At 44.0% G+C, this 72,089-nt stretch overlaps 3 protein-coding genes across 9 annotated transcripts; 2 read left to right on the top strand and 1 right to left on the bottom strand.

The window, feature by feature from the left end:
- Window positions 1-25,708: 25,708 nt before the first annotated feature.
- LOC109786744 (uncharacterized) lies at window positions 25,709-34,069 on the top strand. Of its 7 annotated transcripts, none has more exons than XR_002238417.4 (13): window positions 25,709-26,215; window positions 26,303-26,442; window positions 29,209-29,286; window positions 30,275-30,354; window positions 30,978-31,062; window positions 31,725-32,144; window positions 32,536-32,643; window positions 32,732-32,799; window positions 32,894-33,024; window positions 33,109-33,180; window positions 33,284-33,337; window positions 33,419-33,518; window positions 33,619-34,069. XR_002238417.4 is itself a non-coding variant. In XM_020345303.4 (13 exons), exons 1-12 carry the CDS (start codon window positions 25,798-25,800, stop codon window positions 33,506-33,508), a joined length of 1,701 nt encoding a protein of 566 aa, XP_020200892.1. In that variant the 5' UTR covers window positions 25,709-25,797; the 3' UTR covers window positions 33,509-33,518; window positions 33,619-34,069. The 7 variants fall into 7 exon arrangements, 2 of the variants coding, with proteins under 2 accessions (XP_020200892.1, XP_040245025.1); XR_002238416.4 differs by having other exon boundaries at window positions 32,716-32,799; window positions 32,937-33,024; XR_002238415.4 differs by having other exon boundaries at window positions 32,716-32,799.
- Window positions 34,015-36,654, bottom strand: LOC109786743 (vacuolar protein-sorting-associated protein 33 homolog). The gene has a single exon (XM_020345302.4). The coding sequence runs from the start codon at window positions 36,049-36,051 to the stop codon at window positions 34,105-34,107; it is 1,947 nt and encodes a 648-aa protein (XP_020200891.1). The 5' UTR covers window positions 36,052-36,654; the 3' UTR covers window positions 34,015-34,104.
- Window positions 36,444-42,768, top strand: LOC120964417 (uncharacterized). Its single transcript, XM_073503927.1, has 3 exons — window positions 36,444-36,705; window positions 41,114-41,343; window positions 41,897-42,768. Exons 1-3 carry the CDS (start codon window positions 36,444-36,446, stop codon window positions 42,533-42,535), a joined length of 1,131 nt encoding a protein of 376 aa, XP_073360028.1. The 3' UTR covers window positions 42,536-42,768.
- The last annotated feature ends 29,321 nt before the right edge of the window (window positions 42,769-72,089 follow it).

Raw genomic sequence — 72,089 nt, 5'->3', positions numbered from 1 at the left:
CATACATATCATCAAAATACCGAACGAATACCAAATTCACATGATTACTTATGACAAGACTTCTCCCATGTCTTCAAGAACAAAAGTAACTACTCATAAATCATATTCATGTTCAAGATCAGAGGGGTATTGAATAGCATCAAGGATCTGAACATATAATCTTCCACCAACTAAACCAACTAGCATCAACTACAAGATGTAATCAACACTACTAGCAAACCACAGGTACCAATTAGAGGTTTTGAGACAAAGATTTAATACAAGAGATGAACTAGGGTTTGAGATGAGATGGTGCTGGTGAAGATATTGATGAAGATTGGTCCTCCCACGATGAGAGGGTATTTGGTCATGACAATGGCTTTGATTTCCCCCTCCCGGAGGGAAGTGTCCCTAGTAGAATTGCTCCGCCGGAGAGAAAAAGTGCTCTTGCCCAAGTTCCACCTCGAGACGGCCGCGTTCCATCCCGAAAGTCTGCTCCTTATTTTTTCTAGGGCAAATGGGATTATATACCAGAAGATGGGCACCGGAGGCTGGCCAGGGGCCCCATAAGCCACCAGGGCGCGCCTAGGGGGTGGGCACGCCCTGGTGCCATGTGGGCACCTGGGTGGCCTCCTCTGGTATTTCATTTCTCCAATATTTTTATTTATTCCAAAATAATTCTCGATGAAATTTCAGCTCATTTGGAGATGTGCAGAATAGGTATCTCTGACATAGCCTTTTCATGTTCAGAATTCCAGCTCCCGGCAATCTTCCTCTTCATGTAAATCTTACAAAATCAAAAACATTATAAATAACAGTAGGAAAGCATGATGCAAATGGACGTATCACTCTTCTTTTAGGTCCTTTTCTACAGTTTTCCAGCAATTTTCCTCCTCAGTTCCAACATGCAAATTAAGAGAAAAAACATAATAATGATGTGATGGTGTGTAAAATATGGGAAATTATGATCAATTTATAATATAAATAGTGATGGAAAATGGACGTATCAGCATGTTAGTGTGTGAGTGTTTGCCCACTATTGATGCTTCTTATTTGGTCATGTGTCGGCTTTTGCAACTTCTTCCTCATATCTCCTTCTTGTTTTCTTCCAATTTATTTATGTTTGTGGATGATTGACTAAGTTATTTTCTTATTGTTTTCAATACTGTAACATGACCACCATGTCGCGGCATATGAAAAAAATTCGTGCGCTCGCAAGGAGGATCATGAGCCTTATTCGTTTATGAGATAGTAATGCTTAATCAAATAGGTGAGTGTTTCAAGTTCTCCATAGTTCTTTTCACCCTAGGCATATTCGACTGTAACAAAACAAATTGACACATTTATTTAGATGCAAATGATGATAGGATTGTTGTGCATGATTCACATGGGACTAACGACAACATGTTACTGTCTGGCACCTATTCTCCGATGGCGCACATGGGAAAATCATTGTTGATGGACAAGCACATGAACTAGAGACCTCGAGGGGGTGGTAATGGATGTGTGAGGGCTTTGGTAAGAATTTGTGTGGGTTGGGGAGTGGAGTGGAGGTTCCTAAATGATGATGGCGAGAGATGGTAGTCGCTCTCTCGCATCAATAGGCAAGTATGTTTGTCAAACTCCAGGGTCCACTCGACCCATGTATCTTTGAATGCTCATGTTATAACATTGGGCCAAAATGATATAGATGGAATGTACTACAATGGCGTATGATACATCATAATTCTCCAAGCAAGGAACCATATTGGTATGATCCTTGTTAGGAACCATGCCATGACAAGACATGTTTTATTTCATTAATATGTACTTATGTATGTAGTACATATAGATGCACAATGATCTATTACATAATTTCACGAGACATTACACAATTTTGCACATTCAATCACTATGAACAACTTAAAATAGATCCGACTCCTATGAGACTATAATTGGTATTTTACAGATACTACAATAATTATTCAATTGATGCTAGTAGGTACATAATACACTCACACCACTCTCTCTCTCTCTCTCTCTCTCTCTCACGCACACACACATTGACATCAGCATACACACTTATAAATCTCCATGGGGCTAATAGGATATCCAATTTATCTCCATCTTCAACATATGCATTCTTCAATCTGGAAGAATTATTATATATACATATTTTCACGTATCATTTCATCCTTTATTGCCTCGAGCAAACCTTTGACATCCTGGAAACAAAATATTAAGTATGATATGCCTTTCCATGCACAAATCATAACATAGCCCATTGAATATAAGGGAAGTGTACAAAAACTATTCATGTGAATAATACAATAAAACACATTGATGTCAGTTCACTTTGCCCTTTGGATTTGCATTCCAGCATACACATAAATAAGGTAATGTTAGGGGAAAATGACGGTCAGGAGCCAAACATCTAATTTACTCAGCTTCATAATTGTTTGCATGATGATTAGTAGCAACCATGATTTAGATCGATTCTAGTAACATTTGGAAAACTTTACCTCTTGAGGCCAACCATCAACATTAAAAATGCTCAAACAAAATCCATCAGTTGTGGTGAAGATGTGAGCCTCATGAACATGAAATCCAACCCCATACATCAATGCAGATAACTGCACAATGAGTAATAGTATATAAGACCGAATGAGGAATCTTTGAGTATACCTCACTAATGAAAAACGTTCCACTTTCTACCATCTAGTTGTATCATGGAGTATTAATGAGGGCCCAATTTACTTCCCCTTCTACCCATCTTGTCATTTATTACACAATCATATATTGATCTGTAACTTAGATTACAAATCAGAATAACTTATAACAAGCCTGAGTTAAATTAGAGTAAAAATTAATGGAAACATTTTCTCAAGAATAAATATAATATAAAATGATATTGCATTACAGTTTAAATGGCAATATCATGACAAGAAACAAGAACAATCAATTTGTTAGAGTTAATATAATGGATATATGATTTCTGTCAAGATTTAAGAGAATCTCTACAACTATTCTAGAATATATTTGACATGGCATGTCGGTCAACTACCACATAGGTTTGACATGGAGGAACATTGTTAAATGAGGTAAATAATAGAGTAAAGCATAATTACCATGAGGTGACCGGTTTGGAGGAATATTATCTTTAAAAATCAACAATTTATTACGTTCACACTATGAAAATCATACTGTGAACTTAAAATTCACCACATATCATTAAGTTCCTAATGTTTCAAAAGCAGTAAGGTTGTACAAAATAAAACATACATTCATTAAATTAATTAATTAATTACCTGGCTAAGAAGCTTGGGTTTGTCGCGGGAAGCAAAAATAATCTCATGGGTAAAGTTTTCATCTTGCATTGTACTTCTACTTGATCTGGATGCACAAAAAGTTCAGATTTCAATTAATTTCTGAAACGAAGCTAGGTGGCTAATAAACCTCAAATCTAGAGTAAATTTACTTTCTACCCCAAAGATCTGGTTCTTGTGATGATGAGTACCTTATTTTAGATATTTGTCAACAATATACCCCATTTAGCAAGTTTATTGACATTGTACTCTTTTTAGCAAATTGAGTAGGGAGGAGATACAACCAAGAACAAGTACAAAGCGAATGTGGTGCAAACATGGACACATAAGTGAAACTTTGTTGGAACTCGCAAATCAGTAGGATCATACACAACCAACCAAAAAAAGATGTTCAATTGCGGACCATCATGGACGTTAGGAAGCATGCCGGCGAGAATGTGTGGATAACATAAGTGGGAGGCATGCAGGTGAAGGGAGAAGCATTCGAGTAGTGACGGGAATGTTTTATTTGACAGGATTCTGTTGGGTCAAAAGTTTATATATGCTGGGCCGAGGTGGGTTGCACAGACAAAAGATAAACAGGAACTTCAGATACGAAAAATCCATTTTCATATGAGTTCCACCGGAAAAGACCATTCCATTTCTATTTTCGTATCTAAGAGAAACTTTCCGTCTCCGCTTTCGTTTGCATAAACTTTCGTTTTTTTTTTCATATGTGCTTTTCTTCTTCTCAGAACAGACATGGAATTTACTCGCCATTTTTATCCATACGCATATTTGTGAAATATGCTATCTAACTGCCAAAAGGGAAACTGTTAATTTTGTCAATATAGCCAAACCGACTAGTTGCTTCGCTCATGAACCTCATTAACAAATCTCGATCTTATCGCGGTCGGTGAGATTATTTGTCATGTGATATTCGGGGTGCGGATTTTCCAATACAAAACACCACCGACAGCCGGTGGCGAATCTAGGTAGAAAGTGAAGGGTGGGCTCAAAGTTCACAGTTACTGAACTAAACACCCTTTATACAAAAATTCAGATAGGTTTAGCAAGATGCCCATTATCTTCTAGTCCTATTGTCCATTAAGCTCAACACTTTCCAAATTACTTGTTGGAACATTTACTAGAAAATTTTGTGAATTTTTTTAAAAGCTAAAATTTAGATCTATTAAACAAAATAGTCATTATTTCTCGATCATGTTGTCCAAATAAGCTTAAAATTTGCAAGATTACAACCGAGATCATGCAATATTAATTAGAGAAAATAGAATTTTTATTATAGAAATATTGTGTACTAATGCAATACCAAGAAGAGACCAAATAAAGTAATTTTCTGCAATATGACAAGTGTGAGCTAAGTTAGTTCGTTAGGACGAAGACACCAAGACTTCTATCAGTTCCCATCCTACCAACGCAAATTCAACCACTCCCCAATCAATTTTTTACTATTTCTCTGCACCATTCGCCGTTGTAGGAAGGAAACTAGAGTGTACAGATGGGCTGGGCCGAGAACAATGACAATAGTAGGATTCTTTTTACTTATTTTATGGGTAGGCTTCAGCCGGTTGAAGCACCGCTGTTGGAATCGCCATTGCCGACAACTAAGGTTAGGATTGGAGTGGCGGTGGCGGCACCCAATGAATGGCTCAACGTCAAGGAAGGCAGGTACGAAGACGGGGCAAAAACTGATATCCCCGATCCATATGAATGGTCGCTGCACTTGTACAACTTTGTATCAGTACTAAAATGATAGGATACCGATAACTGTCACACGTGTGGTGTATTGGATGGTTGTGGCGCACGTCTCGTATGGCATGAAGAAAAAACAGCACACACATCTACGTGTGGGCAAAACAAGTAATGTGCACACATCTCTTTTTTTCCCTTCCGGTCCCTCTCACACGCGTGCGTGTGGGCGAAATAGATAACGCCCACACGCCCCGTACGTCAGGCCTCGTACCTCGTGGTCCCGCACGTCCCGCGTGACAGTCACCGCGCGTCCCGCAGTTGCCATGGTCCAGACCCTCGTCCATGTTCGTTTAACTGCAGTTGCCATGTCGCTGAACTTCGGTTGCCATGTCGGACAACTACAGTTGCCATGGTTGCTCAACTGCAGTTGCCATCTAATGTCAAAAGTTTCAGATGCCATTTTTGGGCAACTGCGGCTGTTGCCATGTATGGTCTGGTTTACCACTAGGCAGTTGCCATGTATGGTCTGGTTTACCACTAGGCAGTTGCCATGTATGGTCTGGTTTACCACTAGGCAGTTGCCATGTATGGTCTGATTTACTACAGTTGCCATGATTTGAAAACCTTAGGAGTTGCCACCTACTAACACTAGGCAGTTGCCGTGTAGTGCTAAAAAAGACATGGCAAAACAACATGTTCGGGTAAAAAAGAGAGAGTTGTCATCTGCTTACAAGCACACTAGGGCAGTTGCCGTGTACCCTGCAAAAATACATGGCAACTGACATGTTCGGGTAAAAAAAAGAGAGAGTTGCCACCTGCTTATAAAGCACACTAGGGCAGTTGCCATGTACAGTGCAAAACACATGGCAAGTGGCAACTTGGGTGTGTGAGATGAGACGGGCGTGTGGGCGAGATGGCAAATGCCCACACACCAGCCCTTGTGCGTGAGTGAAAAGTAGCGTGTGGGCGAACTGCTAAACGCCCACACACCAGCCCCTCCCGTGTGGTGAAACGGCCGTGTGGGCGGCCGGGTGAATGCTCACACACCAGCCCAGTCCTACGTGGCACTAGAAACATGCCAAGATTCGTGCGCTAACAAACAAACACGGATCCACGCGTATGGGCGAGATGCAAACGGCGTTAGACTTTTCGAAATGATATGGTGCCCTTTGTCAGTTAGAAAGTGTATTCCTCGTGGCATGACTAGCTAGCCAGCTAACCTTTTCTGTCAGTTTAGGGGAACGAGTTAGGTACTCCCTCGGATTTGAGTGTTAAATACATCCGTCAAATTTAAATGCTATATACATCCATTTGAGTACAAATAATATGAAATCGAAATGAGTAGAGTTTATACCTCAACTCCGGCAGCGGTGGCTGAGCCCCACGCGGATAGCCGCCGCCGTCATCATCGTAGTGGACCTGAACACGGTGCATGAGGCGGGCGTGGGCGACGAGGCGCTTCTTTGCTTCGGTGTCGGCGAGGAGCTTCTGGTCGAGCAGCACGTCTTCCGGCGACCCCACACAGCGGGTGTGCAAGTAGCTCCGCGGCAGGCGTTCAAAGTGATGGCTGAAGGAGGAGAGCGGCTCATGCGATTTGCCCGTCGCCACCAGCCGGTGGTGCATCATCCGCACAGCAGCCGCCTCCCCGTCCACCATTGCGGCTCGCCGGCGGCGGCGGCGAAGGTATCAACTAATCGCGCGATCTTGGGTATGTACGTTGGCTCAAGTAAAACGGAAGATCGAGCTCGGTATGTACGTAGTCTCGAACTATATAAATCAAATGGATGCCCTCTCCCAGCCATATATATTAACAAATGCATAAACGAGGTAGGGGTACCATGGATCCATCGATCGATGGTAACGATGCGCTTGATAGATTCATTCACTCACCCGCAAAAAACGAAAAAGATTCATTCACCCATTATACTATTTCACTTTCTTTTGAGCGTGACTACTTCACATTTTTTAGACTATACTCGTTAATCGTTATGCAATCCCAGTCGGTGATCGCACAAAGAACACGTGGTGTGTGAGAAAGCATCGAGGTCATCTACACGACTACAGCTCCGGTGCTTAGTCCAAGCGGTAGGGTTTGGTCCCTCGTCATTTACGGTCAAATTCTGTCTGATCCCAGGATTCTCGCTTGCGCCGATGTCGTTTCTGCCGTCGGGAGCCTTATACCTCTTTTTTTAAAAATACGTGCCTTACTTCCTTTTAAAAATATACGTATGTGCGTTCAAATAGGTCCTCGTCATGGCAGAATCCTCACTGCCAACAGACTTTCATACACGTACGTGCGTTCAAATCAACCGGTCACGATTTTCTAATCCAGACGAACGCCTCAAACGGGTCTCAAACATCCGGATTGATTGACACCCCTCATATCCAGCCTAAATATGGGGTGGATATAGGGGGCGCCCGGGCGTGCCCAGGCACGCCCGCGATGTAGGACCGACGAAGGGGTCCCACGCGGACTCGCCTGGAAACGCGGCGGTCCGACGAACGCCTCCTCCGTCGCCGCGGTGTGAACGCCGCGTGGCGCTGCTCCGGCTCGCCGCCTGAGAGCAAATCCGCCTCCTCCGTCTCCCGCTCCGGCGCTCTACCCACGCTCTGGCGCTCCGCCATGGTCCCGAGGAAGATCACCTACTACGCAATGCTCACGCCGGAGCGCCGCTACGAGATCCAGCAGGAGATCCGTGCAAGACAAGCCATGCACGTCGCCCGCATTGCTGTCGAGCTACCTCCGGACTCGCCGGAGCCGAAGGAGGAGGAGGAGCTGGCTCCGATGGAGGTGGAGGAACGGAGGAGGCGGAGCAGCCGGAGCAGCAGCTGTCAGGCTTCAAAATGGAGCAGGCGGAGGCGGAGTTCACCATCGCCCGGTTCGACGAGATGGCGGAGCAGCAAGCCATCCTGGAGTCCATCCAGGATGAGGCCTATGTGGAGGCCAACCGGGCGTTCCTCCGGCGGGAGCATGCGGCGTCCGACGTGCTCTTCCCCGAACTCGACGCAGAGATTGAGGCAGAGGAGGCCGGAGCGGAGCAGCCGGAGGAGCCAGAGCTGCAACTGCCGCCAATGCTGTCGGAGCCGGGCACGGAGATCGTCGACATCTCCGACGATGAGTACTTAGGTGATCGACGTAGTACGTAGGTTTATTTCGTTTGCATGTCTTTGTATGGATTTAAAAATCTAGTATGAGATGTTCGATGCAATTAGTGAAATTTGAGGCATGCCCGGTCATTGCCCACGGACGCGCCCGGAGCAGTGACCGGGCGCGTCCGCGGGGTTTGGAGGGGTCATATTTGACATATCCGGTTGTCGGTGCGCTTAGGGCCCTAAGAGCATCGACAACCGGATATGTCATGGGGGATCACGGCCCTTGCCGATGAGAGGGTTCTATTTTTCATACTCTTTCGAGTTTTGTTAGGGTTTGTGTCATGCTCAGAGAGGCGAGGCAGCTGCAGCTCTCTGCACATCGAATAAGGTTCTCCCCGCCTTGTTCCCATCCCGTTGGTGTTGCTAGCAGCGCCGGAGGGCGTGTGGAGGTTTGCCTCCGTCGGATCTCGCGGGATTCGGTCGGCGTTTGTCTTGAGTGGATCCATGTGGATCTTGCCTTCGTTCGTCTATATTCGTGTGTCTACAGGTTGGACACTTCTGATCGACGCTTCTCTTCATTGGCGCCGGATGTTGTTCTGATGCGCTGGTCCTGTGTGGCCTTAGCACGATGATTTCCCGACTGTCTATTACAACAAGGTTTGCCCAGCTCTGATGAGGGAGGGACAAAGACGGCGACGTGCCTTCGGCTCTCTTCGGTGCTAGTAGTCGTTGCTAGGTGGTCTATGGACTTAAATGTACTTTTTACTTCTGGTGTTCTTTGTACTACCTTGACAGTTGATGAATAGATCAGAAGTTATTCTCGCAAAAAAATCTAGATAATGCCTACGGCGTTGCTACGAAAATATATACCAATAAAACTATCAAAAATTAAATATAAATATGTTGGGGAACGTAGTATTTCAAAAAATTTGCCTACGCACACGCAAGATCCATCTAGGTGATGCATAGCAACGAGCGGGGAGAGTGTGTCCACGTACCCTCGTAGACCGAAAGCAGAAGCATCTAGTAACACGGTTGATGTAGTCGAACGTCTTCGCGATCCAACCGATCCAAGTACCGAACGCACGGCACCTCCGCGATCTGCACACGTTCATCTCGGTGACGTCCCTCGTACTCTTGATCCAGCTGAGGCCGAGGGAGAGTTTCGTCAGCACGACGGCGTGATGACGGCGATGATGAAGTTACCAACGCAGGGCTTCGCCTAAGCACTACAACGATATGACCGAGGTGGAAATCTGTGGAGGGGGGCACCGTACACGGCTAAGACAACTGTCAACTTGTGTGTCTATGGGGTGCCCCCCTCCCCTGTATATAAAGGAGTGGAGGAGGGGAGGGCCGACCCTCATAGGGCGCGCCCAGAGGGGAGTCCTACTCCCAGTAGGAGTAGGTTTCCCCCTTTCCCTAGTTGGAGTAGCAGAAGAAGGAAGAGGGAGAAAGAGAGAAGGAAAGGGGGGGCCGGCCCCCACCCCAATTCGGATTGGGCTTGGGGGTGCGCCCTCCACCTGGCCGCCTCCTCCTCTCTCCCACTAAGGCCCAATAAGGCCCATTGACTCCCCGGGGGGTTCCGATAACCTTCCAGTACTCCAGAAAATGCCCGAACTCATCCGGAACCATTCCGGTGTCCAAACATAGCCTTCCAATATATCGATCTTTATGTCTCGACCATTTGGAGACTCCTCGTCATGTCCGCGATCACATTCGGGACCCCGAACTACCTTCGGTACATCAAAACACATAAACTCATAATAACGATCGTCATCGAACGTTAAGCGTGCGGACCCTACGGGTTCGAGAAGTATGTAGACATGACCGAGACTCACTTCTGGTCAATAACCAATAGTGAAACCTGGATGCTCATATTGGTTCCTACATATTCTACGAAGATCTTTATCGGTCAAACCGCATAACAACATACGTTGTTCCCTTTGTCATCGGTATGTTACTTGCCCGAGATTCGATGGTCGATATCATCATACCTAGTTCAATCTCGTTACCGGCAAGTCTCTTTACTCATTTCGTAATGCATCATCCCACAACTAACTCATTAGTCACATTTCTTGCAAGGCTTATAGTGATGTGCATTACCGGGAGGGCCCAGAGATACCTCTCCGACAATCGGAGTGACAAATCCTAATCTTGATCTATGCCAACTCAACAAAAACCATTGGAGACACCTGTAGAGCATCTTTATAATCACCCAGTTACGTTGTGACGTTTGATAGCACACTAAGTGTTCCTCCGGTATTCGGGAGTTGCATAATCTCATAGTCATAGGAACATGTATAAGTTATGAAGAAAGCATTTAGCAATAAACTAAACGATCATAGTGCTAAGCTAACGGAAGGGTCAAGTCAATCACATCATTCTCTAATGATGTGATCCCGTTCATCAAATAACAACTCTTGTCTATGGCTAGGAAACTTAACCATCTTTGATTAACGAGCTAGTCAAGTAGAGGCATACTAGTGACACTCTGTTTGTCTATATATTCACATATGTACTAAGTTTCCGATTAATACAATTCTAGCATGAATAATAAACATTTATCATGATATAAGGAAATATAAATAACAACTTTATTATTGCCTCTAGGGCATATTTCCTTCAGTCTCCCACTTGCACTAGAGTCAATAATCTAGATTACATTGTAATGATTCTAACACCCATAGAGTCTTGGTGCTGATCATGTTTTGCTTGTGAGAGAGGCTTAGTCAACGGGTCTGCAACATTCAGATCCGCATGTATCTTGCAAATCTCTATGTCTCCCTCCTTGATTTGGTCGCGGATGGAATTGAAGCGTCTCTTGATGTGCTTGGTTCTCTTGTGAAATCTGGATTCCTTTGCCAAGGCAATTGCACCAGTATTGTCACAAAAGATTTTTATTGGACCCGATGCACTAGGTATGACACCTAGATCGGATATGAACTCCTTCATCCAGACTCCTTCATTTTCTTCTTCCGAAGCAGCTATGTACTCCACTTCACACGTAGATCCCGCCACGACGCTCTGCTCGGAACTGCACCAACTGACAGCTCCACCATTTAAAAAAATACGTATCCGGTTTGTGACTTAGAGTCATCCGGATCAGTGTCAAAGCTTGCATCGACATAACCGTTTACGATGAGCTCTTTGTCACCTCCATAAACTAGAAACATATCCTTAGTCCTTTTCAGGTATTTCAGGATGTTCTTGACCGCTATCGAGTGATCCACTCCTGGATTACTTTGGTACCTCCCTGCTAAACTAATAGCATTGCATACATGATAGAACCTATGGCTGAAGCATAGGGAATGACTTTCATTTTCTCTTTATCTTCTGCAGTGGTCGGGCATTGAGTCTGACTCAACTTCACATCTTGTAACACAGGCAAGAACCCTTTCTTTGCTTGATCCATTTTGAACTTCTTCAAAACTTTATCAAGGTATGTGCTTTGTGAAAGTCCAATTAAGCATCTTGATCTATCTCTATAGATCTTGATGCCCATAATATAAGCAGCTTCACCGAGGTCTTTCATTCAAAAATTCTTATTCAAATATCCTTTTATGCCATTCAGAAATTCAGTATCATTTCCGATCAACAATATGTCATCCACATATAATATCAGAAATGCTATAGAGCTCCCACTCACTTTCTTGTAAATACAGGCTTCTCCAAAAGTCTGTATAAAACCATATGCTTTGATCACACTATCAAAGCGTATATTCCAACTCTGAGAGGCTTGCACCAGTCCATAAATGGATCGCTGGAGCTTGCACACTTTGTTAGCACCTTTTGGATCGACAAAACCTTCCGGTTGTATCATATACAACTCTTCATTAAGATATCCATTAAGGAATGCAGTTTTGACATCCATTTGCCAAATTTCATAATCATAAAATGCGGCAATTGCTAACATGATTCGGACGGACATAAGCATCGCTACGGGTGAGAAGGTCTCATCGTAGTCAACTCCTTGAACTTGTCGAAAACCTTTCGCAACAAGTCGAGCTTTGTAGACAGTAACATTACCGTCAGCGTCAGTCTTCTTCTTAAAAATCCATTTATTCTCTATGGCTTGCCGATCATTGGGCAAGTCAACCAAAGTCCACACTTTATTCTCATACATGGATCCCATCTCAGATTTCATGGCCTCAAGCCATTTTGCGGAATCTGGGCTCATCAGCGCTTCCTCATAGTTCGTAGGTTCGTCATGGTCAAGTAACATGACCTCCAGAACAGGATTACCGTACCTCTCTGGTGCGGATCTTACTCTGGTTGACCTACGAGGTTCAGTAGTAACTTGATCAGAAGTTTCATGATCATTATCATTAGCTTCCTCACTTACTGGTGTAGGAATCACTGGAACTGATTTTTGTGATGAACTACTTTCCAATAAGGGAGTAGGTACAATTACCTCGTCAAGTTCTACTTTCCTCCCACTCACTTCTTTCGAGAGAAACTCCTTCTCTAGAAAGGATCCATTCTTAGCAACGAATATCTTGCCTTCGGATCTGTGATAGAAGGTGTATCCAGCAGTCTCCTTTGGGTATCCTATGAAGACACATTTCTCCGATTTGGGTTCGAGCTTATCAGGTAGAAGCTTTTTCACATAAGCATCCCAGCCCCAAACTTTAAGAAACGACAACTTGGGTTTCTTGCCAAACCACAGTTCATATGGTGTCGTCTCAACGGATTTAGATGGTGCCCTATTTAACGTGAATGCAGCCGTCTCTAAAGCATAACCCCAAAACGATAGCGGTAAATCAGTGAGAGACATCATAGCTCGCACCATATCTAATAAAGTACGATTACGACGTTCGGACACACCATTATGTTGTGGTGTTCCGGGTGGCGTGAGTTGCGAAACTATTCCGCAATGTTTCAAATGAAGACCAACTCATAACTCAAATATTCTCATCCACGATCAGATTGTAGAAACTTTATTTTCTTGTTACGATGATTTTCCACTTCACTCTGAAATTCTTTGAACTTTTCAAATGTTTCAGACTTATGTTTCATCAAGTAGATATACCCATATCTGCTCAAATCATCTGTGAAGGTCAGAAAATAACGATACCCGCCGCGAGCATCAACACTCATTGGACCGCATACATCAGTATGTATTATTTCCAATAAGTCTGTTGCTCGCTCCATTGTTTCGGAGAACGGAGTCTTAGTCATCTTGCCCATGAGGCATGGTTCGCAAGCATCAAGTGATTCATAATCAAGTGATTCCAAAAGCCCATCAGCATGGAGTTTCTTCATGCGCTTTACACCAATATGACCTAAACCGCAGTGCCACAAATAAGTTGCACTATCATTATTAAACTTATATCTTTTGGCTTCAATACTATGAACATGTGTATCACTACTATCAAGATTTAGTAAAAATAGACCACTGACTAAGGGTGCATGACCATAAAAGATATTATTCATATAAATAGAACAACCATTGTTCTCTGATTTAAATGAATAACCGTCTCGCATCAAACAAGATCCAGATATAATGTTCATGCTTAACGCTGGCACCAAATAAAAATTAATCAGGTCTAAAACTAATCCTGAAGGTAGATGTAGAGGTAGCGTGCCGACGGCGATCACATCGACTTTGGAACCATTTCCCACGCGCATCGTCACCTCGTCCTTAGCCAATCTTCGCTTAATCCGTAGCCCCTGTTTCGAGTTGCAAATATTAGCAACAGAACCAGTATCAAATACCCAGGCACTACTGCGAGCATTAGTAAGGTACACATCAATAACATGTATATCAAATATACCTTTCACTTTGCCATCCTTCTTCTCCGCCAAATACTTGGGGCAGTTCCGCTTCCAGTGACCAGTCCGTTTGCAGTAGAAGCACTCAGTCTCAGGCTTAGGTCCAGACTTGGGCTTTTTCACTTGAGCAGCAACTTGCTTGCCGTTCTTCTTGAAGTTCCCCTTCTTCCCTTTACCCTTTTTCTTGAAACTAGTGGTCTTGTTGACCATCAACACTTGATGCTCCTTCTTGATTTCTACCTCTGCAGCCTTTAGCATTGCGAAGAGCTCGGGAATCGTCTTATCCATCCCTTGCATATTATAGTTCATCACGAAGCTCTTGTAGCTTGGTGGCAGTGATTGAAGAACTCTGTCAATGACACTATCAACTGGAAGATTAACTCCCAGCTGAGTCAAGTGGTTGTGGTACCCAGACATTCTGAGTATATGCTCAATGACAGAACTATTCTCCTCCATTTTGCAGTTGTAGAACTTATTGGAGACTTCATATCTCTCAATCCGGGCATTTGCTTGAAATATTAACTTCAACTCCTGGAACATCTCATATGTTCCATGACGTTCAAAACGTCGTTGAAGTCCCGGTTCTAAGCCGTAAAGCATGGCACACTGAACTATCGAGTAGTCATTAGCTTTGCTCTGCCAGATGTTTATAACATTTGGCGTTGCTCCTGCAGCGGGTTTGGCACCTAGCAGTGCTTCCATGACGTAATTCTTCTGTGCAGCAATGAGGATAATCCTCAAGTTACGGACCCAGTCCGTGTAATTGCTACCATCATCTTTCAACTTTGCTTTCTCTAGGAACGCATTAAACTTCAATGGAACAACAACACGGGCCATTTATCTACAACAACATAGACATGCAAAATACTATCAGGTACTAAGTTCATGATAAATTGAAGTTCAATTAATCATATTACTTAAGAACTCCCACTTAGATAGACATACCTCTAATCATCTAAGTGATCACGTGATCCATATCAACTAAACCATGTCCGATCATCACGTGAGATGGAGTAGTTTTCAATGGTGAACATCACTATGTTGATCATATCTACTATATGATTCACGCTCGACCTTTTGGTCTCAGTGTTCCGAGGCCATATCTGCATATGCTAGGCTCGTCAAGTTTAAACCGAGTATTCTGCGTGTGCAAAACTGGCTTGCACCCGTTGTATGTGAACATAGAGCTTATCACACCCGATCATCACGTGGTGTCTCGGCACGACGAACTGTAGCAACGGTGCATACTCAGGGAGAACACTAATACCTTGAAATTTAGTGAGAGATCATCTTATAATGCTACTGCCATACTAAGCGAAATAAGTTGCATAAAGGATAAACATCACATGCAATCAATATAAGTGATATGATATGGCCATCATCATCTTGTGCCTTTGATCTCCATCTCCAAAGCACCGTCATGATCACCATCGTCACCGGCTTGACACCTTGATCTCCATTGAAGCATCGTTGTCGTCTCGCCAACTATTGCTTCTACGACTATCGCTACCGCTTAGTGATAAAGTAAAGCAATTACATGGCGATTGCATTTCATACAATAAAGCGACAACCATATGGCTCCTGCAAAAACAAGTTAGACGTCCTCTACTTTGTTGTTGCAAGTTTTACGTGGCTGCTATGGGCTTAGCAAGAACCGTTCTTACCTACGCATCAAAACCACAACGATTTTTTGTCAAGTTTGCTGTTTTAACCTTCAACAAGGACCGGGCGTAGTCACACTCGATTCAACTAAAGTTGGAGAAACAAACACCCACCAGCCACCTGTGTGTGAAGCACGTCGGTAGAACCAGTCTCGCGTAAGCGTACACGTAATGTCGGTCTGAGCCGCTTCATCCAACAATACCACCGAATCAAAATATGACATGCTGGTAAGCAGTATGACTATTATCGCCAACAACTCTTTGTGTTCTACTCGTGCATATAACATCTACGCATAGACCTGGCTCGGATGCCACTGTTGGGGAACGTAGTATTTCAAAAAAATTGCCTACGCACACGCAAGATCCATCTAGGTGATGCATAGCAACAAGCGGGGAGAGTGTGTCCACGTACCCTCGTAGACCGAAAGCGGAAGCGTTTAGTAACACGGTTGATGTAGTCGAACGTCTTCGCGATCCAACCGATCCAAGTACCGAACGGACGACACCTCCGTGATCTACACACGTTCAGCTCGGTGACGTCCCTCGTACTCTTGATCCAGCTGAGGCCGAGGGAGAGTTTCGTCAGCACGACGGCGTGTTGACGGTGATGATGAAGTTACCGATGCAGGGCTTCGCCTAAGCACTACAACGATATGACCGAGGTGGAAATCTGTGGAGGGGGGCACCGCACACGGCTAAGACAACTGTTAACTTGTGTGTCTATGGGGTGCCCCCCTCCCCCGTATATAAAGGAGTGGAGGAGAGGAGGGTCGGCCCTCATAGGGCGCGCCCAAGGGGGGGAGTCCTACTCCCAGTAGGAGTAGGTTTCCCCCTTTCCCTAGTTGGAGTAGGAGAAGAAGGAAGAGGGAGAAGGAGAGAAGGAAAGGTGGGGTCGGCCCCCCACCCCAATTCGGATTGGTCTTAGTGGGGCACCCTTCACCTGGCCGCCTCCTCCTGTCTCCCACTAAGGCCCAATAAGGCCCATTGACTCCCCGGGGAGTTCCGATAACCTTCCGGTACTCCGAAAAATGCCCGAACTCATCCGGAACAATTCCGGTGTCCAAACATAGCCTTCCAATATATCGATCTTTATGTCTCGACCATTTCGAGACTCCTCGCCATGTCCGTGATCACATCCGGGACTCCGAACTACCTTCGGTACATCAAAACACATAAACTCATAATACCGATCGTCATCGAACGTTAAGCGTGCGGACCCTACGAGTTCGAGAACTATGTAGACATGACCGAGACTCACTTCCGGTCAATAACCAATAGCGGAACCTGGATTCTCATATTGGTTCCTACATATTCTACGAAGATCTTTATCGGTCAAACCGCATAACAACATACGTTGTTCCCTTTGTCATTGGTATGTTACTTGCCCGAGATTCGATCGTCCGTATCATCATACCTAGTTCAATCTCGTTACCGTTAACTCTCTTTACTCGTTCCGTAATGCATCATCCCGCAACTAACTCATTAGTCACATTGCTTGCAAGGCTTATAGTGATGTGCATTACCGAGAGGGCCCAGAGATACCTCTCCGACAATCGGAGTGACCAATCCTAATCCCGATCTATGCCAACTCAAAAAAAACCATTGGAGACACCTGTAGAGCATCTTTATAATCACCCAGTTATGTTGTGACGTTTGATAGCACACTAAGTGTTCCTTCGGTATTCGGGAGTTGCATAATCTCATAGTCATAGGAACATGTATAAGTTATGAAGAAAGCATTTAGCAATAAACTAAACGATCATAGTGCTAAGCTAACGGATGGGTTAAGTCAATCACATCATTCTCTAATGATGTGATCCCGTTCATCACATGACAACTCTTGTCCATGGCTAGGAAACTTAACCATTTTTTATTAACGAGGTAGTCAAGTAGAGGCATACTAGTGACACTCTGTTTGTCTATATATTCACACATGTACTAAGTTTCTGATTAATATAATTCTAGCATGAATAATAAACATTTATCATGATATAAAAAAATATAAATAACAACTTTATTATTGCCTCTAGGGCATATTTCCTTCAAAATATATGGGAATAATACCGCACCATGTTATCATCATATGATAGTAGAAAACCTAGAGATAAATGGAGGATAAATGCATGCTATATTGCCTTGTGATATTCAAGTTCGGTTATTGTTGCTTAAACCATAAAAAATAATGATGTGAAGGGCCTGCATGTGCTTGATGATATGGAGGGTTTGCATGTGGGGAAAAGTGAAACGATTGCATGCACCTTTGACAACGTGAAGGGCTTAAGTGGACTGATTACATGGATTTGATGATGTGGATAATTGCATGTATATTTAATTAGGACCACTTACTTCTTTTGTAATTGTAAATAGGATCACTTGCTTAGATTTATACGATTTGTTGTAATCTCAACGTAGGGCGTTAGGGCATCTCCAATGCTGACCTGTAAAATGCCCGCATACCTCTAGACCGAGTTGTACAAACATGTTTTGCCATTCATTGTGAACACGTATTTTTCCGTGGACACGTCCGCTTGTTCGAATTCGTACAAATCTGGGAAGGGGGGAGGTTTGTGGGCATCAAGACCTCCGCCACGTAGGACTCCGACACCCCTAGTTCAAGTCCCCTCCTAGGCCACTTCTCTTCCACTTTGCCCCTGCTCCCCCCTTATTCTGCATCTGCACCTTCCTCGTCCGACGCCGTCGCTGTATCTCTCCGGCCACTGCCCAGGCATTGTCGAATGTCCGGAGCCCCCGCCCACGCGCCTACCCGCCTTGGACTACACCGCCGTCCACCCAGGATATGCATGTAGCCATGTACCATCTGCCCCTGCCGACGATGTCCATGGTGTACGCCATGCCCAACGAGTGTTCGATCAAATGCCATTGAGCTTTTTTAGAACTTCTTGTTGTTTTCTAGAATAAGCATGATGGGAGGGTACTCGATGCTGGATGATGATCTGTTGTGCGATGCGTGGAAGGTCATATCTACGGACTTTGTATGTGTGAGGCAAGGGGGCTTGATCTTTTGCAATATGTGCATGCTTCATTTCATGAGCAAAACCACCATGCATAGTACGACTTGCACATCATCCATGAACGCAACGTGAAGTCGTAGCGCATCGGTGATACACCATCTCTAACTTTGTCATGAAGTTTTCCGGTGCGATTACACAAATGGAGAGAAGGTAGCCATCGGGCTCGCAAACCATTGGGATTGTAAGTTTTGCTTCTTGTTGATCTACATGTTGGTCAATTGATTGCTTCACTCAAAGTTATAACTTGATAATCATCACATTGTATAGCCCAGCGCACTGTCGTGTTGTATTACATGACCGAGAGCAGACCATTTACGTTCATACATTTTTGGATGAAGCTCAAGAGGCATAGTGCACGGGATGACATGTGCTGATTCTGACTCGAGTATCATTGAATTCGAAAACTAGTTAAACATCCGGTTATCTCGAATGTAATATTTACATTTGAACTATTGTTGTACTATGAATATTTGCATGTTATTTATGGATGAATTGTGCTATCTTCTATACATTTTTTGGTGTTGCGCACATAAGAAAAAAGTCGGGACGAACATATAGGGCACAAGTTTGGATGGTCGGCTATCATATCCGGGTCTGTGGACAGGTTCGGACCAGTCCGCGGACAAGTATGGTATCCGTTTTGTTGGTCAGTATAGGAGATGCCCGCTAAATAAAAAGTGGGTCGGTGGGCTAAATAAAAAGTGGGTCGGTGGCCCATCGAACGTAGTGTGCTCTTGTCTCCCGCGGTGTGCAGAGGGGCCTCCTATCCTCCGACCTACGCGGGGAATAAAGAGGAAACGCGCGGCCCCTTCCCCCTCGCGCTAGGTTTGGGACAACCCATATGCGGGGCGGGGCTCCCCCGTTTGTTTGTTTTTGGGTTTTTTCTATTTCTTTTCTGCTTTTTCCTTCTTCAAAAAGGTTTGGGATTTTTAAATAACTTCAGAATTCAAAAACTATTCCAAAAGTTGAAAATGTTTCTGAATTTCAAAAAATATTCATGAAGCTCAAAAGTCTTCGTAAATTCTACTATTTCAAATTTCTAAATGTTCACGAACTCCAAAAGTGTTCTGAATTAGAAAAATGTTTACGAATTTGAAAAGAAATCTTGGATTTCAAAAACTGTTCATTAAATGACGAGATCTTTCGAATGCAAAATATGTGTAGGATTTTGAGAAATATTCCTGGATTTCAAAATTTGTCTGATTTCCGATTTCTAAAAATGTTCACAGTTTTGGGAAATGTTTTCTGTTTTAATAATTTGGTTATGGTTTTAATTCTTTTGTTCCCAAAATTGAAAAATTGACATGAATTTGAAAACTTGTTCAAACACAAAAAAAATCGCGAGCGCAATAAATGTTAACCAAACACAAAACATTTGCCAATATAAAAATTGTTCATGAATTCAAAAATATGTTCACAATTTCAAAATTGTCCGCGAATTCACAAAATGTTCGTGAATTCATTCAAATGTTCATGAATTTTATTTTTGTTCACAAATCCAGAAAATGTGCATGAATTCATAAAACTGTATTCACAAATTTTATAAATCATTATGAAGTCAAAAAATGTTCACGATATTGGAAAAGGTTCATAATTTTAAAAATGTGTGCAATTATGGAAAATGTTAACAAAATAAAAAAATGTTTTCAAAATTAGAAACAGGTCGTGATTTAAACAACTCTTCCGCAATTTTTAAAAATATATTGACTTTAAAAATAAATCATGAATTTAAAGTTTTGCCCTGTATTTTGAAAAATGTTAATGTATTTCATATAAAGTTTATGAAAGTAAAAACTGTTTTTTGAATTTAAAAAATGTGCATGGTTTTCAAGAAAGTTCATGAATTCCAAAAAGCATTTGTGGATTTGGAAATACTTCACGGATTCAAAATTCCATGTTTTTGGATTTTTTAAATGTCAACCAAAAGGAAAAGATGGGAATAAGAATAATTTTTTTAGGTAAGATCGTACGACATTCCCAAAACTTATGGGGAGAAAAAAAAATCGGAATGTGCCTGCCCATATAGAGGGACAGGCGCGCTGGATAGTACACGGTAGGTCGCTATTCAGCCTGGGAGTTATATCTCGTTTTTAGCGAGATGTATACTCCCCTCGCCCGAACATCATTATTCAGGCGCGCTATAGTACCGGGCTGGGTTATTACCATTTGTTCCTTCGCTGTTGCTTTGTTTGTACGCTTTTTTTCTCTGTATTTTCTTTGTTTCTTCATGGCTTCCATTTTTTTTAATGATTTTCTTTGTTTCTCACCCTTTTTTCACAGTTTCTTTTACTGATTTTTTATCTCATTGTTTTTCTTCATTATTCCTTTTTCCTTTTTCTCTTTCAGTTTATATTTTTTTCTTCATTCTCATTTTTTATCTTCCGTATGCACCAATTAATACACATGTTTAACGTTTTTAAATACAAGATTAACATTTATAAAAAGTTACTTTGTTTTGATGTCTATTTGTTGCTTACACGTTCTATTTTTGTATACATTAGGAATATTTATTATACCCAAGTTTAACATTTGGGAATATGTGACGCCCCCGATTCAATCGTTCACTAATCATGCACGCAAATGTATACGATCAAGATCAGGGACTCACGGGAAGATATCACAACACAACTCTACAACATAAATAAGTCATACAAGCATCATAATACAAGTCAGGGGCCTCGAGGGCTCGAATACAAGTGCTCGATCATAGACGAGTCAGCGAAGCAACAATATCTTAGTACAGACATAAGTTAAACAAATTTGCCTTAAGAAGGCTAGCACAAACTGGGATACGGATCGAAAGAGGCGCATGCCTCCTGCCTGGGATCCTCCTAAACTACTCCTGGTCGTCGTCAGCGGCCTGCTCGTAGTAGTAGGCACCTCCAGTGTAGTAAGAGTCGTCGTCGACGGTGGCGTCTGGCTCCTGGGCTCCAGCATCTGATTGCGACAACCAGGTAGAAGGGAAAGGGGGAAAAGAGGGAGAAAAGCAACCGTGAGTACTCATCCAAAGTACTCGCAAGTAAGGAGCTACACTACATATGCATGGATATAAGTGTAAAGGGCCATATCGATGGACTGAACTGCAGAATGCCAGAATAAGAGGGGGATAGCTATTCCTGTCGAAGACTACGCTTCAGGCCACCTCCATCTTTCAGCATGTAGAAGAGAGTAGATGGTAAGTTCACCAAGTAGCATCGCATAGCATAATCCTACCCGGCGATCCCCTCCTCGTCGCCCTGTTAGAGAGCGATCACCGGGTTATATCTGGCACTTGAAAGGGTGTGTTTTATTAAGTATCCGGTTCTATTTGTCATAAGGTCAAGGTACAACTCCGGGTCGTCCTTTTACCGAGGGACACGGCTATTCGAATAGATAAACTTCCCTGCAGGGGTGCACCACATAACCCAACACGCTCGATCCCATTTGGCCGGACACACTTTCCTGGGTCATGCCCGGCCTCGGAAGATCAACACGTCGCAGCCCCACCTAGGCTCAATAGAGAGGTCAGCACGCCGGTCTAAATCCTATGCGCGCAGGGGTCTGGGCCCATCGCCCATTGCACACCTGCACGTTGCGTATGCGGCCGGAAGAAGACCTAGCCCCCTTAATACAAGCGCGAGCTTACGGTCCAATGCGGCGCGCGCCACTCAGTCGCTGACGTCAAAAAGAGCTTCGGCTGATACCACGACGCCGAGTGCCCATAACTATTCCCGCGTAGTTGGTTAGTGCGTATAGACCAAATGGCCAGACTCAGATCAAATACCAAGATCTCGTTAAGTGTGTTAATTGATGTAACCACGGACACCGACCAGGGCGAGGCCCACCTCTCACCTAGGCGGTCTCAACCTGCCCTGTCGCTCCGCCACAAAGATCCACCCAGAGGGCCGTCGGGACAAAGGTCCTTTCAGCCCCCAATCCGTGAATCACTCGCGGGTACTCCTCGAGCCGACCCGACTTTAATCACCACATGTATCATGTATAAAGTATATAAGTATATACCCGTGATCACCTCCCAAGTGATCACGGCCCGATAGTATAGCACAGCAGACGGACAAGAATGTAGGGCCACAGATGGAAAACTAGCATCCTATACTAAGCATGTAGGATTGCAGGTAAAGGTAACAACAGTAGTAGCAAGGACAGGCTATGCATCAGGATAGGATTTACGGAAAGCAGTAACATGCTACACTACTCTAATGCAAGCAGTATAGAGAAGAATAGGCGATATCTGGTGATCAGGGGGGGCTTGCCTGGTTGCTTTGGCAAGTAGGGGTCATCAACAGCGTAGTCTGTCGAGGCACCAGCAGCGGCGTCGGTCTCATAGTCTACCGGAGAGAAGAGGGGGAAGAAACAATGAATACAATGCAAACAGATGCATAACGATGCATGACATGACAAAGCGTGAGGCTAGGTGTGCCCAAACGCGGTACTAGGTGATACCGGCGAAGGGGGGAAACATCCGGGAAAGTATTCCTGATGTTTCGCGTTTTCGGACAGATGGACCGGAGGTGAAATGTTGCAGGTTCACTAAGCTAGGGACGTGTGGTGAACGAACGGGCTGCGTGTCCGGATTCGTCTCGTCATTCTGAGCAACTTTCATGTAAAAAGTATTTTCAATCCGAGTTATGGTTTATTTTATATTAATTTTCTAAGTTTTATTCATTTCCTGAAATTATTTAATAAATTTTAATCCGAGTTGACCAAGTCAATTTGACCGGTCAAAAGCAGAGGTGGTGGCCCACATGTCACTGCTTTATTAATTTCAAAAAGGATTTATCTAATCTAATTAGGTGGACCCATATGTCATTCACACATAATACTAAGTAAACAATTCATGCAACCTAACTAATCCTAGACTAATCTAATCGGGCCGGCCTCCTGGCCAGAGGCAACAGCTGCAGCCGTAGGAGCTATGCGCGAGCAGCAGCTAGCGATTAGCAACAGCTAGTAAGCAGCATCAGTAGGCAAGCAGCAGCAATTAGCATCAACAGCTAGCAAGCAGTGCAGTAGAGCCAACATCGCAGGAGAGAAGCGACGCATCAACAGGAAAGCAGTACATGCCAAGAGCAGCAGCAATACGCACGCGGGGAGGCGTTAGGCGACAGGCAGCAGGGACGGGCGGTGCGGTGGCTCGTAGAGGCGGGCGCCAGCGTGGCGCGAGGCCAAGGCGCGCGGGACGCAGGCGCGGTCGCAGTGATGAGCAGCGGCAGCAACGGGCCTCAGCGACAGAGGGCCACGACAGTGGGCGCGACCGGGGGATCACGGCGCGAACAGAGGGCGCGCGTGTGGAGCACGGGCGCGCGTGCGTGCGGGGCCCAAGGCACAGCCACGGGCGGCTGGGCGCGTACGGCGGCCGCGAGCTCCGGCCATGGCGGTCGAACAGCGGCCTACGGTGGTGGATTCGACGGGGAGGAAGGGGGACGGAGCGAGGAGCTCACCACCGAGCCAGGGAGAGGCCGGAGAGGGTCGGGGAGGCGTCGACGGCGGTAGATCGAGCGACGACAGTGGTGGATGTAGTCGACGGAGACGACGATTGCGACGGCTCAGAGGGGCTCCAGCTGGAATCGGCGCTTGCAGTCGATGAAGAAGAGGACGTCGGTGCTCCTCGACATGGTGCGGCGACGAGGGATGGCCGGTGGCCGCGGGATCGACACGGAGACGGTGATGACAGAGCTCGGGCGACGGCTTCGAGCGAGGAGGGGGCGAGAGTGGGGAGGAAAAGTGAGCTAGGGTTCGGTCCGGGGGGGGAGAGCCAGGGCGACCTTATCGGACGAGGGAGCCGGCGGATGCTCGACACGCGGCCATCTGAGCCATGGACGAGCGCTGCTCGTCCAGCACGTCCTCTGTGAACAGGGATAGGAGGAGGTGCAGGGTGGGCCGGGCCTTATACTATAGAATTAAAGCCCAATTGTACATTAGGTTCTACCTTCTTTATATTTTATTTTATTTTAGTTTTTTTACACTGTTTTAAATTAAGTAGAGCCATCAATTGATTTTTGTAAAAAGTGTAACTTGCCTCATAATTCAAATTGCATTGAATGGCACTGCCACAAAAAGTTTTACTCCAGAATAAATTAGTTTAATATTTCTATATTTTCAAAAGCAATTAAATTATTATTTTAGCACTGTTTTTAATTAGTTTAGGGCATTTAAACACTTTTTAAAAGGTTGGTTCCACGACCAAAACTAGTTAGGGATTATTTTCCATATGATGAACATTTTATTTTTAACATTTGAAAACTTTTATTGTTTGCTTGATTTTGAATTTGAATTTGAATCGTTTTCGAACTAACGCGAAATTAGCAACAGTAACAGAGGTGACGTGGCATCATTAGCAGAGGTTCACTGTAGCTTAATTATCCGGGCGTCACAGAATACATAATTAATATATTTTTTAAAATTTATTTTTTGCTAGTCCCTCTGTTCACAAATATAAGATGTCCTAACTCTTTTGTGAACGAGATGTAGATAGACATATTTTAGTGTGTTTGTTCACTCATTTCAGACCATATGTAGTCCATATTAAATTGTCCAAATAATTTTATATTTGTGAACAGAGGGAGTACTTTTTTCATAAGCATTATACATTTTTCATATACATCAGGAACATTTTATGTATACACGTTTAATATTTTCCCATATACGTGATTAACATTTTTTTAAACCTATTCTTTATCTCTATTTTTTCAAACACATTGTACGTTTTTTTATACATCAGATTTTTTGTATACATGTTTAACATTTTCCAAATACTTTATTAACATTTTTGAATACTTATACATTTTATGTCTATTTTTATTCACATTGTACATTCGTATTATAGATTAGAATTGTTTTGCACATATTTAACATTTTCCAAATAGATATTTAACAGGTTTTGAAAAGTTATATTTTTATGCCTATATTTTCCATACACATTGTACATTTTTTGTATGCATCGGTATATACACATTTAACATTTTTCAAATGCATGATTAGCATTTTCATAATCTTTTATGTAATTTTTGTAGTCTATGTATTAAGAATATTTGCAAATATAAATAAAATTCTAAAAAGAAAGCAAAAAAATAAAGTAAAGAAAAACGACGCTCTGGCCTGCCAAGCGCTGGGCCGGGCCAGTCTCTTACTCGCGCTACGCGCGAAATAGGGATCGCCGTGTCCGTGTGCAGCCGTTCCGTTCCAGTTCCACCACCCGCGCCTCATCCACAACAAAACGGGCGCGACATGTGCTCGATGTTTTCCCTCTGAGACCACGCGGCCATGGCGCTCGCCTTCCTCCCACCCGCGCCCGCAGTCCACCATCCGCCGCGCCCCCTCAATCCCCCGCCGCTCGCGTGCGCCACCAACACCGGCTTCTCTTTCCTCTTCCCACCGTCCTCCCGCTGGCCCTCCCTGCAGAGGGCCAGCTCCGCGGCAGCCGGCGATGGCGCCGGCTCGTCAGAAGCGCCGGGCGACAGTTCGCTCGACGCAGACCTCCTCAGGAGAGTCTCCGGGGCAGAGGACGCGGACCGAGCGCTGGACATTGTTGCGGAGTCGCTGGGAGGCGGGGCCGGCTCCGGCTCGAAAGCGTCTCTCGACTCGTCCGACTGCAACGCGATAGTAGCGGCAGCGCTTGACCGGGGCAACGTCGATCTCGCGCTCTCCGTCTTCGACGCGATGCGCTCCGGCCTGGCGCGAGGTGAGCTCGCCTTGCTCTTCTGCTATATCATCCATTCACGAGTTGCTTGAGTGCTGCTGAGTCCGGTGTCCAACTCTGAGTTTGCAGTAGGGCGCTGGAGCTGGGCAAGGCCGGACGCGCGGACCTACGCGTTGCTAGTCCAGCGATTGGCGGCGGCTCTGCGCGTTTCTGATGCTATCAGGATAGTCGACTATGTGTCCCGTGCGGGTGTATCTTCTGCAGAGGAGGTGAGGTTTCGTGTTAGGAACTCATGTGCCAGAGCAATGGTCGTGTGCCTATGTCATCTGTAGCATGATGCTTGTGCAAGTATCATTTTGATTTCTGACCCATGAAGTTGTAGTTTTAAAAACCCTTTGTTCAACCTTTTAATGATAGATAGACACCTCGCACAACACGAAATATCTGGCTGCTATCTATCTCAGTGCTTACTTTCTTCTTTTTCCAGCTTTTCAGTTTAATTCTATCTAGACTTAATTTACAACTCCAATCATCTTAATTTGTGACTTTGGATATGAATAAGTGCAATACATAATGATTCCCAGAAAAATCATCTTGCCATGCCATTTTCGTAGCATTTCCATCAAGATACGAATAATATCTACCAAGAAATTGCAAATAGTAAATTTAACAGATAGCAATAAGGGCATCTCCAACAGCGACCCGCAAATTTCCTCCTGCATCCGTCCGCGGACAGGGAGGAACCAGTCTGCGGACACGGATGCGGGAGGCGGCCATCCAACGTTGCCCACATACATTTCAACAACTTTTTGAACCAAACTGACAAAATTCGTGCAAACACGGCGGATTTTGATATAAACCGGAAGAGATTCATGCAAACAAGGCAGATTTCATATAAACATGACGAAATTCATTACATTTCGGACATACTTCAACTAATAGCGGAGCTCGTCCCACTCTGGAGGTATAATTTCAGAGATACTTCTATTCTAAACCTACTAAATGATCGCCGGCACCCGTTCCCCATGTCCGACCATGAGCCCCGTGAACTGAAGCTTCACCTTCTCCAATTCTGCCTCGGCGCTCTCCAGCTCCGCCTCCGTAACTTCCACCTCCGGAGCCCCGGGAAGTGAAGCTGTCCGTCTCCACGTCGCTGCCAAACGACTAACCGGCCGATGATGCTCAGCCCACCAAGCTTGGCTTCAACGGGAGGGGAGGGGCGGTGGCCTTCTTGGGACCCAAGTGGCGGCGACCTACCATGCATTACTCTTCCTCGCTGCCAACGGCGCCCACAGACGTGCCGGCTTCATGGTCGTGGCGGCAGGGCACGGGTGCTGAGGGTGGCTCCTCATCGTCGGATTTGCCCCACACCGCGCCTCGTCGAACTCCTTGTAGATGGCCTCCAGTTCCGCCTGACGCTGGCGGTACCGCAAGCGGTTGAGGCGGATCTCGCAGGCGGAGCGTACGAGTCGAGCAACGCTTTCTGCTCCGCCACGTTGGCGTCCGGCACGATCGTCCTGCCGGTGCGATCTGCTCCTCCGCCTGCCGGTGCTCCTGGAGGAGCTGGTGGTTGTAGGCGGCGTCGGCTTGTGCCTCCCGGAATCGCTCCTCCCGCACCATGTCCATGTAATGGGCATGGGCCTCGCCGATGGTCTTGGTGCAATGCACCGGCGAGGGTGGCACGAGCGAGGATGGTGGCGCCGGCTCGACCTCGGCCTCGTCCTCCATTGGGACGTCGTCGGTCTCCGGCTGGTTGGCGGCCATCTCCTTCTGGTCAGACGAGAGGCTGTCCCAGAGGGCTTTGGAGCGCGAGGAGGACATGGTGGGCGTGGTGCGGAAAGGAGAAAGGGACCAGAGGAGGATGAATGCGGCTATGGCAGGGGCTGCAGTTTATATAGCGGGCGAGGCGGCAATGGTGGGCGGCAGAGGGATTGACGGTTGGCGTCGGAGGAGTCGCCTCGGCAACCGCGTGTCATTAATGTGGGCGGCAGACGAACGGGCGAACGGCCATCTTGTCGTTTGAACGCGGAGCAGTTGCTTGCACCGGGAAGCGGCGAGGGCAGCACTCTCTCAGCCGGCACGCCACTTCAATGCCAGCGCCAATGAGAGGTCGCGTCCGCTCTGGGCGGGCATGAATGCGGCACTGACGCTCTGGAGCGGCGCTGACCGTTTCGGGCAGGAAGCGTGCGCGGGCGAGGGAGGGGGTTTGGGTGGGCCATGGTGGTCAGACGCGGGCGTGGCAGCGGTCCGGACGCCCACAAAGCCGCCCCACGTTTGTCTCCGGTTTGCGGGAGAAAGTGCGTTCGGACCGCCCTCCGGACCAGTACAGACCCGCGTTGGATGGCTTCCACGGTCCAGACAGCGCGGTCCGGACGTATGCGGGCGATTTGAAAGTCGGTGTTGGAGATGCCCTAAATGTACTTCAGAAGTGTTTATTTGACAAAGGATTCATTGGGAAACCATTTATGTATGGCACTACTTTCTTTTTTCCCACCTTGGACCGAACGGCAACAAAGAAGGAATTAAGCTAGTTAGCATATTATAAAACACATGGGATCAAGTTTGACATTTGCAAGGTCAAGTACTCGTAGGTGCGGCCATCTGGCGATTTGCAGAAGGCACACCTTTGTTTGGAGGGCATAGCAAGTGAAATCAGCTCATGAACATTCTAAATATCCCAATTTATCCAGGACCACCTTCTTCTCCTATGGTTATCTTTGTTTGGGAGCCAACGTATCAAACTTTGCATGTTGCATGACTTAATATGTCTCGAATATATCTCCTTCGAATATTAACAGAGTAGAAAAAATATTACTATATTGAATTGTATTTACAATCTTTTCTATGCAGTCTAATTTTGAGCAGTTTGGCAGTATTAACATTACAAGATTGCCCATTGCCACAACAATGCCAGTAGTTCTGAATATCTTAGAAATTTGATAGTTTTGGTGAAAATTGAATATCCAATATTGACATATGGGTGCCTTAGTGAATGGAATATATCTTGTGCACATTAAAACTAGTAGCTACTGCAGGTCCCGTTTGGCATAACTGTTCGCTGTCCAACCTGCATGGTGGCAATTGCTGTCGCGCAGCCTCAGCATGGAACTCAGGTTCGATGTTGCAGAAGTACTTGCTTTACATATCCCTCACATACCGAATACTACTCATTAGCTTGCAAAACATGAACTTCTAAACGATTTTCTCCAGCTGGATATATCATGAGATGCGAGACAAATGTGACTTGGAAGAATAAGAGGGAAACAATGGGACGGGTAGCTGTTAGATATTGTTAGCACATGAACCAACATGCTGTCGCCAGTAGGTAGGAACACAGAAGGGAGAGTCTAGGAATATAAATGCTTGTAGATCCACATGCAAATTGTAATTCTTGTAGGTGGGTCTTATTTTGTAATTCTGCCCCTCACTGGGGTTTAGTGACAATGGATGCTTTAGTAAATAGTTTTGCTCTTTATGGTCGCACATTGCTATAACTTATAAGCACTTCAGCAGGACATTTTGATAATCTTATATAGGAAATGTATTCTTAACAGTTAACCCTCTCAATTCTCAAGTTTTATATATTCTCTACTTCACCTCTAAAACAGGAACCAATTATTGTACTCTCCTGCCTACCAAAACCAGTTGACATAACCCTCTTACCACTTTTCACAATGACCCCCTCCCCCCCCCCCCCCCCCCCCCCCCCCCCACGCTCGCGTCTCTTACCATCGCCAATCTCCATGGTGGGGCATACACATCCCTCTTGCACGTTGCCGGCTGCCCCCAAACTTCTCCACAGCTCATCTTTCAACACACCACCACCTGCCTCGCCCCATGTTCTTGCTTTCATCAATAGTGCTTGTATCTGTAGGAGGCCATTTGGCAGATATGTTACATATGTATATGCATATGCAAGTGTGTTAATAAGCAGGAAACCCCTTCACAATGGGGAACTACGAACAACTATATACATGTCTAATGCCTTCCACCCCTCAAACTCATGGCAGATCAACAACATGAACATAAAACCTGGAATATTTTTAGTTGGATGCTTTGAATTGCAAATTTCGTTATGGTTTTTAGTTGGATGCCCTTCAGGTGGTTTCTTGTTCGAAGTGCCGGTACCAATATGAACTATTTTCTGGAGACGTTACAAGCATCGAGTCAGAAGAAGTGAGGTTAGTGACTGATAATGTTGTTTATTATAATTTAGTGTCCTTTTAGGCTTTTAGATATGGATTATGATCACTATTCTTCAAAAGCAACTAATAAGAGCCTTTGCCAGCAACATTCTTGTAAACATGTGTCTTTTTTGCTAGGTGCTAGAACTTTAGAGATACTTGATACCTTAATTAGGATTGAATCATAACGAGTCATTTAAAATGTTGAGCTGAATCAGTGATCCGGTTATGGTCTGGCTGATACTTTTTTCATGTCTTTCTGGGGGTGGTGTGATGGGCAACTCAATGTTGCTCTAGTAATTGGTTTGCAGGGTGGTTCAATATTGTTCCCACAAATGTTGCTTTCCAGGATGCCGAAACGTTTAGACATCAAACTTAAATGTTTTATAACTACACATTGTTCTTCAATGAAACTCTATAACAGGGGTGATTTATGGGCCTTCCAATGGTTATTCATCCTCTGCGTACTCCTTTGCATTATGTAAATTGGTTGGTTTCTGTTGTTTTACTGTTATCTCACAATACAAATTTTAGTGCTTCATTTCAGTTTTCCAGCAGTTACCATACTTGATGTCGCTTCTAATATTATTTCTCTAAGGATCTTCTCCTGCCGAACGCAGCATGGATATTTCAGCTTTTGAGAAGGCCTTGCAATTTATAAATGTGATGAAAGATGATCTTCCAGCTGCCGTTCACTCTATCGTGGTAGCTTCCCTTTTCAAAAATGCATATTAGAAATTAGTCTGTTTATATGTTGATGCTATTTACTTTAGGTGGAGTTTTACCTTGTTCTTCGTGACACGTGAAAATGCCTTAGGGCCTTGTATATTATGTAAAAGTATATGGTGAACTGAATGGAAGTAGATTTCATCACATTTTCTGTTAAGATTGAGGCAAGAATGTTTGAAATGTAAAGATGATGAGGCAGTACAAAATTATCAACATGATGCTACCACCAATGACAAACTGATACCAGTATTTGTTTTAAGCCCCACATCAACAACATGAACATATCTTGTCATAGCTATGGGAAAATAACCAAACACTTGTCAGTCAAGTCAGCATGACCAAATTTGGTCGTAAAGAGTTGGCAACTATCAACTCTGTAGTAAACAGTCCATTATGCCATATACCCAATGTTGCCCAATTCTTAAGTGCTGCTAAATTCGACAGTCAAGATCTAACTGCCATTTCTCATTGAATATTGATTGGCGTACGGAATTTTGTGGGCAGCATGCTGGGGCTTCAGCTCAGCCTTTCATGGATGATATCATCCTTACAATCTATGCACAATACTGTTAACAGCTTATGTCAATTTGGTTTCAGTTTCTGATTACTGATATATTTATCTGTCATTTGTGTTGCAGATCCGGACACCCTCAGGAACAGCCCGCACACATAGATTTGCTACCAAGACTGTGGAACTGCCTGCTCAAGGAGGAGAAAGAGTGACCATTTCCTTGGCTGCCCCAGCCAATGCTTATCGTCAGATGGGCCCCCTCAAGATTGCGGCACGCTCAAAAGGGTTTAGTCCAGGAGAACCCATGTGCCTCACTAACCATGTCAGTGGAGAGATCTCAAAGTTGCTAAGAGTGCCATCAAAGAATGCAGGACCATTGTTTCTTAGTCCTTATCTAGTTGTTGGTGCTGTTGCTTTGCTTGCTTCTGGAGATGCTGTTTCTGCATTCATTGATCCAAGTCTCCCTAGACTAATTACAGCAACTGCCATTGCATCGGCTGCTGTAGGAACAACACTAAATCAAGTGATCCTGCCAGAGACACGAAAGGTATGTTTGAATTCCATGTAGCAAAAACATCTAGGGTGTTTCTTTCATTAAAGAAATGAAACAAAGTACAGACACTCTGAGCAGGTAGGTAAAGATCTAGTCATGTATCATCGATAAATTTGTTTACTATTAAATTAGACCGTTCCATCTTGCTTTATTGATGGATTAGCTCCACCTGATCTTGCCAGTACTTGTTGGCAATACTACCCATTTCGTTAGCATTGCTGATGGCGATGATAATTCTAATCATGTTCTCAACCATACTATCAACTTCAAATTATTTTTGGTGTTGACTAATGTTTTTTGGAGATAAACGCAGTGACTAGTCTCGAATTAGAAACTGTGGTGTGTATTATCTATTCTGCATGATTTAACTCTTGTGTTTGTCCAGCTTCCGCAAAAGGCGGTAGACATAGTTGCTGTACAGCAGAAACTCTTATCTCAATATGACATGCTTCAAAGTCGTCTTAAGGATCTGAAACGGCTTGTTGAAAAAGAGGTTTGTCTGTTTAATCTCTGTAACCAGTAAATCTTCTGCTAAACGTAAAGTTTTGAAAAGCATAGTGTCCAGAATTATTCCATCGAAGGTGTGGATGCTTGCAAGAATGTGTCAGTTGGAGAACAAGATATTAGCAGTAGGCGAACCATCATATCGGTAATTTTTACAGACGTTGCATGTTTTCTATCATACCGGTTTAATTTACTTAAAAAGCACTGTTTTATTACAATAGTTTCATGTTCTACTGCAGTGTTTTATGAAGAGAATTGAGCATTGTACAAACTAATTTGCAGTGCTCGACGTGGTAGAGTGAAGAGGGTACGAAAAAGCTTGGAAACTACGCTGTTGGCAAAGATTGAGCTGATGGAAAGTTACGCAAAAGTAATACAAGAGACTGTAAATATAAATCTGTGTACATTTCTCATGTGATCTGGCTGAAATAAAATGTTGAATATGGCATTGCAGTTATGTTCTATGATTGAAATTGAAGTTGAAATGGACTCTGACGTTATCGTTGCTGAAGCAGCAACCGGTGCAGTAAGTTCCTATCAATGCATACAGTATACTACCTAATCTACCATTGTTTTTGTTTTTCTGATTAATTCCGGGCAGATAGCTAATAATGAGTGTTACAATTCAGGAAAGAATATCAGAACAAATTGAACAGTTGATGGAGATTGACAGTCTTGAAGAGGTGGAAAACCTTCTGCCCAAAATTGTATCGAGCATAACATCGTTTACGAGGAACTAACATTTGCTTCTATAACCATTTCAGCAATGGCGTATACAAGCTGAGGCTAATGATGAAGCAGAAAGGCTTCTTGGCTCAGATTCTTCGGAAGCATTGTCTGCTGAGAGTGTATGATGAAATTTTGGTAATATGGAAGAACATTAATTTGTTTCCCATTTTCCATATATCTCAGTTCAATATACATGTTTTACTTTCAAACTGAGAACAAAACCATACTCCACTAGGCTGGGCACAGTGACTTGTGAAGACGATGATTGTGATACAAAAGACAAACTGATTGCTGTTTAGAACCATGTATTCCCCCCATAACATCGAAGTGAATATTGCAAAGAACTCGAGATCTCTAGCAGACACTTGACAGTACAGACCAGGACAAACTTATGGATAGAAACAAATGAAAGATGCTTACAGAGACAAGAATGTCAAACCCTGAAGAGCCATGAGATGTTCGGGGCAGTTAAGGACTGTGGCTTGGTTTGCTAGTTACTTTAGCATGTTTCTTGGAGTTAGCAAAAGAATCTGATGCTGGCTTGTAAATGGCTCCGCGTAACTTTTATCACCATTGTGTTGAACGGTGGGACTGTTACTGTACATAAGTGCGTAAATTGAATTGCAACACATTTTTGTCATGTCCATAGATAATTGCAGATCCTTCAAATCGATGTTTGCGGAGCATCTATGTCTGTACAGGAGCTATCAATTTACACGCTTTATCTGACAAGAAAATACAAGACTCGAATGCAAGAGCACAAGCAATAGCATTTCCAGTGGCAGAATAAAAAGTGGCCCTGAACTGAACAAGGAAAATCCCCTCCTGGGCATGGGTTTGTGATGCTTTGTACAATCCTCTGTTTGCTGCTGGCTATAATTGGTCTTAGTAATGTGTTGCCAGTGATGACCTTTGTTGTTGCAACCACGAAGTCATAGCCCATTCCTTCCTGTGCACCAAGAAATCGAAGCGCGGCAATCTCAGCAAATGTTACGCCACCAACAAACACAACCAGAACAACGGAGCGACGGCCAACCCTGTCGGTATTCTGCTGTGCCCCGTCTGGTAGCAATTCTGATGAACCACTAATGGTCGAGACACCTCTTTTCAAATCCAGACGAGGGCCCAGCAATAATTTCAACACTTCTTCAATAGATTGCCATCCAGACCTCATAGCATGCTCAACAAGGCGAATACTAAGAGGCGCGTATCCAGCAAAGACGTATGACATATCATCAGGGGAATCAGGATCCTTTATATCAACTATAAGCTGGAGAGCTCTCCTAATAACAGCCCAATTACTCCTCGATTCCCGCCTTTTAACAAGGCCAGCCTTTTCCAGATTGTACAACAAGGGCATGTGCTCAAAGCCATAACTGTGCAGTATCTCCCGCCTCAGGTAGTCGAAATTCTTCCTCGGCAACCCAGCATTTGTAAGGGAAAATAACACCAGAAGGCGAAGCACAGTCTCAATAGGCTCTTGCTTCTGTATGATCTCCTCAATGTACTTGTAACACGTATCATAGTCCTTCGCCTCCAGTATCTTTTGCTCAATCTCTACTCGGGCATGAAACAAGGGTTTTCCAGCAAAGGATTGCAGATGGTGCGCCAAATTAACATGCCTGGTTATCTCCGGTAGGGAGTGTAACCTTTTCACAAAGTCCTTGAGCTCAGAAACCGACTGCGTATTCGTGGATTTCACTTGCGCGTAATCTTGCTGAATAGACGTTGCCTTTTGGTGGACGACCCGAAGCACAACATGGAAGTTGAGGTCTCGAATCTCCCTGTACAACTTATCGCTCGAATTGAGTGGAACCTTGACCTTTTTCCCATCTTGTTGGGCGCCCATGATGCCGGCATCAACTTGCACAGATCCGTCGTGAATTTCCAGCATCTCGTCTAAGAGGCCTTCATACGTCAGCTGAGAGCACATTGGTGTCACCATATCCACCTCTCGATCTAGCAAGATAACGGTCTCTATCTCCGGAATCCCCATGTCATCCATGTGGACAGGGTCTTGGAGATGCATATGGTTGAGCAGCTGGGCAGCTTTGGTTGATGCCACACCCTTGGCTCTAACATTGGGGATGACTCCAAAGGCAAGCTCTAGCCTATGGATAGCTTCTGCAATGTGCCACACAGAAGTCGCCGTATCCCCTTCAATAAGGCGACATTCCTGCGAGGAATAGTCATCATCACCAAGCTCAAAAGAAATGACATCCTCATCCAACGGAACCAGATACAAGGGATATTCTCCGATTATTGCCAACTTCTGATGAACTTTCCCTTCCTCCAGAATCATCTCACAGGCAACTACACGACGTGGCACAAAATAGAGGTGGTATTCCCTCTGGAGGCCCTTGGATTCGTCGTTCTTGATCTGATTTGCCACGAATTTCATCAAGCTGAGCTGGGACCGAACAAGGTACACCACCTTGGGGCACTCCGTCTGCACAGGGTCGGCGGAGAGGATCCGCAGCTCTGTGACATGTTCCTTTAGCACCGAGGTGTGCAGGATCAGCGAGAGGGTGCCCGCGAGCTTCGGATCGATGACCAGACACTTGTTCCCCATGATGCTCTTGATTATGCTGACGAGTTCCTTCTGTGACTGCTCCCTGAGGGCAGTGAGATTGAGCGGCGCGTTATCGAGGTTTGGAATCTGTGCCATTTGGCCCACTCGATCGGCACCTTGCGGTTTGGGCGTCGCGTCAGGAACTCAGGATGCTGCTGGCGGCTCGGCCGTCAATGGCGTCGGGGTGGGCTTCAATCTCCTAGCGATGAGGTCGCTGCTCCTGGCTGGCGGCGGGGTCTCGGGCGTCGACGGGACGGAATACGGCGGGTAAGGGGCTTGGATGGCCGGATCTGCCGGCGGAGGAGTGGAGTAGGGCGTGGCGGCGCTCAGCCTTGCGTAGGGTTACGAGAGGGAGAGGGTTGGTGTGGGCGTGCGGCTATATAAGAGTTTGGTTATCCGACCCCGCAACGTACGCGGTGAGAAGCCTAGGTTTTAGATCCTCGCGGTTACGGACGTGGGCGGCGATCGATCCGGCCTTGAAGAGGTTGATGGCAGAGATCAGGGAGGAGACCGCGAGGGCCGGGGAGGGTGAGAGGCTGAAGATGCTGCACGAGGAGGCGGCTCACCCGAGGAGCAACTCCGGCATGGACCCGGGGGACCCGAGGAGGAAGGCAATCGAAGCGGAGGAGATGAGAGACAGGACGGCGGTGGAAGCAGGCGAGGAGGACTACGAGGCCGACATGGCTGCCAAGTTCCGCCATCGCTGGGAGGAGCGATGGTCCGGCTATTTCGGCTCCTTTGAGGACACCAGTAAGTATAACAATTAACTTCCTCTTCCTAACCCTAGATATTTGAGAAAATGGCTTCTATACCACTGAGACAAGCATCAACTGCTCATTTGCCATCGAACAAAGCTTCAGTGCTCATATACCAGTAACAAACGAATTCTAGTGCTCGTATGCCACTGGCTGTTAGAACAACGTTACCTCACAGTTTTCATATGCCAAAATGACTTGTTTGCCCTCAGTGGCAAATAAGCAACAATGAGAGAACATATCTAGGAAAAAACTGACAGCATTTTGCCTGTAATTACTCATTTCAGCAAAACAACAGTGCACAGATAACAGTATCAGCATATATATACTTCAGCTACAGAATAATACTCATCAAAGTTCACATCATTTAGAAACCATTCAGCAAACACCAAATTCAGTCATGCATAAGTAAACTCAAGTTTCCATTCCTACCAAAAGACCACAACCGAGAGTAGGTTGTTCACATAAGCAAAGTCTATAGATAAATTAGACATGAAGAGTTACGATATGTAAATAATATGTGAAATTTTGCTGAATATCACAGTTTCAGCTTCTTCTTGCTTCGAGTGCTCATTGCGGGGCTGTCAGGTGCAACACTCCTCTTGCTTCGAGTGCCCATTGCAGGGCTGTCAGGCGCAACAGATATGGCCTTTGATCTACATTAAAACATCAGATTACATACTATGATGATCCTCGCAGAATATACGTTGCTAACTTACACATTGTCAAAGAAACATTTCATTGAAGATTGTGCAGCTTTCATACCTTGTAGATTTAGAGGTGGTCTTTGATGATTTCGACTTGGCGACATTGTCTTCAATTGCATCACTCGGACATAGAAGTAGAGGCAGTGCAGTTTCAGTTTCGATTGAACATGGAAGAACAGCCTTTGTAATGGGTTTTTTCTTTCTTTTGTCCCTGCATTAGTTTCACATATTAGCATCATTAGGACAAGATTATGATAAAAACAGTAATATTGAAGCAAGCACTACCTTTTTTGCTTTGCTACTTCAGCATAGGCAGCTAGTGCTTCCGGAGCAGCATCTTTACAGCTTTGCCATCTATGTCCATAGGCCTTGCAAATTGGACATTGGTGCTGGCCTTTATTTTCCTTGCCCTTGCTATTCTCGGCACCACTTTTATGCCTCTGTACTTTTGGCCTCCCAGGGGCCCTCCTAAGGATTGGGGGATTCAAAATGAAATCTTTGTTCACACTTGGCCATTGAGACATGTCGGTCAGGCCAGGAAGAACATGGGCATAAGCTGCAGTGAACTTGGCAACGCTGTAATAGTCATCAACAAAATCTGCTATGGTGACTCCCCTAATTCCAGTAATAAAGCTGATTGCATGTTTGCAAGGCTTCCCAGAGACTTGAAACGCCTGGCATGTGCATGTCCTATTCGCTAGATCAGTAATGTGGCGCTTGTCACCCAGCGCAGCACACTCGGTAACCTCTGCAATCATGTCATCTATTCTCTCATATTCAATGTCTAGCCCCCTACTTTTTTCATTCAGCTCATTCATGACACTTGGAAGTATACGTCGACCTTGCAATTTCCTAGCAACCCTTCTCCTCTTCTCATGCTTAATGGTAATCTTCCTCCTGATCTTGTCCATGAGCTGAAACAACATTAAACCTTTGTGCTTGTGGATCCAGTTGTTGAAACACTCGGCCAAATTATTTGTCACACAATCCACTTTTGAGGAACATGAATATTTGCTCCTTGACCATAGCCTGCTGTGGTACTTCTTTAAGTATGTAATCGCAGCAGCCCTTTTCTGCTCTATGGCTGCCATGTGATAGTCAAAAGCGCGAGGAGTCCACGAATAAGCAGCTGGCCACAAATGATCATCAAAAACTTTGCCATGAAACTTTTTTTTGAAGTTCACAACCAAGTGTCGCATGCATTCCCTATGTTCTGCATACTCAAACACCTTTTCAATTGCAGTGTCAATCCCTTTACCTGCATCTGAACATATGGCTAGGCCAGGGGGAGAGCCAATAGCCTCACGAAGCTTCTCCATAAACCACACCCAACTTACAGTAGTTTCCGCATCAATAACTCCATATGCTACAGGGTATAGCCAATTGTGCCCATCAATAGCACAAGCAGTAGCTAACTGGCCTCTATACTTGCCTGTCAAATGAGTGCTGTCTATCGCCAAGTAAGGTCTGCATCCAGCCAAGAATCCATCGCAAAGAGGCTTCAATCCAACAAACATCCGTATAAAATACTTTTTCTGATCATACTCCATGTGGTCAATCGCAACTATGCTTCCAGGAGACCTCTTCTCAACCTCCGCTTTCCAGGCATACAGCTTGTCAAAAGACTCATCCCAATCACCAAACAACTTAGCCATTGCTAGCCCTTTGCCCCTGAATACTTTTGTATAATTGATCTCGATCTTGTACTTGTCATGTAGCCTCCTCTGTAACTCCTTTGGGCGAACACTAGGATCTTCTTTAACCCAGTCCATGACTTTCTCACACACCCATGCCTTTGAAGCATTATGGTGCTCCTTTTTTTTCTTTGTACTAGCACATGTGTGCTTCTCCAAATGAACCTTGACCTGCAGTAAATTGTAATGGGTAAGAAAATAGAGTCAACTCCATCTAATAACAGCTAGAGTATGCAACTAACTAAAATATATACCTCCATAGTTTCTCCATCATCCAACCTCCCAGCATGAATTCTCCATGTGCAATCTTTAGACTCGCGACAATGAGCCCTGAATCGTGTAGGCTCACTTTTGTCAACTTGAAAATCACACTCTCTCTTTATGGCATACGTAGCAATTGCCAACCTAAACTCTTCAATATTAGGATACTTTGCACCAATATGCATTGGTGGGTTTTCTTTATCATACACTATTTCTGGAATAACATCTGGTCTAGCATCTTCCGTAACCCACTCCTCGTCATCGCTGCTATCCTCTACATGCTCACTATTTGGTATATCTTTTTTTTCCCCGAGCTCATCATCACTATCTGAACCAGCACTATCAATTGAGTATTGGTCCTCCTCATCTACACCAACATGTTCATATTCTTCATGTGGATTTGCAAGATATGTATCTATAAGGCATACTTTAGCTTCATCATTTACATTGCTTGCTTGACTAGGCAGTGCTACTGATGGTGTTTGATTCAATGGAGAAAAATGCACATCAACACTATCACTTGGGTCAGATTGTTTGATGATCAGATTACCACTTCTATTTTGATGAAAAGACTCGTACATTTTCAGGCATTCTTCATCATTTGAGACACAAATATTGTTGCCACTAATAGAGTCAACGTACTCAAGAATTATATTCTCCACTGAAAATAGTGGAAAAGTTCCAGCAATGGAAGCCACTAGATCCTTCAAGCTTGAGCTACTACCCTCAACAATATCCCAAGTAAATGTAGAATCCCCACAGATTTCTGTTCCACCGCCACAAATCTTCACCTCTACTGTGTAAGTACATGATTGGATCATCCTGTGGATGATGAAACCATGCCAATATTTGTATGCTCCTATCTAAAACTTTAGCAAAAATAGACAGACTGAAAAATTACCTAGCACAAATATCAGAGAGAGAGGTGGAGCCGCATTCGTCGGCCACGCCGTCCTCCTCATGGAGCTTGGAAATTTGGGGCAGAGGAGCTGCAGCGAGTGTGCCCACGTACGGGATGATCTCTTCGAGGGCCTCGACCGTGGACATCCCTGACCCGCTCTCCACATCGCCGGAATCCCCGATTCTAGGGTTCGGCGCGACATGGTCGGCGGGAGAGGTCGGCGCTGCTAGTTGGGCTAAGGCAGTTGAAGCCGCGGAGGACGGGAGGGAGGGAAGCAGGGCCGCGACAGGAGGCGGCGGAGGCCGGAGCTGGGGGAGCGGCGCCGTCGGCGGTGCCTCCATTCGCTGGGGCTCGGGGAGCGGCGGAACCTTCGGCCTCGACAAAGGCTGGGGGAGCGGCAGAACCTTCGACGAGTAGTTAGCCTGAGGGAGCGGGAGAGGGAGGAGGGGCATGCGCTGGGGGAGCGGCGGCGGCGGCGGTTCCGCCATGGCCGCTGCTGTGTGCGTGCGTGAACTGGTCGGGTGGTGTGGTGTGCGTTGATTTTTCTGTTTTTTTTTTCTATTCTAAGAGAAGAGATGAGACGAGGGTAAAACTGGAATTCTCAGATTGACTGACAGGAAAACGTAGAGATTCTGACGATGGACTAACGGCGATGGCAAATAAGCACTAGAATTCGTTTGTGTCTGGTATATGAGCACTAGAGCTTTGTTCGATGGCAAATGAGCAATTGATGCTTGTCTCAGTGGTATAGAAGCCATTTTCTCTAGATATTTCGTTCATGTAAATAGATTTTCAAACTTGCGACCTACATAAATTATATGGATGCGTATATATATGTAGCACTTATTCCACCGATGCGCTTCACGGATGAACCACCTGGGCCACGAGACTTCGCGTGCTCCTACATGCATACTCTCAACGTCTTCTCGGTCAAACTTGCTGGACTACATAGGGATTTGGCATGGCCACTCCATGTGTTCAGCATCGTCGCCGCACGCGACACTCTGGATCACAATCGCAATATCATCTTGCATCGCACCAGGGATAACCGCCAAATCATCCATCAGGAGGTTTGTGTTCGAATTCGTTGCTCCCCACAAGATTCTTCTAGTACATCTTCATCTTGTAATCTCTCTGGCTAACAAGCAATATGCTCATGTTCTGTGTGAATCATATAAGTAACTTTGAGGCCAAACTGCACCATAGTTTTCTAAGTTGACTCAAGTTTGCATTTGAGTATGATCTTTGGTGCATCTCTGGTGTCACTATGGTGCACGTTTTCAGGTATAGAGGAGTTTTATGGAACAGTAGTGCGTGGCATATGCATGCACATTTTCACCCTTCATTTATTATATGTTTAAACTGGTTCTATAGATCGAAAGGGTCCTGAAGATTTAACATGCTTCAAGATCAAACTCAAATTCATGTCGAATTCTGTGCCCCATTGGTCATTTTTGTGTGGCCAGCATATTTCTAATTACCATTGTTCTATTTAGTTTCACTTGATATACGTCTCATATTTTATTTTAACTTTTACGGGGACTTGTCACGTCTTCTCATTAATTATTAAGGAGGAACTATATATCAGCATTACTCAGTTAACTAATCATTGTGTGCATGCAGGATCCCTACCTAGAATTGACAGGTCCTATCCGTGGTATCGTGGTGATTGATCCTGTGAAATTTGAGGTTGTGCTGAAAGTGAAGGGCTCCACTGAATCCGAGGACAAAGATTTAAGCTTTCTGGTTGTGCGGTACTTTAGTAACGGCGGTGAAAGTCGGTCACTTGTGATCAACAAAATCAGGACTAACAAGCTTAGCACACTAGAGTTGACATTCGGCCACATTGTTCGCTCTGTGGAGGCCGCGATTAGTGTGAGAGTGATTGGCGGTTCATGGCCAGATGGGTTTCGAGGTGTATTTACAGCTACCACTGGCAGCATAAATCACATGAAGTTCTCGTTGCTTTCTTCTAGAAACTGTAAGTTTCCTGTCAAGTCTGATGGAATGATCTTGCTATCACGATGTGTTGTTTGTGTTGAACTCGATGGAGAACTCATGGTTTCCATCATTGCACAACATGAAGACGAGGAGAAAGTTGTTGATCAGAGTGATGATAACGTTTTTACACCTAAGAAAGCTGGTAGAAGCCATAATATCCTCAAGATTGGGTCGTGCAAGATGGAAGTCACTGTGGCCTGCTCTGTTTTCTCGGATCGTATACTTGTTCGTGACGAATGGGTTGGTGCTCGGCATCTGTGATCATATTTTTCTCGATCGTTGATTAGTTGTTGGTATTATCGAGTGTGTATTTGTGTTTACAATGCCATGTAATTAATTTCGGCTCGTTCGTTTGAAGTCTTGAGCTTGAACTTCCTTTTGTAGCTCCGCTCACAAGGACTTCTTTTGCGCTTTCTACTGACTAATGATCATGATATTTTAGTTTTAATGCCTGTAAGCACAAATCTCTATTATTAAAGGGCATTTTTTCGTCATTGTCGTGGTGATGATTCGACCTCCCCTCGCACGTCCCTGCACGATTTTTTTTGCTTTGAGACGTAGTCTGCCTGGGTTGCCGCTCGATTGTGTCGCTTGGCGCGTGTGTGGTGACATCGGCATATGTTCCTTTGCGGCCTTTATTCTTCTGTGATCATATTGACTCTTCGTACGTCCTTTGGGAAGGCTCGCTGCCCTGTGTTGTGGGGCTGCTGGTCTTGGTGAACCACAGGGGCTGGAAGTGTTTCATCGTTGACTGCGACATCACCTCCGCCAGTCCCTGATAAGTTGTTTGTTGAGCTGGCATTCCCTTGTGGAGTGTTGAGCTTTGTGGGTCCCATAACTGTGGTATAGGCATGGTCCCCTCAATTTCAAACTGCCAAAACATCTTATATTCAGAAACGGAGGTAGTAACAATTAACCTAAGCCGCAACGCTTATTCCCTCGATGCGTTTCACGGATGAACCACTTGCTCCTACATGCATACTCTAAACGTCTTCTCGGTCAACTTGCCGAAGTACATCGGGATTTGATATGGCCATTGCATGTGTTCGGCATCGTCGCCGCACGCAACACTGGATCACAATCGCAATTCCATCTTCCATTGCAACAGGGATAACTGGCAAATCATCTACCGGGAGTATTGTGTTTCAATTCGTTGCTTCTCACAGATTATTTCCGCATCAATATGTACTTATATGAATACTGCTTTTTTACCCAATCTTCAGCTTGTAATATTTTTGGCTAACAGACCATATGCTCATGTTCATTGTGAAGCATATAAACATCTAATTAACCTGTAGGCCAAACTGCACCATAGTTCTCTGAGTTCACTAAAGTTTGCATTTGAGTGTAATCTTGGTGCATCTCTGGTGTCACTATAGTGCACATTTTCAAGTATAGAGGAGTTTTATGGAAGAGTAGTGCATGGCATATGCATGCACATTTTTACTCTTCACTTATTATATGTTTAAACTGGTTCTCCATATCTAAAGGGTTTGGAAGATTTAACATGCTTGAAGATCAAACTCAAATTCATGTCGAATTATGTGCCCCATGGGTCATTTTTGGGTGGCCAACATATTTCTATTGCCATTGTTCTAGTTACTTTCACTTGATATATGTCTTATATTTTATTTTAACTTTTGCGAGGACTTACATAAGTCTTCTTAATAGGGAGGACCTATATATCATAATTACTCAGTTAACTAATCAATGTGTGATGTAGGATCCCTACCTAGAATTGATAGGTCCTGTCTGTGGTATCGTGGTGATTGATCCTACAAAAATTGAGGTCGTACTAGAAGTGGAGGACTCCACCGAAGCCGAGGACAAAGATTTAAGCTTTCTAGTTGTGCGGTACATTTGCGACGATAGTGAAAGTCAGTCACATGTGATCAACAAAAATCAGGACTAGCAAGCTTAGCAGACTAGAGTTGACATTTCGTCACATTGTTCGCTCGGTGGAGGCGATTAGTGTGAGAGTGATTGGCGGGTCACGGCAAGATGGTTTTGAGGTGTACTTGCCGCTAGAACTGCCAGCATAAATCACATGAAGGTCTCAATGCTTGCTTTTAGAAACAGTAAGTTTCCTGTCGAGACCGATGGAATGATCTTGTTGTCACACCCTGTTGTTTGCATCGAACTCGATTGAGAGCTCGGGGTTTCCGTCATGGCACGACATGAAGATGGAGAAAGCTGTTGAGCAAAGCGATGATAATGTTTTTACACCTAAGAAAGCCGGTAGAAGCCGTGACCTATGATATCCTCAAGATTGGGTCATGCAAGATGGAAGTCACCGTGGCCTGGTCCGTTTTCTAGGATCGTGGCGGATGGGCTGGTGCTAGCAGGAGCTCACCCTCGGGCATCTGTGATCATATTTTTTCGATTGATGATTAGTTGTTGGCTCTATAGAGTATGTATTTGTGTTTGCAATGCCATGTAATCGATCCCGGTTTGTTTGAATTGGTGCTTTGTACTGACTAATGATCATGATATTTTAGTTTTGATGCATGCAAGCACAAATTAACATAGTGTGCGTGTTTTTTAGGATTAACATTACCGCTTTATTTAACTATTATAGCTAGGAATATCATCCGAAATTACATCTAAAATGAAGTCCGCGGGAACCCCTCCCAAACATTACAAAGTTCGTCCCCAACACCAACTTTAGGTAGCTTATGCGCGACAACATTAGCGGAACGACGAGTCCATTCAACCGTGAAGCTCATAAATGTATTAAGCATCTCCTTGAGCACTTGAATCCATGGTCCAATGGCAGCCATGTTCTTCTTCGGGTCTTACAACATATGAACAACGAACTTGTTATCTAGCTCAGCTTGGACTCTTTCAATCCCTCTCGCCATAGCAAGCTACACAGGTCTCTTGCAGGCAAGGATCTCAACCGTTTTCGGGTCACAATGATGCTGAAACACCTGACACACACCGGCCATGAAGGCCCATTGTGATCCCACAATACAGCACCTCCACCTCCCCTATCTTTGAACTTTGACACCGCATCACTAGAGTTGATCTTAACCCACCCCTCAGCTAGTGGTAGCCATCTCTGGACTATCACATTTTTCTCGTGGAGCGTCTTTGGTTCATGAACATTTCGCCACTCCTGCATATGAGCATACACGCCTTCTGTTGGGGATATTCCCCATGACCAAGACCCGGCTCATGCCGATAAGTCATCTCTGGACTTAGGCCGCCCTGAGACTTAAGTCATCTCTGGACTTAGGCCGCCCTGAGACTTAAGTCATCTCTGGGCTTAAGCCGCCCTGAGACTTAAGTCATCTCTGGGCTTAAGGCGCCCTGAGAATTAAGTCATTGATACGTCTCCAACGTATCTATAATTTCTTATTGTTCCATGATGTATTATCATTTTTGGATGTTTTACAATCATTTTATAGCAACTTTATATCATTTTTTGTTGGGGAACGTAGTAATTTCAAAAAATTTCCTACGCACACGCAAGATCATGGTGATGCATAGCAACGAGAGGGGAGAGTGTCGTCCACGTACCCTCGTAGACCGTTAAGCGAAAGCGTTATGACAACGCGGTTGATGTAGTCGTACGTCTTCACAATCGACCGATCCTTAGTACCGAACGTACGACACCTCCGCGTTCAGCACACGTTCAGCTCGGTGATGTCCCGCGAACTCACGATCCAGTAGAGCTCGAAGGAGAGTTTCATCAGCACGACGGCGTTGTGACGATGTTGATGAAGCTACCGACGCAGGGCTTCGCCTAAGCACCGCTACGATATGACCGAGGTGGATTATGGTGGAGGGGGCACCGCACACGGCTAAAAGATCAATGATCAATTGTTGTGTCTATGGGGTGCCCCCTGCCCCCGTATATAAAGGAGCAAGGGGGAGGCGGCCGGCCAAGGAGGAGGGCGCACCAAGGGGGGAGTCCTATTCCCACCGGGAGTAGGACTCCTCCTTTCCAAGTAGGAGTAGGAGAAGGGGGAAGGAGGAGGTGGAGAGAAGGAAGGAGAGGGGGGCCGCCGCCCCCTTCCCTTGTCGGCTGGGGCATGTTGGGGAACGTAGTAATATCAAAAAAATTCTACGCACACGCAAGATTATGGTGATGCATAGCAACGAGAGGGGTGAGTGTTGTCCACGTACCCTCGTAGACCGAAAGCGGAAGCGTTAGCACAACGCGGTTGATGTAGTCGTACGTCTTCACGATCCGACCGATCAAGTACCGAACGCATGACACCTCCGAGTTCAGCACACGTTCAACTCGATGACACCCCTCGAACTCCGATCTAGCCGAGCTTTGAGGGAGAGTTCCGTCAGCACGATGGCGTGGTGACGATGATGATGTTCTACCGACGCAGGGCTTCGCCTAAGCACTGCTACGATATTATCGAGGTGGATTATGGTGGAGGGGGGGCACCGCACACGGCTAAGAGATCAAGAGATCAATTGTTGTGTCTTTGGGGTGCCCCCTGCCCCCGTATATAAAGGAGCAAGGGGGGAGGCGGCCGGCCTAGGAGGAGGGCGCGCCAAGGGGGGAGTCCTACTCCCACCGGGAGTAGGACTCCTCCTTTCCTTGTTGGAGTAGGAGAAGGGAAGGGAGAAGGAGAAGGAAGGAAGGGGGCGCCCCCCCTCCCTAGTCCAATTCGGACTAGTCCATGGGGAGGGGTGCGGCCACCCTTTGGGGCCTTTCTCTCCTTTCCCGTATGGCCCATTAAGGCCCAATACGAATTCCCGTAACTCTCCCGTACTCTGAAAAATACCCGAATCACTCGGAACCTTTTCGATGTCCGAATATAGTCGTCCAATATATCGATCTTTACGTCTCGACCATTTCGAGCCTCCTCGTCATGTCTCTGATCTCATCGGGGACTCCGAACTCCTTCGGTATATCAAAACACATAAACTCATAATATAACCGTCATCTAACTTTAAGCGTGCGGACCCTACGGGTTTGAGAACTATGTAGACATGACCGAGACACGTCTCCGGTCAATAACCAATAGTGGAACCTGGATGCTCATATTGGCTCCCACATATTCTACGAAGATCTTTATCGATCAAACCGCATAACAACATACGTTGTTCCCTTTGTCATCGGTATGTTACTTGCCCGAGATTCGATCGTCGGTATCTCAATACCTAGTTCAATCTCGTTACTGGCAAGTCTCTTTACTCGTTCCGTAATACATCATCCCGCAACTAACTCATTAGTTGCAATGCTGGCAAGGCTTTAAGTGATGTGCATTACCAAGTGAGCCCAGAGATACCTCTCCGACAATCGGAGTGACAAATCCTAATCTCGAAATACGCCAACCCAACAAGTACCTTCGGAGACACCTGTAGAGCACCTTTATAATCACCCAGTTACGTTGTGACGTTTGGTAGCACACAAAGTGTTCCTCCGGTAAACGGGAGTTGCATAATCTCATAGTCATAGGAACATGTATAAGTCATGAAGAAAGCAATAGCAACATACTAAACGATCGCGTGCTAAGCTAACGGAATGGGTCAAGTCAATCACATCATTCTCCTAATGATGTGATCCCGTTAATCAAATGACAACTCATGTCAATGGCTAGGAAACATAACCATCTTTGATCAACGAGCTAGTCAAGTAGAGGCATACTAGTGACACTCTGTTTGTCTATGTATTCACACATGTATCATGTTTCTGGTTAATACAATTCTAGCATGAATAATAAAAATTTATCATGATATAAGGAAATAAATAATAATTTTATTATTGCCTCTAGGGCATATTTCCTTCAGTCTCCCACTTGCACTAGAGTCAATAATCTAGTTCACATCACCATGTGATTTAATACCAATAGTTCACATCACCATGTGATTAACACCCATAGTTCACATCATCATGTGACCAACACCCAAAGGGTTTACTAGAGTCAATAATCTAGTTCACATCGCTATGTGATTAACACCCAAAGAGTATTAAGGTGTGATCATGTTTTTCTTGTGAGAGAAGTTTAGTCAACGGGTCTGCCATATTCAGATCCGTATGTATTTTGCAAATTTCTATGTCAACAATGCTCTGCACAGAGCTACTTTAGCTAATTGCTCCCACGATCAATATGTATCTAGATCGAGACTTAGAGTCATCCAGATCGGTGTCAAAGCTTGCATCGACGTAACTCTTTACGATGAACCTTTGTCACCTCCATAATCAAGAAACATATCCTTATTCCACTAAGGATAATTTTGACCAATGTCCAGTGATCTACTCCTAGATCACTATTGTGCTCCCTTGCCAAACTCAGGGCAGGGTATACAATAGGTCTGGTACACAACATGGCATACTTTATAGAACCTATGGCTGAGGCATAGGGAATGACTTTTCATTCTCTCTCTATCTTCTGCCGTGGTCGGTTTTTGAGTCTTACTCAACTTCACACCTTGCAACACAGGCAAGAACTCTTTCTTTGACTGTTCCATTTTGAACTACTTCAAAATCTTGTCAAGGTACATACTCATTGAAAATCTTATCAAGCGTCTTGATCTATCTCTATAGATCTTGATGCTCAATATGTAAGCAGCTTCACCGAGGTCTTTCTTTGAAGAACTCCTTTCAAATACTCCTTTATGCTTTCCAAAAAATTCTACATCATTTCTGATCAACAATATGTCATTTACATATACTTTATCAGGAAGGCTGTAGTGCTCCCACTCACTTTCTTGTAAATACAGGCTTCACCGTAAGTCTGTATAAAACTATATGCTTTGATCAACTTATCAAAGCGTATATTCCAACTCCGAGATGCTTGCACCAGTCCATAGATGGATCGCTGGAGCTTGCACACTTTGTTAGCATCCTTTGGATCGATAAAACCTTCAGGTTGCATCATATACAACTCTTCTTCCAGAAATCCATTCAGGAATGCAGTCTTTACATCCATTTGCCAGATTTCATAAAATGTGGCAATTTGCTAACATGATTCGGACAGACTTAAGCATCGCTACGAGTGAGAAGATCTCATCGTAGTCAACTCCTTGAACTTTGTCAAAACCTTTTTCGACAAGTCTAGCTTTGTAGATAGTAACACTACTATCAACGTCTGTCTTCCTCCTGAAGATCCATTTATTTTCTATGGCTTGCCGATCATCGGGCAAGTCAACCAAAGTCCACACTTTGTTCTCATACATGGATCCCATCTCAGATTTCATGGCTTCAAGCCATTTTGCGGAATCTGGGCTCATCATCGCTTCCTCATAGTTCGTAGGTTCATCATGGTCAAGTAACATGAGCTCCAGAACAGGATTACCGTACCACTCTGGTGCAGATCTCACTCTGGTTTACCTACGAGGTTCGGTAGTAATTTGATCTGAAGTTACATGATCATCATCATTAGCTTCCTTATTAATTGGTGTAGTAGTCACAGGAACATATTTCTGTGATGACCTACTTTCCAATAAGGGAGCAGATACAGTTACCTCATCAAGTTCTACTTTCCTCCCACTCACTTCTTTTGAGAGAAACTCCTTCTCTACAAAGGATCCATTCTCAGCAATGAATATCTTGCCTTCGGATCTGTGATAGAAGGTGTACCCAACATTTTCTTTTGGGTATCCTATGAATACGCACTTCTCCGATTTGGGTTTGAGCTTATCAGGTTGAAACTTTTTCACATAAGCATTGCAACCTCAAACTTTAAGAAACGACAGCTTAGGTTTCTTGCCAAACCATAGTTTGTCGTCTCAACGGATTTAGATGGTGCCCTATTTAACGTGAATGCAACTGTCTCTAATGCATAACCCCAAAACTATAGTGATAAATCGGTAAGAAACATCATAGATTGCACTATATCCAATAAAGTACGGTTATGACGTTCGGACACACCATTATGCTGTGGTGTTCCAAGTGGCACGAATTTGTGAAACTAGTCCACATTGTTTTAATTGAAGACCAAACTCGTAACTCAAATATTTGTCTCCGCGATCAGATCGTAGAAAACCTTATTTTCTTATCACGATGATTTTCCACTTCACTCTGAAATTCTTTGAACTTTTCAAATGTTTCAGACTTATGTTTCATCAAGTAGATATACCCATATCTGCTCAAATCATCTGTGAAGGTTAGAAAATAACGATACCCGCCGCGAGCCTCAACACTCATCGGATCACATACAGCAGTATGTATTATTTCCAATAAGTCAGTTGCTCGCTCCATTGTTCCGGAGAACGGAGTCTTAGTCATCTTGCCCATAAGGCATGGTTCGCAAGCATCAAGTGATTCATAATCAAGTGATTCCAAAAGCCCATCAGCATGGAGTTTCTTCATGCGCTTTACACCAATATGACCTAAACGGCAGTGCCACAAATAAGTTGCACTATCATTATTAACTTTGCATCTTTTGGCTTCAATATTATGAATATGTGTATCACTACGATCGAGATCCAACGAACCATTTTCATTGGGTGTGTAACCATATAAGGTTTTATTCATGTAAACAGAACAACAATTATTCTCTAACTTAAATGAATAATCGTATTGCAATAGACATGATCAAATCATATTCATGCTCAACGCAAACATCAAATAACACTTATTTAGGTTCAACACTAATCCCGAAAGTATAGGGAGTGTGCGATGATGATCATATCAATCTTGGAACCACTTCCAATACACATAGTCACTTCATCCTTAACTAGTTTCTGTTCATTATGCAACTCCCGTTTTGAGTTACTACTCTTTAGCAATTGAACCAGTATCAAATACCGAGGGATTGCTACGAACACTAGTAAAATACACATCAATAATCTGTATATCAAATATACCTTTGTTCACTTTGCCATCCTTCTTATCCACCAAATACTTGGGGCAGTTCCGCTTCCAGTGACCAGTCCCTTTGCAGTAGAAGCACTTAGTCTCAGGCTTAGGTCCAGACTTGGGCTTCTTCACTTGAGCAGCAACTTGCTTGCCGTTCTTCTTGAAGTTCCCCTTCTATCCCTTTGCCCTTTTTCTTGAAACTAGTGGTCTTGTTAACCATCAACACTTGATCTCTTTCTTGATTTCTACCTTCGTCGATTTTAGCATCGCGAAGAGCTCGGGAATTACTTTCGTCATCCCTTGCATACTATAGTTCATCACGAAGTTCTACTAACTTGGTGGTGGTGACTAGAGAATTCTGTCAATCACTATTTTATCTGGAAGATTAACTCCCACTTGATTCAAGCGATTGTAGTACCCAGACAATCTGAGCACATGCTCACTGCTTGAGCTATTCTCCTCCATCTTTTAGCTATAGAACTTGTTGGAGACTTCATATCTCTCAACTCGGGTATTTGCTTGAAATATTAACTTCAACTCCTGGAACATCTCATATGGTCCATGATGTTCAAAACATCTTTGAAGTCCCGATTCTAAGCCGTTAAGCATGGTGCACTAAACTATCAAGTAGTCATCATATTGAGCCAGCCAAACGCAATATGTCTGTCACCTAGCGGTGCATCAAGGACATAATTCTTCTGTGCAGCAATGAGGATAAACCTCAGATCACGGATCCATCCGCATCATTGCTACTAATATCTTTCAACTTAGTTTTCTCTAGGAACATATAAAAATTTAAACGGGGAGGAACATCGCGAGCTATTGATCTACAACATAGATATGCTAATACTACCAGGACTAAGTTCATGATAAATTAAAGTTCAATTAATCATATTACTTAAGAACTCCCACTTAGATAGACATCCCTCTAATCCTCTAAGTTATCACGTGATCCATATCAACTAAACCATGTCCGATCATCACGTGAGGTGGAGTAGTTTCAACGGTGAACATCACTATGTTGATCATATCTACTATATGATTCACGCTCGACCTTTCGGTCTCCGTGTTCCGAGGCCATATCTGTTATATGCTAGGCTCGTCAAGCTTAACCTGAGTATTCCGCGTGTGCAACTGTTTTGCACCCGTTGTATTTGAACGTAGAGCCTATCACACCCGATCATCACGTGGTGTCTCAGCACGAAGAACTTTCGCAACGGTGCATACTCAGGGAGAACACTTATACTTTAATAATTTAGTGAGGGATCATCTTATAATGCTACCGTCAATCAAAGCAAGATAAGATGCATAAAAGATAAACATCACATGCAATCAATATAAGTGATATGATATGGCCTTCATCATCTTGTGCTTGTGATCTCCATCTCCGAAGCACCGTCATGATCACCATCGTCACCGGCGCGACACCTTGATCTCCATCGTAGCATCGTTGTCGTCTCGCCAATCTTATGCTTCTACGACTATCGCTATCGCTTAGTGATAAAGTAAAGCATTACAGGGCGATTGCATTGCATACAATAAAGCGACAACCATATGGCTCCTGCCAGTTGCCGATAACTCGGTTACAAAACATGATCATCTCATACAATAAAATTTAGCATCATGTCTTGACCATATCACATCACAACATGCCCTGCAAAAACAAGTTAGACGTCCTCTACTTTGTTGTTGCAAGTTTTACGTGGCTGCTACTGGGCTTAGCAAGAACCGTTCTTACCTACGCATCAAAACCACAACGATAGTTTGTCAAGTTGGTGCTGTTTTAACCTTCGCAAGGACCGGGCGTAGCCACACTCGGTTCAACTAAAGTTGGAGAAACCGACACCCGCCAGCCACCTGTGTGCAAAGCACGTCGGTAGAACCAGTCTCACGTAAGCGTACGCGTAATGTCGGTCCGGGCCGCTTCACCCAACAATACCGCCGAACCAAAGTATGACATGCTGGTAAGCAGTATGACTTATATCGCCCACAACTCACTTGTGTTCTACTCGTGCATATAACATCAACGCATAAAACCAGGCTCGGATGCCACTGTTGGGGAACGTAGTAATATCAAAAAAATTATATGCACACGCAAGATCATGGTGATGCATAGCAACGAGAGGGGAGAGTGTTGTCCACGTACCCTCGTAGACCGAAAACGGAAGCGTTAGCACAACGCGGTTGATGTAGTCGTACGTCTTCACGATCCGACCGATCAAGTACCGAACGCACGGCACCTCCGAGTTCAGCACACGTTCAGCTCGATGACACCCCTCGAACTCCGATCCAGCCGAGCTTTGAGGAAGAGTTCCGTCAGCACGACGGCGTGGTGACGATGATGATGTTCTACCGACGCAGGGCTTCACCTAAGCACCGCTACGATATTATCGAGGTGGATTATGATGGAGGGGGGCACCGCACACGGCTAAGAGATCAAGAGATCAATTGTTGTGTCTTTGGGGTGCCCCCTAAAGGAGCAAGGGGGGAGGCGCCCGGCCTAGGAAGAGGGCGTGCCAAGGGGGGGTCCTACTCCCACCGGGAGTAGGACTCCTCCTTTCCTTGTTGGAGTAGGAGAAGGGAAGGGAGAAGGAGAAGGAAGGAAGGGGGCGCCCCCTCCCTAGTCCAATTCGGACTAGTCCATGGGGAGGGGTGCGGCCACCCTTTGGGGCCTTTCTCTCCTTTCTCGTATGGCCCATTAAGGCCCAATACGAATTCCCGTAACTCTCCCGTACTCCGAAAAATATCCGAATCACTCGGAACCTTTCCGATGTCCGAATATAGTCGTCCAATATATCGATCTTTACGTCTCGACCATTTCGAGACTCCTCGTCATGTCCCTGATCTCATCCAGGACTCCGAACTCCTTCGGTACATCAGAACACATAAACTCATAATATAACCGTCATCTAACTTTAAGCGTGCGGACCCTACGGGTTCGAGAACTATGTAGACATGACCGAGACACGTCTCCGGTCAATAACCACTAGCGGAACCTGGATGCTCATATTGGCTCCCACATATTCTACGAAGATCTTTATCGGTCAAACCGCATAACAACATACGTTGTTCCCTTTGTCATCGGTATGTTACTTGCCCGAGATTCGATCGTCGGTATCTCAATACCTAGTTCAATCTCGTTACGGGCAAGTCTCTTTACTCGTTCCGTAATACATCATCCCGCAACTAACTCATTAGTTGCAATGCTTGCAAGGCTTTAAGTGATGTGCATTACCAAGTGGGCCCAGAGATACCTCCCCGACAATCGAAGTGACAAATCCTAATCTCGAAATACGCCAACCCAACAAGTACCTTCGGAGACACCTGTAGATCACCTTTATAATCACCCAGTTACGTTGTGACGTTTGGTAGCACACAAAGTGTTCCTCCGATAAACGGGAGTTGCATAATCTCATAGTCATAGGAACATGTATAAGTCATGAAGAAAGCAATAGCAACATACTAAACGATCGTGTGCTAAGCTAACGGAATGGGTCAAGTCAATCACATCATTCTCCTAATGATGTGATCCCGTTAATCAAATGACAACTCATGTCAATGGCTAGGAAACATAACCATCTTTGATCAACGAGCTAGTCAAGTAGAGGCATACTAGTGATACTCTGTTTGTCTATGTATTCACACATGTATCATGTTTTCGGTTAATACAATTCTAGCATGAATAATAAACATTTATCATGATATAAGGAAATAAATAATAACTTTATTATTGCCTCTAGGGCATATTTCCTTCAGGGCAAGGGGGCCACGCGCCACCTCCTGGCTGCCCTCTCTCTTCTCCACTAAGGCCCAATAGGCCCATTACATCCCCCGGTGGGTTCCGGTAACCCCCCGGTACTCCGGTAAAATCCCGATTTCACCCGGAACTCTTCCGATGTCCAAATGTAGGCTTCCAATATATCAATCTTTATGTCTCGACCATTTCGAGACTTCTCGTCATGTCCGTGATCATATCCGGGACTCCGAACTACCTTCGGTACATCAAAACATATAAACTCATAATATTGATCGTCACAGAACTTTAAGCGTGCGGACCCTACGGGTTCGGGAACTATGTAGACTTGACCGAGACACGTCTCTGGTCAATAACCAATAGCGGAACCTGGATGCTCGTATTGGTTCCTACATATTCTACGAAAATCTTTATCGGTCAAACCGCATAACAACATACGTTGTTCCCTTTGTCATCGGTACGTTACTTGCCCGAGATTCGATTGTCGGTATCTCAATACCTAGCTCAATCTCGTTACTGGCAAGTCTCTTTACTCGTTCCGTAATGCATCATCCCGCAACTAACTCATTAGTCACATTGCTTGCAAGGCTTATAGTGATGTGCATTACCGAGAGGGCCCAGAGATACCTCTCCGACAATCGAAGTGACAAATCCTAATCTCGATCTATGCCAACTCAACAAGTACCATCGGAGACACCTGTAGAGCACCTTTATAATCACCCAGTTACGTTGTGATGTTTGGTAGCACACGAAGTGTTCCTCCGGTAATCGGGAGTTGCATAATCTCATAGTTATAGGAACATGTATAAGTCATGAAGAAAGCAATAGCAGTAAACTAAAGGATCAAGTGCGAAGCTAACAGAATGGGTCAAGTCAATCACATCATTCTCCTAATGATGTGATCCCGTTAATCAAATGACAACTCATGTATATGGCTAGGAAACTCAACCATCTTTGATCAACGAGCTAGGCAAGTAGAGGCATACTAGTGACACAATGTTTGTCTATGTATTACACATGTATTATGTTTCCGGTTAATACAATTCTAGCATGAATAATAAACATTTATCATGATATGAGGAAATAAATAATAACTTTATTATTGCCTCTAGGGCATATTTCCTTGAGTCTCCCACTTGCACTAGAGTCAATAATCTAGATTACATAGTTATGATTCTAACACCCATGGAGTCTTGGTGCTGATCATGTTTTGCTCATGGAAGAGGCTTAGTCAACGGGTCTGCAACATTCAGATCCGTATGTATCTTGCAAATCTCTATGTCTCCCACCTGGACTTGATCCCGGATGGAATTGAAGCGTCTCTTGATGTGCTTGGTTCTCTTGTGAAATCTGGATTCCTTTGCCAAGGCAATTGCACCAGTATTGTCACAAAAGATTTTCATTGGACCCGATGCACTAGGTATGACACCTAAATCGGATATGAACTCCTTCATCCAGACTCCTTCATTTGCTGCTTCCGAAGCAGCTATGTACTCCGCTTCACACGTAGATCCCGCCACGACGCTTTGTTTAGAACTGCACCAACTGACAGCTCCACCGTTCAATGTAAACACGTATCCGGTTTGCGATTTAGAATCGTCCAGATTAGTGTCAAAGCTTGCATCGACGTAACCATTTACGACGAGCTCTTTGTCACCTCCATAAACGAGAAACATATCCTTTGTCCTTTCAGGTATTTCAGGATGTTCTTGACCGCTGTCCAGTGATCCATTCCTGGATTACTTTGGTACCTCCTTGCTAAACTAATAGCAAGGCACACATCAGGTCTGGTACACAGCATTGCATACATGATAGAGCCTATGGCTGAAGCATAGGGAACACTTTTCATTTTCTCTCTATCTTCTGCAGTGGTCGGGCATTGAGTCCGACTCAACTTCACACCTTGTAACACAGGCAAGAACCCTTTCTTTGCTTGATCCATTTTGAACTTCTTCAAAACTTTGTTAAGGTATGTGCTTTGTGAAAGTCCAATTAAGCGTCTTGATCTATCTCGATAGATCGTGATGCCCAATATGTAAGCAGCTTCACCGAGGTCTTTCATTGAAAAACTCTTATTCAAGTATCCTTTTATGCTATCCAGAAATTCTATATCATTTTCAATTAGCAATATGTCATCCACATATAATATCAGAAATGCTACAGAGCTCCCACTCACTTTCTTGTAAATACAGGCTTCTCCAAAAGTCTGTATAAAACCACATGCTTTGATCACACTATTAAAACGTTTATTCCAACTCCGAGAGGCTTGCACCAGTCCATAAATGGATCGCTGGAGCTTGCACACTTTGTTAGCTCCCTTTGGATCGACAAAACATTCTGGTTGCATCATATACAACTCTTCTTCCAGAAATCCATTCAGGAATGCAGTTTTGACATCCATTTGCCAAATTTCATAATCATAAAATGCGGCAACTGCTAACATGATTCGGACATACTTAAGCATCGCTACGGGTGAGAAAGTCTCATCGTAGTCAACTCCTTGAACTTGTCGAAAACCTCTCGCAACAAGTCGAGCTTTGTAGACAGTAACATTACCGTCAGCGTCAGTCTTCTTCTTGAAGATCCATTTATTCTCTATGGCTTGCTGATCATCGGGCAAGTCAACCAAAGTCCACACTTTGTTCTCATACATGGATCCCATCTCAGATTTCATGGCCTCAAGCCATTTTGCGGAATCTGGGCTCACCATCGCTTCTTCATAGTTCGTAGATTCGCCTTGGTCAAGTAACATGACCTCCAGAATAGGATTACCGTACCACTCTGGTGCGGATCTTACTCTGGTTGACCTACGAGGTTCGGTAGTAACTTGATCCGCAGCTTCATGATCAACATCATTAGCTTCCTCACTAACTGGTGTAGTTGTCACAGGAACCGGTTTCTGTGATGAACTACTTTCCAATAAGGGAGCAAGTACAGTTACCTCATCAAGTTCTACTTTCCTCCCACTCACTTCTTTCGAGAGAAACTCGTTCTCTAGAAAGGATCCATTCCTAGCAACGAATGTCTTGTCTTCGGATCTGTGATAGAAGGTGTACCCAACAGTTTCCTTTGGGTATCCTATGAAGACACATTTCTTCGATTTGGGTTCGAGCTTATCAGGTTGAAGCTTTTTCACATAAGCATCGCAGCCCCAAACTTTAAGAAACGACAACTTTGGTTTCTTGCCAAACCACAGTTCATAAGGCGTCGTCTCAACGGATTTTGATGCTGCCCTATTTAACGTGAATGCGGCCGTCTCTAAAGCATAACCCCAAAATGATAGCGGTAAATCAATAAGAGACATCATAGATCATACCATATCTAGTAAAGTACGATTACGACGTTCGGACACACCATTTCGCTGTGGTGTTCCGGGTGGCGTGAGTTGCGAAACTATTCCGCTTTGTTTCAAATGTAGACCAAACTCGTAACTCAAATATTCTCCTCCACGATCAGATCGTAGAAACTTTATTTTCTTGTTACGATGATTTTCCACTTCACTCTGAAATTCTTTGAACTTTTCAAATGTTTCAGACTTATGTTTCATTAAGTAGATATACCCATATCTGCTTAAATCATCTGTGAAGGTGAGAAAATAACGATACCCGCCGCGAGCCTCAATATTCATTGGACCACACACATCAGTATGTATGATTTCCAACAAATCTGTTGCTCGCTCTATTGTTCCGGAGAACGGCGTTTTAGTCATCTTGCCCATGAGGGATGGTTCGCAAGTACCAAGTGATTCATAATCAAGTGATTCCAAAATTCCATCAGTATGGAGTTTCTTCATGCGCTTTACACCAATATGACCTAAACGGTAGTGCCACAAATAAGTTGCACTATCATTATCAACTCTGCATCTTTTGGCTTCAATATTATGAATATGTGCATCACTACTATCGAGATTTAATAAAAATAGACCACTCTTCAAGGGTGCATGACCATAAAAGATATTACTCATATAAATAGAACAACCATTATTCTCTGATTTAAATGAATAACCGGTCTCGCATCAAACAAGATCCATATATAATGTTCATGCTTAACGCTGGCACCAAATAACAATTATTCAGGTCTAAAACTAATCCTGAAGGTAGATGTAGAGGTAGTGTGCCGACCGTGATCACATCGACTTTGGAACCATTTCCCATGCGCATCGTCACCTCGTCCTTAGCCAATCTTCGCTTAATCTGTAGTCCCTGTTTCGAGTTGCAAATATTAGCAACAGAACCAGTATCAAATACCCAGGTGCTACTGCGAGCATTAGTAAGGTACACATCAATAACATGTATATCACATATACCTTTGTTCACCTTGTCATCCTTCTTATCCGCCAAATACTTGGGGCAGTTCCGCTTCCAGTGACCAGTTTGTTTCCAGTAGAAGCACTCAGTCTCAGGCTTAGGTCCAGACTTGGGTTTCTTCTCTTGAGCAGCAACTTGTTTGTCGTTCTTCTTGAAGTTCCCCTTCTTCTTCCCTTTACCCTTTTCCTTGAAACTGGTGGTCTTGTTGACCATCAACACTTGATGCTCCTTCTTGATTTCTACCTCCGCAGCCTTTAGCATTGCGAAGAGCTCGGGAATTGTCTTATCCATCCCTTGCATATTATAGTTCATCACGAAGCTCTTGTAGCTTGGTGGCAGTGATTGAAGAATTCTGTCAATGACACTATCATCCGGAAGATTAACTCCCAGTTGAATCAAGTGATTGCTATACCTAGACATTTTGAGTATATGTTCACTGACAGAACTATTCTCCTCCATCTTGTAGCTGTAGAACTTATTGGAGACTTCATATCTCTCAATCCGGGCATTTGCTTGAAATATTAACTTCAACTCCTGGAACATCTCATATGCTCCGTGACGTTCAAAACGTCGTTGAAGTCCCGGTTCTAAGCCGTAAAGCATGGCACACTGAACTATCGAGTAGTCATCAGCTTTGCTCTGCAAGACGTTCTTAACGTCGTCAGTTGCATCTGCAGCAGGCCTGGCACCCAGCGGTGCTTCCAGGATGTAATTCTTTTGTGCAGCAATGAGGATAATCCTCAAGTTACGGACCCAGTCCGTGTAATTTCTACCATCATCTTTCAACCTTGCTTTCTCAAGGAACGCATTAAAATTCAACGGAACAACAACACGGGCCATCTATCTACAACAACATAGACAAGCAAAATACTATCAGGTACTAAGTTCATGATAAATTTAAGTTCAATTAATCATATTACTTAAGAACTCCCACTTAGATAGACATCCCTCTAATCATCTAAGTGATCACGTGATCCAAATCAACTAAACCATGTCCGATCATCACGTGAGATGGAGTAGTTTTCAATGGTGAACATCATTGTTGATCATATCTACTATATGATTCACGCTCGATCTTTCGGTCTCAGTGTTCCAAGGCCATATCTGCATATGCTAGGCTCGTCACCCGAGTATTCCGCATGTGTAAAACTGGCTTACACCCGTTGTATTTGAACGTAGAGCTTATCACACCCGATCATCACGTGGTGTCTCGGCACGACGAACTTTCGCAACGGTGCGTACTCAGGGAGAACACTTATACCTTGAAATTTAGTGAGAGATCATCTTATAATGCTACCGTCAATCAAAGCAAAATAAGATGCATAAAGGATGAACATCACATGCAATCAATATAAGTGATATGATATGGCCATCATCATCTTGTGCCTTTGATCTCCATCTCCAAAGCACCGTCATGATCACCATCGTCACCGGCGCGACACCTTGATCTCCATCGTAGCATCATTGTCGTCTTGCCAACTATTGCTTCTACGACTATCGCTATCGCTTAGTGATAAACTAAAGCAATTACAGGGCGATTGCATTGCATACAATAAAGCGACAACCATATGGCTCCTGCCAGTTGCCGATAACTCCGTTACAAAACATGATCATCTCATACAATAAAATATAGCATCATGTCTTGACCATATCACATCACAACATGCCCTGCAAAAACAAGTTAGACGTCCTCTACTTTGTTGTTGCAAGTTTTACGTGGCTGCTACGGGCTGAGCAAGAACCGTTCTTACCTACGCATCAAAACCACAACGATAGTTCGTCAAGTTAGTGTTGTTTTAACCTTCTCAAGGACCGGGCGTAGCCACACTCGGTTCAACTAAAGTTGGAGAAACTGACACCCGCCAGCCACCTGTGTGCGAAGCACGTCGGTAGAACCAGTCTCGCGTAAGCATACACGTAATGTCGGCCCGGGCCGCTTCATCCAACAATACCGCCGAACCAAAGTATGACATGCTGGTAAGCAGTATGACTTGTATCACCCACAACTCACTTGTGTTCTACTCGTGCATATAATATCTACGCATAAACTTGGCTCCAATACCACTTTTGGGGAACGTAGTAATTTCAAAAAAAAATCCTACGCACACGCAAGATCATGGTGATGCATAGCAATGAGAGGGGAGAGTGTCGTCCACATACCCTCGTAGACCGTTAAGCGGAAGCGTTATGACAACGCAGTTGATGTAGTCGTACGTCTTCACGATCAACCGATCCTCAGTACCGAACGTACGGCACCTCCGCGTTCAGCACACGTTCAGCTCGGTGACGTCCCGCGAACTCACGATCTAGTAGATCTCGAAGGAGAGTTTTGTCAGCACGATGGCGTGGTGACGATGTTGATGAAGCTACCGACGCAGGGCTTCGCCTAAGCACCGCTACGATATGACCGAGGTGGATTATGGTGGAGGGGGGCACCACACACGGCTAAAAGATCAATGATCAATTGTTGTGTCTATGGGGTGCCCCTGCCCCCGTATATAAGGGAGCAAGGGGGGAGGCGGCCGGCCAAGGAGGAGGGCGCACCAAGGGGGGAGTCCTACTCCCACCGGGAGTAGGACTCCTCCTTTCCTAGTAGGAGTAGGAGAAGGGGGAAGGAGGAGGTGGAGAGAAGGAAGGAGAGGGGTGATACGTCTCCGTCGTATCTACTTTTCCAAACACTTTTGCCCTTGTTTTAGACTCTAACTTGCATGATTTGAATGGAATTAACCCGGGCTGATGCTGTTTTCAGCAGACTTTCCATGGTGTTCTTTATGTGCAGAAATAAAAGTTCTCGGAATGACCTGAACCTCCACGGAACGTCTATTTGGAAATAATAAAAAATCCATGCAAAAGATGAAGACCAGGGGGCCCACACCCTAGCCACGAGGGTGGGGGCGCGCCCCCTACCTCGTGGGCCCCTTGGAGCTCCTCCGACCTCAACTCCAACTCTATATATTTGCTTTCAGGGAGAAAAAATCAGAGAGAAGGATTCATCATGTTTTACGATACGGAGCCGCCGCCAAGCCCTAAAACCTCTCGGGAGGGCTGATCTGGAGTCCGTTCGGGGCTTCGGAGAGGGGGATTCGTCTCCATCGTCATCATCAACCATCCTCCATCACCAATTTCATGATGCTCACCGCCGTGCGTGAGTAATTCCATCATAGGCTTGCTGGACGGTGATGGGTTGGATGAGATCTATCATGTAATCGAGTTAGTTTTGTTAGGGTTTGATCCCTAGTATCCACTATGTTCTGAGATTGATGTTGCTATGACTTTGCTATGCTTAATGCTTGTCACTAGGGCCCGAGTGCCATGATTTCAGATATGAACCTATTATGTTTTCATGAATATATGTGAGTTCTTGATCCTATCTTGCAAGTCTATAGTCACCTACTATGTGTTATGATCCGGCAACCCCGAAGCGACAATAATCGGGACCACTCCCGGTGATGACCGTAGTTTGAGGAGTTCATGTATTCACTATGTGTTAATGCTTTGGTCCGGTACTCTATTAAAAGGAGGCCTTAATATCCCTTAGTTTCCAGTAGGACCCCGCTGCCACGGGAGGGTAGGACAAAAGATGTCATGCAAGTTCTTTTCCATAAGCACGTATGACTATATTTGGAATACATGCCTACATTACATTGATGAATTGGAGCTAGTTCTGTGTCACCCTATGTTATGACTGTTACATGATGAACCGCATCCGGCATAATTCTCCATCACCGATCCAATGCCTACGAGCTTTTCACATACTGTTCTTCGCTTATTTACTTTCCCGTTGCTACTGTTACAATCACTACAAAACACCAAAAATATTACTTTTGCCACCGTTACTTTTATTACCGTTACCACTACTATGATATTACTTTGCTACTAAATACTTTGCTGCAGATATTAAGTTATCCAGGTGTGGTTGAATGACAACTCAGCTGCTAATACTTGAGAATATTCTTTGGCTCCCCTTGTTCGAATCAATAAATTTGGGTTGAATACTCTACCCTCGAAAACTATTGCGATCCCCTATACTTGTGGGTTATCAAGACTATTTTCTGGCGCCGTTGCCGGGGAGCATAGCTCTATTCTTTGAGTCACTTGGGATTTATATCTGCTGGTCACTATGAAGAACTTGAAGGACGCTAAGACAACAAGTTATCCCTCAACTACGAGGGGAGGTAAGGAACTGCCATCTAGCTCTGCACTTGATTCACCTTCTGTTTTGAGTAAGCTTGCGACACCTAGACCTGCTTCTGCTATTCATTCTGATATGTCGCATGTTATTGATGATGCCACTTCTGCTATGCATGATACTTATGATGAAACTACTTCTATGCTTGATACTACTGTGGCACTTGGTGAATTTCTTAATGAACAAATTGCTAGGGCTAGAGAGAAAGAAAATATTGAAACTGATAATATTGATGAAAGTGATGATGAAGACTTGCCTGTTATTCCTGAGGGTTATGTTTTTGATAAAGAAGTACTTTAGCTATTTTAGCTTGCAAAGATAGATATGAACTTAAGAGGTTATTAGCTAAATGGAAGCAGTAATCTCTTAATGATAGAATGAAACCTGACCCTGCTTTTGCTACTTCACCTATCTGTGTTACTGATAAGGATTATGAATTCTCTGTTGATCCTGATATAATTACTTTGGTTGAATCTGATCTTTTTCATGGCTATGAATCTGAAACTGTTGTGGCACATCTTACTAAATTAAATGATATTGCCACCCTGTTCACTAATGATGAGAGATCTCGCTACCTATATATCCTTAAAATATTTCCGTTCTCATTAAAGGGTGATGCTAAGATATGGTTTAATTCTCTTGATCATGGTTGTGTGCGTAGTCCCCAGGATATGATTTATTACTTCTCTGCTAAATATTTCCCTGCTCATAAGAAACAAGCTGCTTTGAGGGAAATATACAACTTTGTGCAAATTGAAGAAGAGAGTCTCCCACAAGCTTGGGGGAGGCTTCTCAAGTTACTTAATGCTTTTCCTGATCATCCTCTTAAGAAAAATGAAATACTTGATATCTTTTATAATGGACTAACCGATGCTTCCAGAGATTACCTGGATAGTTGTGCTGGTTCTGTTTTCGGGGAAAGAACATCGAATGAAGCTGAAATTCTATTGAATAATATGTTGACAAATGACAATAATTGGACACTTCCTGAGCCAGCTCCTGAGCCAATTCCTGAGCCTATTCCTAAACCAACTCCGAAGAAGAGAGGTGTTCTATTTCTCAGTCCTGAAGATATGCAAGAGGCAAAGAAATCCATGAAAGAAAAAGGTATTAAAGCTGAAGATGTTAAGAACTTACCTCCTATTGAAGAAATACATGGTCTTAATTTACCGCCTGTCGAAGAAACATATGATCTTAATCCATTACCCATTGAAGAAACTCATGGTCATGATAACCCGACACAGGTAGTAAAGGTAAATTCTCTCTATAGATTTGATGAAGGTGATAATCCTCACTATAAGTCTGCTAGACAATGCTTAGAAGAGTTTGATAATTTTATTTTCAAACAAGAAAACTTAAATGCTTATTTTGGTAGACAATTGAAATACAATTCCGATACGCTTGAACACTTGAGTAATTACATGGCTAATGTTAAAGGTGAACTTAAACTCATTAGCAAACATGCTTCTATGGTTACCACTCAAATAGAACAAGTACTTAAAGCTCAAAATGATTTGCTCAATGAAATGAATAGTAAGAAAAATGATTATGCTGTTAGAGTGGCTACTAGAACTGGTAAAATGACTCAGGGACCTTTGTATCTTGAAGGCCACCCTAAGAGAATCGAGCAAGATTCTCAGAGAAATAATATTGATGCACCTACTCCTTCTAAAAAGAAGAAAAAGAAAAATGATAGGACTCTGCATGCATCTAGTGAACCTACTGCTGAACCACCTGAGAATCCAAATGATATTTCTATTTCTGATGCGGAAACACAATCTGGTAATGAACATGAACCTAGTGATAATGTTAATGATGATGTTCATGTAGATGCTCAACCTAGCAATGACAATGATGTAGAAATTGAACCTGCTGTTGATCTTGATAACCCACAATCAAACAATCAACGTTATGATAAGAGAGACTTTGTTGCTAGGAAACACGGTAAAGAAAGGGTACCATGGGTTCAGAAACCCATGCCTTTCCCTCCCAAACCATCCAAGAAAAAGGATGATGAGGATTTTGAGCGCTTTGCTGAAATGATTAGACCTATCTTTTTGCGTATGCGATTAACTGATATGCTCAAAATGAATCCTTATGCTAAGTATATGAAAGATATTGTTACAAATAAAAGAAAGGTACCGGAAGCTGAGATTTCCACCATGCTTGCTAATTATACTTTTAAGGGTGGAATACCTAAGAAACTAGGAGATCCAGGAGTACCCACTATACCATGCTCCATTAAAAGAAACTATGTTAAAACTGCTTTATGTGATCTTGGAGCCGGTGTTAGTGTTATGCCTCTCTCTTTATATCGTAGACTTGATTTGAATAAGTTGACACCTACTGAAATATCTTTGCAAATGGCTGATAAATCAACTGCTATACCTGTCGGTATTTGTGAGGATGTGCCTGTTGTGGTTGCAAACGTTACTATTTTAACGAACTTTGTTATTCTTGATATTCCCAAGGACGATAGCATGTCTATTATTCTTGGAAGAACTTTTTTGAATACTGCAGGGGCTGTTATTGATTGCAACAAAGGCAATGTCACTTTTCATGTTAATGGTAATGAGCATACGGTACACTTTCCGAGGAAACAACCTCAAGTCCACAGTATCAACTCTATTGGAAAAATTCCATCGATTATTTTTGGAGGTTTTGAATTTCCTCTTCCTACTGTCAAGAAGAAATATGATATTCTTATTATAGGGGATGTGCATATCCCCGTTGAGGTAACATAGTGTTATTCGAAATTTCTCCGGTTCCATGTTAGTCGGAATGAGTTTGTTAACAAGACTTGATCAACCTTGTTAATGGATCCCTTTTGATGAGCATGAGATGGATGAAACTAGAAGGCACAACCTTCTGTACTCTCTCTCTACTTTCTGTTATTTAGTTGAAATAAAGTAAAAATAGTATTTTTCTGTCTGTTTTCTGATTTATCCGTGCAATATAAAAATACCCCGAAAATAAAAGTTCTCCAAATGCCCTGAAAATGGAATATGATTTTTTCTGGAATATTTGAGAATATCTGGCACTGAGAACACAGCAGGAGGGGCAAGCACCTGGCCACGAGGGTGGAGGGCGCGCCCACCCCTACTGGGCGCGCCCCCTGCCTCGTGGGTCCACGGTGGCTCCCCTCCACTTATTCCTGCACCCACACACTTCTTCTTCCTCCCACAAACACCAATATCCAGCTCAAGCACGAGTTCTAGCTCATTTTGCTGCGATTTTCGATCTCCTTGCTCAAAGCACCTCTCACAAAACTGCTTGGGGGGATTGTTCCTTGGTATGTGACTCCTCCATTGGTCCAATTAGTTTTTGTTCTAGTGCTCTATTCATTGCAAATTTGTGCTGCCCAGGTGACCATGTTCTTGAGCTTGCATGTCAAATTTATATGGTTCCAAGTAGTTCTAATGCATGATATAGTCTCTAGGCACTTGTAGGAGTAGTTGCTATCAATTTTGTTGAGCTTGGTTCACTTTTGTTTGAAGTTACTAAAAATTTCAGAATTTTTCAGAAAATAATGAAGAGATTTTTGAGGGGCTCATCGAGCCGAAGCTCGAAGGAAAATCAAAATGAAGAAGCACAGAGGCCCAAATATAATTTGCCTCGCACCGCAGAGGTCCGGCCGTGTGAATGGCCTTCCGATGATTTCTTGAGAGAAGCCGGGATTTATGATGATTTCTATTCATTGTCTGAGAATGCTGGCCTCACCGACTTCCTCCGCGACCAACGTCATCAGTATCTCTTACTCACCAATACTTTTGTGCAAAACTTCTACTATTTTCCTAAGGAATCACCTCCTTCAGTAGAGTTTCATTTATATGATGTTGTTGCTACATGAATTTTGCAAGGTTAGCAAAATACCCTTCGAGGGTACCTTAGATGAACCACATCGTAAAGATGTGGATGGATTTATTGACACCATTACAGTGGGGGAAACTAGGAAGGTTTCCGATGCAAGAATCACTAGCATACATTTTCCTGCTTTACGCTACTTTGCCATATTTGCTAGTCGTTGCTTGATTGGTCGTGGAAACTGTGGAAACCTTAGTGTTTCTGATATTATCATTTTTTTCCATGGTTTATTTTCCGATAACACTGTTATTATGGGCGGTATTATTGCTAAACGGTTAAGTTTGAACCGTACAAAGGGCCCCATCTTTGGAGGTATTTACGCTTCACGCCTTGCTGCATATTATAATATACCTATTAGGCTCTATGAGAAAGAAGAAAAATTGCTGCCCAATGCTTATTTAGATTATAAGAGTATGGTAGCGCAAGACTTTATTGTTAAGAACAAGGAAGGGGAGCTTAAATACAAATTGTTCTTTGATAAACATCACCCTGAGACTATTACCTTGCCTGCTCCTTCCTTGTTTAATTTATCTGCAGGCCCGTATCTCGTTCCGTGGGCGGCCATTTACGCCTATAGGAACACCAGCCCTTGAGCCGGAACCACAATTTGAGCCTCCATGATAGTCTGATTACTTTTGGGATCCGGAGATGACTGCCAGCCAGTGGCAGTCAGAGTCTTCTTCCTCGCAGTACGACCCCGGCTACAACTATGGATATCCGCCAGGCCATCCATGGCAATAAACCAACTTAGGCCAAAAGCCTAAGCTTGGGGGAGTACGTATTTCCCACCGACATTACATTTATGTTCACACACACTCATTGCTAGATGTCGGTGCTCATACTCTTTCACTGTTATATCCATGCTAGTTTATTTTCTTTTTCTTGCTTTCTTCTTGTGTGTTTGATAAACCTTAAGAAAAACCAAAAAAATTGGTAACAGCTTCTAGCTAGTTTACTTTCTTGCTGTAGTAGTAGTAATTAAAAAGAAAACCCAAAAAGATTTCCCGTTCTTCTTTTGCTTGTTGGGAGCTTTCCCGTGTAAATAGTTTTATTTCTTTTCTTTTCTTTGGGGATCGATAGGAGAAGACCATGATTAAATTGTTGAAGTGGCTCTTATATGCATTATTGTTGATTTAACCAAGAGCCCATATTGCCTTGTCTTCTCCTGTTTATTGAATGCTCGCAGATTCCAGCTTAGTCCAATGCACGTGCACTCTTATTATTTTTATATCGTTCGGTCGTGCAAGTGAAAGGCAATTATGACGATATATGATGGACTGACTGAGATGGGAGAAGCTGGTATGAACTCGACCTCTCTTGTTTTTGTAAATATGATGAGTTCATCATTCCTAACTCAACCTATTATGAATAAACATGTTTGCAATGACAATTAGAGATCATAGTTGCTCGTGCCATGCTTGATTAGCTATGAGTTATAATGGTTTACCTTGCGTGCCAACATGCTATTAAAATGGTTGTGATGTGGTATAGTGGGGTGGTATCCTCCTTTGAATGATTTAAGTGACTCGACTTGGCACATGTTCACGCATGTAGTTGAAACAAATCAACATAGCCTTCACGATATTTATGTTCATGGTGGATTATATCCTACTCATGCTTGTACTCAACGTTTATTAATTTTAATGCATGTGCATGATTATTGTCGCTCTCTAGTTGTTCGCTTCCCAGTCTTTTGCTAGCCTTCACTTGTACTAAGCGGGAATACTGCTTGTGCATCCAATCCCTTAAACCCCAAAGTTATTCCATATGAGTCCACTATACCTTCCTATATGCGGTATCTACCTGCCGTTCCAAGTAAATTTGTATGTGCCAAACCCTAAACCTTCAAATAAACATTCTGTTTTGTATGCTCGAATAGCTCATGTATCAACTAGGGCTGCCCTTATCTTCCATGCTAGGCGGGTTATTCTCAAGAGGAGTGGACTCCGCTCCTCACTCACGAGAAAGTGGCTGGTCACCGGGATGCCCAGTCCCATGCTTTATGCAAACTAAATCAAAATAATTGCAAACAAAACTCCCCCTGGGACTGTTGCTAGTTGGAGGCACTCGTTGTTTCGAGCAAGCCATGGATTGATGCTTGTTGGTGGAGGGGGAGTATAAACTTTACCATTCTGTTTGGGAACCGCCTATAATGTGTGTAGCATGGAAGATATCGCCATCTCTTGGTTGTTATGTTGACAATGAAAGTATGCCGCTCAAAATATTATTTATCTCTATTTCAAAACCGAGCTCTGGCACCTCTACAAATCCCTGCTTCCCTCTGCGAAGGGCCTATCTATTTACTTTTATGTTGAGTCATCACCCTCTTATTAAAAAGCACTAGCTGGAGAGCGCAGCTGTCATTTGCATCCATTACTGTTAATTTATATTGGGTATGACTATGATTGGATCTCTTTTACCATGAATTACAATGTCTAGTTAGTCCTTGATCTTTAAAGGTGCTCTGCATTTATGTTTTGCGGTCTCAGAAAGGGCTAGCGAGATACCATCTTATTATATCATATCATGATTGTTTTGAGAAAGTGTTGTCATCCGAGATTTATTATTATGGCTCGCTAGTTGATTATGCTATTGATATGAGTAAACATGAGACCTAAAAGTTATTGTGAATGTGGTTAGTCATAATCTTTGCTGAAAACTTGAATGCTGGCTTTACATATTTCCAACAACAAGAGCAAATAGAGTTTGTAAAAGTTTTTCTTTATCACTTTCAGTTTATCAACTGAATTGCTTGAGGACAAGCAAAGGTTTAAGCTTGGGGGAGTTGATACGTCTCCGTCGTATCTACTTTTCCAAACACTTTTGCCCTTGTTTTGGACTCTAACTTGCATGATTTGAATGAAACTAACCCGGACTGACGCTGTTTTCAGCAGACTTTCCATGGTGTTATTTATGTGCAGAAACAAAAGTTCTCGGAATGACCTGAAACTCCACGGAACGTCTATTTGGAAATAATAAAAAATCCTTGCAAAAGATGAAGACCAGGGGGCCCACACCCTAGCCACGAGGGTGGGGGGCGCGCCTGCCCCCCTCGGGCGCGCCCCCTACCTCGTGGGCCCCCTGGAGCTCCTCCGACCTCAACTCCAACTCTATATATTTGCTTTCGGGGAGAAAAAAATCAAAGAGAAGGATTCATCGCATTTTACGATACGGAGCCGCCGCCAAGCCCTAAAACCTCCCGGGAGGGCTGATCTGGAGTCCGTTCGGGGCTCCGGAGAGGGGGATTCGTCGCCATCGTCGTCATCAACCATCCTCCATCACCAATTTCATGATGCTCACCGCTGTGCGTGAGTAATTCCATCGTAGGCTTGCTGGACGGTGATGGGTTGGATAAGATCTATCATGTAATCGAGTTAGTTTTGTTAGGGTTTGATCCCTAGTATCCACTATGTTCTGAGATTGATGTTGCTATGACTTTGCTATGCTTAATGCTTGTCACTAGGGCCCGAGTGCCATGATTTCAGATCTGAACCTATTATGTTTTCATGAATATATGTGAGTTCTTGATCCTATCTTGCAAGTCTATAGTCACCTACTATGTGTTATGATCCGGCAACCCCGAAGTGACAACAATCGGGACCACTCCTGGTGATGACCGTAGTTTGAGGAGTTCATTATTCACTATGTGTTAATGCTTTGGTCTGGTACTCTATTAAAAGGAGGCCTTAATATCCCTTAGTTTCCATTAGGACCCCGCTGCCACGGGAGGGTAGGACAAAAGATGTCATGCAAGTTCTTTTCCATAAGCACGTATGACAATATTCGGAATACATGCCTACATTAAATTGATGAATTGGAGCTAGTTCTGTGTCACCCTATGTTATGACTGTTACATGATGAACCGCATCCGGCCTAATTCTCCATCACCGATCCAATGCCTACGAGCTTTTCACATATTGTTCTTCGCTTATTTACTTTCCCGTTGCTACTGTTACAATCACTACAAAACACCAAAAATATTACTTTTGCCACCGTTACTTTTATTACCGTTACCACTACTATCATATTACTTTGCTACTAAATACTTTGCTGCAGATATTAAGTTATCCAGGTGTGGTTGAATTGACAACTCAGCTGCTAATACTTGAGAATATTCTTTGGCTCCCCTTGTGTTGAATCAATAAATTTGGGTTGAATACTCTACCCTCGAAAACTATTGCGATCGCCTATACTTGTGGGTTATCAAGGGGGGACGCCGCCCCCTTCCCTTGTCCAATTCGGACTGGGGCAAGGGGGGCCGCGCGCCACCTCCTGGCTGCCCTCTCTCTTCTCCTCTAAGGCCCAATAGGCCCATTACATCCCCCGGGGGGTTCCGGTAACCCCCGGTACTCTGGTAAAATCCTGATTTCACCCGGAACTCTTACGATGTCCAAATGTAGGCTTCCAATATATCAATCTTTATGTCTCAACCATTTCGAGACTCCTCGTCATGTTCATGATCATATTCGGGACTCCGAACTACCTTCGGTACATCAAAACATATAAACTCATAATACCGATCGTCACAAAACTTTAAGCGTGTGGACCCTATGGGTTCGAGAACAATGTAGACATGACCGAGACACGTCTCTGGTCAATAAACAATAGCAAAACCTGGATGCTCATATTGGTTCCTACATATTCTACGAAGATCTTTATCGATCAAACCACATAACAACATACGTTTTTCCCTTTGTCATCGGTACGTTACTTGCCCGAGATTCGATCGTCGGTATCTCAATACCGAGCTCAATCTCGTTACTGGCAAGTCTCTTTACTCGTTCCGTAATGCATCATCCCACAACTAACTCATTAGTCACATTGCTTGCAAGGCTTATAGTGATGTGCATTACCGAAAGGGCCCAGAGATACCTCTCCGACAATCGAAGTGACAAATCCTAATCTCGATCTATGCCAACTCAACAGGTACC

The sequence above is a fragment of the Aegilops tauschii genome, chromosome 7 (genome assembly GCF_002575655.3).
Source record: "Aegilops tauschii subsp. strangulata cultivar AL8/78 chromosome 7, Aet v6.0, whole genome shotgun sequence".
NCBI classification, from domain to species: domain Eukaryota; kingdom Viridiplantae; phylum Streptophyta; class Magnoliopsida; order Poales; family Poaceae; genus Aegilops; species Aegilops tauschii.
Note: the sequence above shows the minus strand (reverse complement) of the source record. Positions and strands in the feature narration are given on the sequence as shown.

Excerpts from the sequence above, each read along its gene's own strand:
- LOC109786744 (XM_020345303.4), top strand. The coding sequence starts at position 25,798 with ATGGCGCTCGCCTTCCTCCCACCCGCGCCCGCAGTCCACCATCCGCCG. Across the intron at positions 26,216-26,302 it reads GCGCTCCGGCCTGGCGCGAG|TAGGGCGCTGGAGCTGGGCA; the intron begins GTGAGCTCGCCT and ends CTGAGTTTGCAG. Across the intron at positions 33,181-33,283 it reads CTGAAGCAGCAACCGGTGCA|GAAAGAATATCAGAACAAAT; the intron begins GTAAGTTCCTAT and ends GTTACAATTCAG.
- LOC109786743 (XM_020345302.4), bottom strand. The coding sequence starts at position 36,051 with ATGGCACAGATTCCAAACCTCGATAACGCGCCGCTCAATCTCACTGCC.
- LOC120964417 (XM_073503927.1), top strand. The coding sequence starts at position 36,444 with ATGGCAGAGATCAGGGAGGAGACCGCGAGGGCCGGGGAGGGTGAGAGG. Across the intron at positions 36,706-41,113 it reads CGGCTCCTTTGAGGACACCA|CACTTATTCCACCGATGCGC; the intron begins GTAAGTATAACA and ends ATATATATGTAG. Across the intron at positions 41,344-41,896 it reads GCCAAATCATCCATCAGGAG|GATCCCTACCTAGAATTGAC; the intron begins GTTTGTGTTCGA and ends GTGTGCATGCAG.